The sequence below is a fragment of the Elaeis guineensis genome, chromosome 1, assembly GCF_000442705.2.
Source record: "Elaeis guineensis isolate ETL-2024a chromosome 1, EG11, whole genome shotgun sequence".
Classification (NCBI taxonomy): Eukaryota; Viridiplantae; Streptophyta; class Magnoliopsida; order Arecales; family Arecaceae; genus Elaeis; species Elaeis guineensis.
Genome location: NC_025993.2, coordinates 115396539 through 115468627, shown reverse-complemented (window position 1 = coordinate 115468627; position 72089 = coordinate 115396539). Strand labels below are relative to the sequence as shown.

The following is a 72089-nucleotide window of genomic DNA, read 5'->3' as shown; positions in this document are numbered from 1 at the left end:
AGTGGCGATATTGCCACACTTGAATGGACTGATGATCCATGATGAGAGGAGACCTTGTTTTGTTACAGGGTGTAGCATGCTTTCGGATGCTGGTGTTCGCGAACCAAAGGTGGAGATGGTCTCTGCCATGCAATTGGCCCGTGGATGGAAGCGGGCCAAGTAACTTACCTTGCTGCTCTCATTGATGTGGGCCCTGATGAGACAGCAACGGTGCCAAAGGAGGTGGTTGAACTTCTACAGGAATTCGGTGATGTAATGCCTTCAGAGTTGCCAAAGAGGCTGCCGCCTCGACGTGCTGTGGATCACAAGATTGATCTTGTGCCCGGCACAAGACCTCCTGCCAAAGCTCCCTACAGAATGTCGCCTAAGGAGTTAGCTGAATTAAAGAAGCAATTGGGTGAACTGCTGGATGCGGGAAAGGTACAACCATCTAAAGCTCCTTTCGGTGCCCCTGTGTTGTTCCAGGAAAAGAAAAATGGTTCTCTTAGGCTCTGTGTGGACTACGGAGGCCTGAATAAAGTCACCATTAAGAACAAGTACCCGGTGCCCCTGATATCAGATTTATTTGATCGGTTATCCAAGGCTGCATACTTCACCAAGTTGGATCTACGATCAGGTTATTGGCAAGTGAGGATTGCTGAAGGGGATGAACCCAAAACCACTATGGTTACGAGGTATGGATCCTATGAGTTCCTTGTCATGCCGTTTGGTTTGACAAATGCACCTGCAACTTTCTGCAACTTAATGAATGATGTCTTTTATGATTATATCGATCAGTTTGTGGTTATTTATCTGGATGATATAGTCATATATAGTGGTTCTTTGGAAGAACATCGAAAGCACCTAAAGTTGGTGTTCCATCGGCTAAGAGAACACAAGCTATATGTCAAGAAGGAAAAGTGTGAATTCTGCTGCAAAGAAATCAATTTCCTCGGACATGTGGTGGGCAATGGCACGGTGAAAATGGATCGGAAGAAGGTGCAGGCCATTCTAGATTGGGAAGCACCTACCAAAGTTGTCGAGTTGAGAAGTTTTCTTGGTTTGGCAAACTATTATCGCAAATTTGTGGCCGGATATTCAAGGAAGGCTACCCCATTGACAGATCTGTTGAGGAAGGATCAGCCATGGGATTGGACCGAAAGATGCCAAGAGGCCTTCGAGGAATTGAAGGTGGCTGTTTCATCAGAACCGGTGCTTAAGTTGCCTAATTTTGTGAAGCCTTTCGAAGTGCATACCGATGCCTCCGATAAAGCTGTTGGAGGTGTGCTGGTGCAAGAGGGACATCCGGTTGCCTTTGAAAGCTGGAAACTCAAGGAGGCAGAACAGTGATATTCTGCCCATGAGAAAGAGATGCTGGCTGTGGTGCATTGCTTGAGGACATGGCGGGTCTACCTGCTGGGTACCATATTTGTGGTGAAAACTGATAATGTGGCTAACATATTTTTTTTGACGCAGAAAAAGCTGTCTCCTAGACAGGCTCGGTGGCAAGAATTCTTGGCTGAATATGACTTGGAATGGGAGCATAAACCTGAGAAGCATAACCAGGTTGCTGATGCCTTGAGTAGGAAAGGCATTGTGAAATTGCTGCTGCCATTTCTTCTGTGGAAGCAGACTTCACCGACAAGATTCGGGTGGTGGCGCAGTCGGATAAAGGCTACCAAAAGTTGCTTCAATAGGTTCGGGATGGTGTGACCCGAAGATATTGGGTTGAAGATGGTCTATTGGTGGGCAAAAGCAATAGACTATATGTCCCTGATGGTGGAGGACTGAAGAGACAACTCATGAGGGAGTCCCATGATTCTCAATGGGCGGGACACCCGGAAAGAGAGCGCATGATGGCTCTCTTGTCTCGTACGTTTGTATGGGCGAAGATGGAAGAGGACATCGAGGCTTATGTCCGGTCTTGCTTGGTGTGCCAACAAGACAAAGTGGAGAGGCGCAAGGAGGCGGGTCTCCTACAACCTTTGCCAATTGCAGAAAAGCCATGGGTTTCGGTATCCATGGACTTCATTAGTGGCTTTCTGAAGATAGAAGGTATGACTTCTATCATGATGGTTGTTGACCGCTTCTCCAAGTATGTTGTTTTTGTTCCAGTACCGGAAGCATGTCTAGCGGAGACTGCTGCGGACTTGTTCTACCGAAATGTGGTGAAACATTTCGGGTTGCCTACAGATATCATCAGTGATAGAGATGCTCGGTTCACGGAAAGGTTTTGGACCTATCTTTTTCAATTGATGGGTTCTGAACTCAAGTTCTCCACAGCAAATCATCCTCAAACTGATGATCAGACGGAGAGGGTGAATGCATTGCTGGAGGAGTATCTCAGACACTATGTGACAGCCAGCCAAAGGAATTGGTTGAAGCTGTTAGACACTGCTCAATTTTGCTATAATCTTCATCGATCTTCTGCAACAAGATTCAGTCCTTTTGAGTTGGCGACTGGACGCCAACCTCTTATCCCTCAAGAAGTTGCCTTGCAAAAATCTGGGGGAATCTGCCCGGCAGCCTATCAATTTGCCCGCAATCAGCAGGAAATGCTGGAAGAGGCACAGGACAGTCTCCATAAGGCAGCGAGGAGGATGAAGAAATATGTAGACAAAGGGCGCAGGCCTTTGGAATTTAATGTGGGGGATAAAGTTCTGCTGAAACTGACTCCTCAAATCTGAAAAAAGATCAACAGTAAGAAGGTACATCGAGGTCTTATTCCAAGATATGATGGGCCCTTTGAAGTGGTGAAGAAGGTGGGAAATGTCGCCTATCGATTGCATCTGTCGGAAAGGTTAAAGGTACATCCAACCTTTCATGTGAGTTATCTAAGGCCCTTTCATGAAGATGCAGATCCTTCAAGGATTCAGGCGCAAAGAGCCCCACCAACAATAAGGCAACAATTTGACAAGGAGGTGAGAAAATTCTTGACCACCGGACCTTGGGACAGCAAGAAAAATAGGATCGAATATTTGGTCCAATGGAAAGGGGAACCAGAGAACGAGGCTAGTTGGGAGAAGGAGACTTCTTTGTGGCAGTTTAGAGAGGCGATCCAAACTTACTTGTCACACCTCCCTCCGAGGACGTCGGGATCTTCGGGTGGCGGAGGTTTGTCACGGTCCCATTAGCTGGCTTTCTGGGATGGCACGGGTTGATGCCTTTACCGTGCCAATCCCAAGAGGGCAGAGGCTTGGCGGAGCTCTGCAAGGAAAAGGTATGGTCTGGTGCCCGTATGGCCAGGCCAAGCATTGGCACCAGCAGACGGGTGCCAAGATGCAGCAGCGCGCGGCATCATGGACGAGTGTGCGCTGGGGTGCGCATTGGCAGCGCACTGGCGCCATGTTAGAGCGCGCCGCGCAGCAGAGTGTGCGCGGCAAGTACTGGGCGTACACAGCAGGATGATGCGCAGAGGGATGCGCACAGTGCCGGAGGCGTGCGACACGGAGCGCGTGCGGCAGCAGGACGCGGGAGGCAACGGCACAGCAGAGCGTGTGACATCAGCCCGTGCAAGGGCGCGCACGGCCGGACGCGTGCGCGCATGAGTTCGCAAGGGTGCGCAAGGTGGCACCCGAGCCTGGCCTTGGGCGCGTGCAGCCTGGGCCTTGGCATGAAGTTGGACGGGATTCTGAGTTGGCCCGACAGTTGCCTTCGGTTGCCTTAGTCAGTTGCTATCCAGCAGCAGTTTAGGGGAGTTGACAGCAGTTGACTCCCAACTCCTTGGAACAATTGCCTTCCGAACAGATGGGGACGGTTCTGAGTTGGTTCCCAGCGGTTGGGGGAAGTTGTCCACCGCCTATGTATACCCTGCTTGCTGGCTTGTAGAGAAAGGAGTGGGTAAGCGTGGGATATTCGGAGAGACTATGGGCGGATCTCTATTATCCAGTGTATAGTGAAAATTGGAATAAAGGAAATCTTTGATATTTTCCTTATGTGCCTTGATATCATGTCCCTTATGGGAGGGGAGTGCTGAGAGGCTGAACTAGACGTGGGTCTAGTACCGCACAAGGCTTGAATTCTTGCAAAAATTTGGGCGAGAATAAGCCCTGTGACACACGGCATGCAGGTATGGTTGGGTATGAACAAGTTGCTGTTAAGATCATTAACCATAATGTTAGGATTGGGATTCCTTTCCTTCCTATGTTCCCTCTCATCTCATCGCCAGTACATCATCTCTCTTTTGTTTTGGCTCTATCAGAGACATTGGTAAATCAAACTAGCATGCCATCATTTTTATTACAACGTATCGCCTATCTTTCCCGCACGAGCATAATATGTATCATGATCATTCAAAGGAACACCTAACTCTATTCATTATACTAGCTTCTATTCACATAAAAGTTATGGATTTTATTGATCAACAACTAATGCCACTTTTGACCTTTGCTCGTATCTAGGTACAACAATAATTTCCTCAAAATGGGATATTATCTTATGATATTAGTTTATGTTAATTATTTTCTCTATCCTTTCATGGTAATACAGTGTTATGCTCGACATTTACTTTGCCAATTTACCAACTATAGACACCCCCAGCTATTGTAGGGTGAAAAACTTCTCCTTATTTGGTTGCATTCAGCCCCGGCCAACTCCAATTCAATTCAACCTACCCCTATTGTACTCACTTGATCCTGTCAAACCTAATTCAACTTGATCCAACCCACCAGATTCTACCCTATTCAACTCGATCTAAGCAATCAACCTAATTCAACTCAATCTGACCTAGTTAATCCTACTCAACCTAATTCCATCCAATGTGACCCAATCAACCTAATCCTATCCATTCAATCTAACGCAAATCTAGTTAGCCCAATCATAGGGCCGAACACAACACATATGAATAAAAAAGCTAAGAGATTTATACATACATGTGATTAAATCAAGAGTAAATTTGATATATGTCTAGTCTAAGTTTAACCACTAAGCCATGCCGAAATCCCTCTTTCTACTCTTATCCCAGTTTCTTGGCATAGGTGCATACGATAAAGAAAATTTTTATAGGTGGGGTATGTACATTACTACAGTTATCACTCTTTTAGCTTCTATCATCTACTCCCCTTACAACTACTTGTTCATGAGAATGACAAGCGGCACTGTAACATCCCTCTACCTCATTTTTGTCATGGTTCTCTCTAACAAACTCAATCTCTCAACATCTTTTCATGTAATTGTATCCCTCAAGGCACTACTTTTATGCACCCCACCTTTGCATAAAATCTCAAATCCTAATAAGAATAAAGGAGAAATATCCATAACAACCTCTTCCCTCCATGATACCAAAAGAGTGACGTACATTGGCATAGTGTATTTGGCCCTCACACCACTCCTAGTGATCCTTTTAACCCCAAAAAGTATCTCCCAGGTGTATAGCCTTAATCATATTAATGCCAAACATCTCTCATACCTTGAATCTTCTTTTTCCTCTCCTACAAAATCCTATCCCTCTATGCTTTCTCCACATCACAAATCCAAAAAAGAAGAGGATTAACTTATCTCCTTCATACACAATGCTACTCCCTACCTTTAGATCATAATCTCCCTCTCTATCCTAGCCTTTTACCCTATCTCTCCAACCTAAACATTAAAAGAAATATAAAGAGAGAACTTCCTTTCAATCATAGCTTTATACCTCCGCACTCCCCTTCTTTCTCCCTCTAGCTAATAAAAACCTCCACCTCATATTAATCATCAGCACTATATTTAAGAAAATCTAGTGCTAACCATTGAACTAAATTCTCTCATCTTAACCCTTAAAACTCCAATAAATACAATGAATATACTCATACTCAATACTAGTCATTAAATCTAGACACCTCACCAATCTTTTCCCTCACACCTTAGCCAACAAGATTGAATCACCTAGCAACCTCATACTAACCTTTAAAAAAAAAAATCATAGCAATTGAAATAACTATATCTAACATTCACAATTTATATAATATAATAAAAATTATATATAACAAAAGAAAATATATAAAAATAAATATATTGTTACAAAAATATATTTAATATCATAAATAATAATTGCATGTTCATAATTTAATTTTGGCTCAAACTCAAATCAATCAATCTATTTATAATCTTGAAATCAAAATAACTTATACTCTAGTCTAAACATATGTAATTTACTTCATGGCTTTAAGTAACTACGTTACAAAATCGTAATGGCACCAAGATGATTGACAAACCTACATAATATTTTAAATATCATTTATCACAAAGCTATATTACATTTCACAAAAAATTAAAAAGAATAAAAAAAATCATCACGGATCGTGTAGATTATATGCCCAATAAGGAGGCTTTGGTTTTAGCAAATCTCTCTCTCTCTCCTCTCTCTCTTCTCTGTAACAAGTATCCTAGATTCCGAGCAAGCATCCAAGTTGGAGGTAAGAATCTCAAAAGCCTCTTTTTTTTTATAGGCACCCTGCATCTCTGATGCTTGGCTTCTAAATTATTCTTGCTTTTCTACAATTGAAAACACTGACCTTATAGCTTCAATGGTTTGGCGATTTCTAAACAACTCGCTCACATGGATATATCTGGCTAAGTTTTTTTTTTTTTTGGTGAAACATCTGGCTAAGTAATTGATTGCATCCTCCTTACCTTATTGATGCGGATTCCAGAGTTGTATACTGACAACACAATTATAATCAAACAGTCTCCTTGCAAATACAAAAGTTTTTTGAGAGAAAATTAACCTGGACAATGTTAAAAATACATTATTTTGGATATAACTGCAATGAACCCTGACAAAGAAATTCACATATTTTAGAAAATGCTGAATATGCGGATTTGAAAAGAAAATAGGAGGTAACAGATAAGTGAAAAAAAGATACTTGTGCAAGTTTACTAAAGACAATGGTGTGAGATTTTGATAAGAAATTTCAAGTCACAAATGGTTATAGTTTATGACATTTCAAGATGTATAGAGAGCAATTCTGCTTTTCTGATATTATCTGATATTCAGTACCATTTATGGGTTCATGTTATCTGATATGTTGTGTTTTAATGAAAAGGAGAAAGTCCACATGTATTATCAAGGTTTAATCCATGGAATGTAAAATCAAAGATTTGCAACATGAATAATGTGGTAAAATACAAGATGAGATCTTCACTTTAATGCCAGTATTTTTGTTCCAACAATAAGTATGATATATGCTGGAAAAAGAAACAGAAAAAAGAACTGACAGAACTGGTCCCAAGAAATAACCTTCTTAAAGTAATTCAAGTGAAAGACCCCAAGGCTAACTGAAAGTTGAAAAGAGACCACAACAGGCACTGCACCCCTTTGCTCTCTTTGGTCTTCCACAGCAATGATAGTTTTTGGGTGCAACAAAATGCAAAGTTAACTTATAAAAGAAATATCACATCGAGCTCAGCTAAATGAGGCTGACGGAACCAACATACAGAGGCCAAATAATTTTAAGACAAGATACATAGGAGAAGAAATGAAGAGTAATATCAATATTTACTCCTAGTATTAATTACAACTTCAAGATAGGGCTCAGCTAAATGAGGCTGACGGAACCACCATACAGAAGCCAAATAATTTTAAGACGAGTTACATGGGAGAAGTAATGAAGAGTAAGATCAATATTTACTCCTAGTATTAGTTACAACTTCAAGATACAACTTGATTTCACCATCACAGCAATCTTTCTTATAACAGTCTCCTGTTTCTGTTTTTGTAATTTAAAATTAGGTGCCAGAACCACAAAGGCCATCACTTTTATCATGTATGCGAAACCAGCAAAGACTTGATTCCAACATAACAGGAAATCTTTCTATTACGACCTCTTTTTTTCCTTCCTTTCATCAGAATAGCCACCAGAATAAAAAAGGCAGTCATTTTTGTCATGTTTGCAGATCCAGCAAAGATTTAATTGCAACATCACAGGAATCCTTCCTCCAACAACCCCCTTTCTCCATTGCTTTTGATTGAAATGCAGCCACAAAATCTAAGAGGTAATCACTTTGTCAAGTTTGTAGGCAACTTAATTAACAACTATTTCACAGCTCTAAGATGAAATATATATACTTGACAACAAACAAAAAGAGAGTAATGCTATGGGGAGACAGTTATGTGCATCCTGAAACCAGCGGGACTTGATGCACCATACATGGGGTGGTGGTCGTTGAGTTGCCAGCTCAACATTGGAGTCCAGGCAACTTTTGAGATGCACATACAGGGTGCACAAAGCATCTTTTCAGAAATAAAGAGTCGTTTGATTAACAGTAGTAAATGTCACCTGGCCGCACTTCGTGAACATGCAAGACTGACAAGTTGCAGTAATAGTTACTTCTTCAGAAAGTACAACCCATCCCTCATTTCTAGCTTCTCCTCGGTTATAAGACCAGTCAGAAAGCTCTGCAGTTGCTGGAGTGACTTGTCATAAGAAGGTTCAGCAACACAGAACATCTGAAATACAGGGGTATTGTATAAAAATATGCAACTTTGTCAAGATAGGCAACTTCAGAGAAAATTTGTTAAATTTGATACTGAACTGCTGCAACAGTTACCTTCAAAGTATTATGTATCCTATCCAGTGCCATACTGCCAAAATTGGTGAGCATCCCTATGATGAATTTCTGTGTCCATGGAAAGTATTAATTAGAAGAGCCAACAATTTTTTGTTAAAGAAAACAAATTTCACAAGGGCACTAAAGGAGAAGAAAAATAATTTGTTCTCTAATTTCTGATATATGCATATTTAACACAATTTTCTGCCCCCAACTGATGTCAACCTCATTCAGAACTACAAGAAAAACAAAAAAAAAAAAGTGTTGCAGATTATGTATTATATGCAACTTGATTTACCAAGGACTCACAATTAATAAGGATGAGAATGTCCTTTCCTGTATCACATAAACTCATTGTATGCCATGATAATAGACAACTTTTGGAAACAGGTGCTGCTAGTGCTATGTTGAAAAAATCATATAACATCAAAAGTATGTTGGTTCTCTTATAACAGACAAGATTATAGCATTAGTGATAGAAAACAACTAATGTTTTGAAAGTCGTATGTCGGTTAACTTCAATGAACATTATTTCTCAAAGCTGCAAAGGCTAAAATGCAATCTGGACATTGAAATTGAAGAAAACAAGGAGAGATTGAAATTGTCCATCGACCCTACATCAGGCATTATCCACTTCGCTAATATTATGAATATTATGCAAGATAAAGATTGTTAGGGTATAGAAAAGAATAAGCTTATTGGCAGTAGTAACATTACAACCATTTGATATCATATGTATAAACTCCAACTTCACAGATTTACCCATCCAAGCCTGCTCCCACATTGGTACAGGACTGGGACGGGTCAGGACAGACATCAACAACAAGAATGAATGGGGGTAGGGTGGGGCGTGAAGAACCAAAAAAAATGCATACCAGGCATCTCAAGTGTTGAGATAGCCATCTCAGTCTCGATCAATGCCAAGTGGGATGGTCGAGACATCACAATTCAAAAGCGAACCGGTGTCTTGCACCCATCCCAGGTACTGTCCTCTCAATAGAATGAGACAGTACTAGCAGGACATGCCAGTCTGCCAATACCATAGAGACCTGAATCCTTGATGCCAACAATATTTTTTTAAATAAAAAAAAAATTCATGTTCTTGTAGAAGAAATCTTCCATGAATAAGAACTTTGCTTGGATCTATAGATGCCAATATCATTCAGAGTGCAACAGAGCAAACCTCATATACAGTCATCTCTTTCCGCAGCTGTTCCTCAACAGAGGCCACAGATCTCTCGCCTTCCTCATCTGCTGCTAAAAGTCCTTCAGAACTCTCATGGATAAGGCCATTAGTATTCATGTCATCAACAATGGTAAAGACATGATCATTGGAATCTGATCCAGCTGACCCTGCTAGGATTCCCTGAGATTATATGAAAAAAAGGATAGAAAAAATCACAATGCCGAAAATTAATCTACATGATCCTAGGATTAGTATTAAATCAATAAGACTAAGAAACATATCTGAAAACTATGCAAAATATAGATGGTAACACAGAACTTTCTATTCAATAAAGATATAAGCATCCATGGAGAAAATGCACAGACCTGTGAAAAAAAAAAAATTAAGGGAACAGGATCCTGGTGAATCTGTCCTCTAAATTTGTGGTAAGTCATTGTGTATGCTAGCATGCAACAAAATTAAAAGATATATACTAGTTTATGCAAACGACATATACAATCTTGGGAAAGATCCATTGAACATCAAGGAAGATTAGAGTATTTAGTGCCTGAAAGGTTTGAAGTTATGGTAGTGGTGTTCTTGGTTAGAATTTCAGGAAAAAGCAAAATCAAATTTCTCAGGCAATTTTGGTCCAGTTCAACCAAATACGTTTGGTTTGGGTCTCTGCTAGAATGAATGCAATCCAAAAAGAAGAAATCTGGAACAGAGAGAAGCCTGTTCTTTTGTCCTGCTTTAGACAAGGGCATCAAATATCCAAAACATTTTGCTAAAAATGTTCCGGATTTGGCCCATGGATCTAAGCATGAAATTATAAAAAGAAACCGGGAACACCTAAAAAATAGAAACTTTATGAATGAATTTGTTTGTCAGTGGTAGTTCCAGCCAAGGTTTTAAATCTTGTGGGATAAAGGTGTCCCGGTTTCATCATGGAACGGGACGCCCCGCTGTCCCATACAAGGCAGACAGCAATCCCAATCATGCATCCCAATAGATATCCTCCATCCTTCTCATTTCTTCTTTTCTTTCTTTTATTCTTTTTTTTCTTTTTTCTTTCTCTTTTCTTTCTTTTCCTCCACCTTCCTTTCTTTCCTTTCATTTTTCTTTCCTTTTCTTCTCCCTTCATTTTTCTTTTCATTTTTCTTCTTCTTTCCTTTCATTTTTTTTCATTTTCTTTTTCTTTCTTTCCATTTGTTTTTTCCCTTTATTCTTTCCCTATGTGGATTGATTTCAAAGTCCCAAACCTATCTAGCTCCTATTTTCTCATAAGAATGGGATAGAACAATCAGGACGCTCCCCGTCCCACAAGTATGTAAAACCTTTGTTCCAACATTCCCCCTTTAGATATTGCAAATGTATGATGGATAATTTTTCAGAATTATTCTGGCCAAGGTTCACTGTACCAATCAATATCGTACAATACCCAACATACCATACTAAGTGCACCATACCATATCGAGCATACTGTACCACACCAGGCATACCATACCAAATGGTACCAAACCGGCACACAGTCTCATACCATACCAACACTTAGTGCACCTTGCCATCTTGTACCATACTGCATACCGACACTATAATAAGACGGTACTGGTGCAAGGTCTAGTACCAAGACAATGAATCTTGTTTTTGACTGCCATACTCTTGTGGTTTTCATTCTCTTCCAGTTAAGAACATCAAATTGATGCTTTTTTATGTCCCTAACCTCCTATTATATCAGATGATGCAAGACCAGTCAGGTACATAATGGGCTAGGAAATTCTGGGACTTGCTCGCCTATAATGCTTGCTATCCCACCTTAGAAAACAAGTTAGGAATAAATGACTTTGTGGTTCAAAAATATAAGGAAGCTTTCTAGGTCTTCATAGGGTTTTAGGAAATCAGGTTTGGTGTTAGGAAGGATGTCCTTAGGGCTTTAGCCTTAGAAAGTTTACTGCTGAACTAAGATCAAGCTTAAGGCAAAAATAAAATCCTATGCATAAAGATAAGGTCTGACGAGGACTGAGAAGAGGAAATAAAGGAACTATAGAGAAAAATAGAAGCACAAAGAAGGTAGTAGAAAGAGATGGGATGAAAAGAATGAGAAGAGAGAGCTTTTGGAGAACAAATTCCTTGTCCCACTGAGACAATCATGTATTTTTATTCTTAATTTTCTTGTGGAATTCCTTTTTTCTTGAAGAAGAAAAATATAAAGAGAATGAAAATTATATTCAGTTGTCAAGAAACAAGTTGTTATATGTTTGACATTTTCATAACAATATAATCTGAGTACCTTTTAACCATCCGCCATCTAGAACATCAGCAATGATGCACTATGGAACATAAGTTGAAAGTATAAATTTTGTGGATGAGTAGCATATATAGTGTATTAAATAACAAAATAGGGGGTACACATCTCTCCAAATTCCTTTTCCCACTTAGGCAATCATGTATTTGATCCTTAATTGTTACTTGTGGAATTTCTTTTTGCTTGAAAAAGAAAAAGAAAATTATATTCAGTTGTCAAGAAACAAACTGTCACATGTTTTTCTTAATAATATAATCTAAGAGTTCCTTTTAATAATCCACCAGCTAGAACATCAGTAATAATGCATAACAGAAAATAAGTTGAAAATATAAACTTTTTGGATGAGGAGCATATGTATTGTATTAGACAACAAAATAGGAGGTCCTACATGTTTAGCTGTTATTTGCATGACTTGATATCTTATAAGAACTTATCTGCCATACCTTGCTGATCCAAAAATTTATTCTCCGGTTAAGTGTATCCACAGGTATCCCAGTAGCTGCCGCTAGATTCTTGGAAGTCCAACTGTAGTGAAAGCAATTTTTTTGAAAGGTAAGGCATAACTCGTACAAATATACACACCAAAACACCTTGAAGACCCCACCTTGTTTGCTCCTGAAATTGCATAATAATCGCTGCATGCACGGGAGTCACAGTAAACTGCATGTTCCGATCTTCAAATTGCAGTTCCAACTGAAACAGAAAATCATAACAAAACATCAAGTAGACTGAATCATTAGAATCAAATGCTTCTACCCTTGCATGAATTACATTTCTTGTTACTAGAAATAGCATCTTCCACAAAATTGTTAAGCCAAAAATTTTCTAAAGCTAATCAGCCAGAGAAGCTTTTCTAGACAATGAGAAAATGATGGGTGGTAGAAATAACATCTTCCACAAAATTGTTTAGCCAACAATTTTTCTAAAGCTAATCAGCCAGAAAAGCTTTTCTAGACAATGAGAAAATGATGGGTACTCCAAGATTTTTCCAAGTTTCTAACCTTCACTGTTCCAAGATTTTGCTTCCACAATAGCTTACGAGGTGTCTTGATCTCATGGAACCTCTTTGCATAATCACATAGTAGTTGATCCACAGAAGCAGGGATGTTAAGAGACTCGGCCTGCATTTTTCTCAAGGTCAACAAGAGATCAGCAAGAAATCATCAACAATTAACTGAATTATAGAAACAATTAAAATAATAGAGATATCTATATTATAGACAAATTTATATAAATCAGGATACTATTTATATAAATCCACCATCCTCAAAAGTATCATTTATTCATTGTACACCAAGTAGCGGCACTATAACAGCACGTACAGGTTTCTCTCAGACACTACAATGTTGCTGATTTCAATTAGGCTATTCTTGGTAAGCATGCTTTCTGAAAAAAAGGTACACACAAACATAAATTGGTAGGTAATGCCATTCCATCTCCCATTTTCTTCTCCCCCATCCCACTATTTTCCCACTTTGATAACCAAGCAATGTATTGAAATTAAAAAGATGAAAACAAATGAAGATGAGGAAGGTTTTGGTCAGGTTGCACTTGACACCTCGTTTTGAACGCTAAATTAAGCACAAATCATGTCTCCCTATAGTCAACGACATGTAAAATAAGAAACCTCTATATAGTTTTAAAACTAGTTCTATTGAATTAATAAAGTATAGGGGTGATTATTCATGTTTTATCATGAAAACAGTTACATAGAATCACATAATGCACACATCAATATACTAATGATTGGCCCATGTGGCAGATAAAATGAATGGTTCAACGGTCAAATGCGAGGAGTAACCATACATCTCTTTACTTGAGTTCAAGTACAGAAAACACATCAGGTAACCAATCTGTCTATTTTGTGCATATAGTTGATTTCTAGGGCCCACCTACACCTGTGATGTACAAAGTTTCAGAAAGTAACAAACTGAGAAACAAAGAGAGGGAGTTTAATGTTAAGTAGCCTATTCTATTGGGATTGCTTATGATAGCATATCACCATCATAATCCCATCTACATACATAACAATAAATATTGATAATTCTTTCACTGTTGAGGTGCAGAAGGATGCCCTCTATGCTCTATCCAACAGCTCCTTAAAAGCTCCAAGTGAATTACAGGTACAGCATTTTTATGTTGATAATATCACTAGTTATCTTCTACGAAAATAATCTACTGCTCAGTAAGTATTCTAGGAAAATCTTCCTGATGCGTTTTGGTGATTATAACCTCCTTGGTTATCTACTTTTAGATAATTACTGATGGTCAGCTAATTTTCCACAAGTTATATATTCAGTTTTGCAGTATTTGTTCTTGGTTCGTGAGTTATTACTTTATACTAGACCTTGCTGCAAATGACGATTCAAGGGATAGCTTGAGCAAAGAATTTGAGTGTGGGATGTCGAGATCAAGGGGGAGATGAGAGATGGCTGTGTTCCCATTGGTCTTGATTATAAAGTGTAAAATCGATAAAAACTGTCCTTATTTTAGTTTACAAAATGCTATCGACCACAACTTGGTTCCCTAGCCAGTTCCTCATCTAATATGATGCTGGCATGGTAGAGGAAAAATAAAAAATTGAAGTGAAATGTTCACCAACCCCCATGCAGTATCCCAATCCTCTTATGCCACGTCCCTCACTTCTTTCAAGGGAGCTGCACGATGCTCCATATCATTTATGTACCCTTATTTCCAACTGCCTTTGCCAAATGTGTGCCGGTCCCCCACTTCAGATGTGAGAAAGGGACAGTTTCGCTTCTATCCTTTTTCCATCAAACTTATAAAAGAATATGGCCACAATAGAGGGACTCCAGCCACAGACAGCTTTTCGATTTAAGAGTATAGATTCTTCCATCAACCTCAAAATATCATTAATGCCCTCACAAACTAACCATCCTTTGTTATGATTTTACAACAGCAAAAACAGCAAATCTGCTGAAATTGCCAGCAAACTGATTATATTACTATAAGAATACTTCTTTTTCTTTTAAGACTTATTATAGGCTTCATTCTTCTTTTTTTATCGTTTTTCAAACTTGATAGAAAACATTCTATTAACACTCTTTGTTCATATCACTTCTCTCAATTCTCCCCAATTACATTATCATCCTACACCAATGAGTCCTGATATCTAACTTTCAATATGAATAAATGTTGTTTATCAGGCCTAGTCTCTTTAAATTACAAGCCTCAGTCAGCTTCTTAGAAGTGTTTATTTATAAAGAAAGATACTACTCTGGGTAATAGATACCGCTTCTGTGAGGAACCGTATGGTGTGTATTTAGTCATACATCGATTATACACTAGAAAGATCTTGAATACTTATACAGGGCCAAGAAACTCAAAAAATATTTTCTGGCTAGTCTTTTTGAGTGAGGTCCTGAGTTGTTACTAATGGTATCGAAGCCGATCCAGCCTATAGCCTATATGGATTAGGAGATACTGCAGCACGGGTTCATTAAAGCTGACCATGGGCTGATCATGGTGTTTATGAATAAATGCATGGATTTGGATCTTTAGCCTAACGAGGACATCAGGGTTTAAATGGGGGGAGTATGTGAGGATCCATGCGGGTGTGTATTTAGTTCCACATCGGTTATTGAAGATCTTGGATACTTATACAAGGCCAAGAAACTCAAAAAATATCTTCTAGCTAGCCTTTTTGGATGAGATCCTGAGTTGTTACAGCTTTTCCAAGTGTCTTAAACTTATAACACAATGTACAAATGCAAACAAAAGCATGTTCTATTCAAAGAGAACTAATAAAGAAAAATGTCAACATTTTCATAATAGAGCCTATGCCTATTTCTATTTTCTAAACAATAGAGAGTTGATATCTGATAGAATATATATATATATACCTGTATCGGTGGCCAAAAGTTTGAAGATATTATTGTTGCATCTAGAATATCCAGAGAGATGTCTGTCTCTCCTTGCTTGGCACCTAAGAAAAATTTACAGCAGTAAGCTAACTTAAAACTTACATAGCAACAGTAACAAGCATTACCGAGTGATTATTTTTCAAAAAAGTTCATAATACCGCAGAGAGATGGCTGGGGAAGAGATGCTTTAATATTAGCATTTGTCCTCTTTGAATCAATCAAATCATTAAGCATAATTTCACATTTCTGTATGCTACTCTCTCCTAAGTGTATCTGGTTACATAGAACGTCAAATTTCAGTGTACAAGACAACAGCATTAGTCAACAAAAGCAAAAGTAAAACAGCAATGATTTTGTTATAACATCAAGATGGACTACTATAGATTTTATGTGCGTGAGGCCCACCTTAAGGAGCTCTAAGGTACGTATCTCTGAGTCAATATCATAATCAGATTTATTTAGAAGCTTTTCTGCCAGCATAACGCGGTACTCATTAACTAGCTGGTCCTTCGAACCAATTATGTTGACCATCATTCCAAGTACATCAATCTTCCTTCTGTTCCTGCTACCTTTTGAGGGATCTGCCTCCACTGGATCTGGTTCCCAGCTGAAAAGAAGCACAGGAATGATGGTAAAACAAGCTGGTTGCTAATATATCAACATATAGTAGTCCCATATGACTATATGATTAGCAAAGAGGATATTAACAGTAGGCTTATTTGTGCTCTGAACATCATTAAGAAAACATACCGTTCGGCATTTATCCATGCTTGCTTGTCGTCGGAATTGATATCATCATCATAATCAGTACTCTCTTGGTTCTCTGCATCTCTATTTAACTCTTCAAGAAGACTATCACCAGCATTTCCTGGGCCACTAGGATTTCCCCCAGGCCCATCAGTAAGCATGGTAACAATGCATTTTATGGTATCTTTTCTTCCCCTCAAATAATCCCTAATTGGTTCACCTACTGCCTCAAGAAATACACCAGTAGGGTCTATTATTCGGAGTGCCTTGATAGTGGACACATATTGGTGCAATATATCATAAGTTGAGGCACCAGCAGTGAGTAGGCGATATCTTAAAGCAGAAATGAATGAATCAACAAGCTTTGAGTGCTGCCCTGTATATTCTAGACACTGCTTCAAGTCTTGAATTGCAGGATAGCTGCATAAACTTCCAGCAAGACAGTTAGAGGCAAAACTTGGCATAAAAAGTGAAACCAAAAATGGAAAAAATAAATGATGAGAATAGAAGCAGAACAAGAAAATGAAATATGAGCAGGCACTACATACAAGCATGAATTGACACATGAATGTCCACATCCAGAATAAAGAGTTTATACCAGAACTCAGACAAGAATTCCTCATCTATATTAGAGAAGAACAAACATTAAATCATGACAATACAGAAAGCTTATTTAGCTCATATTGGGGCCATTAAGAGATAAAAACAGAACTGCCCTATTCATGTATATGTAAGCAAACAAAAGCCAAAGCGAAATAAGAAGGGAAAAAAAAAAAGAAAATCTATACATGGACAATGTGTTAGAGAACATCAACATGAGAGAGAGCAGTCACATTCATAGCACAAAACTAGATATATAAAGTGGTTCAAAAACTTCGAAACTAAGAAACCTGCCCATCCAAATGCACATCTAACAAAAAACTACCAGCCAAAATTATTTTCAAATTACAAAACAAAGGAGAAGGAGTGGCCCATCAGAATTCAAAATAAATCGAAAAGTTAACCATTCTAAACTCCATAGAAAACTTAAAAAGAAAGCAAAATGGTAACCTCTCAGGATAATCCACGATAATCTCGAAAAGTTTGCCTATTCTCAAGTCTTGCAATGTTTCGTAAGCAAAATACTCAAGGCGCAGCTGCCATCTAACAAGCCCTTCAGAAGGAAAATCAATCCCTGGGTAACATGATGGACGTGAAGCCAAAGGCGATTTAAGACCAGATGACATGCTATCATGGTCAAATGAATCACCCAGATATGCTAGAAGAGCATGTAAGAACTGCAGAGGAACAGCCTGGAAAAAGGTCAACAGTTATTAGCGAACAGTTTTAAGTAATCATCATATGCGTTGCAGAAAAATCAGGAACTGATCAACCTAGTTATAACAACATGATTAACAAAGCGCATGTTGAAAGATAATAATTCAATGATAGAGAGCATGACTATTTTTCGAGAGGGAGTATGCTTAACATTGGTCATTATTATGTTAATTGATATTGCAGTGATATGACTAAGATAAAAAGGTAATTTAACACCCATGAAAGTAAAGATCATCTTAACAATTAAACAATTAACTGTTTCCATGCATGGTATTAAGGAAAACAGTGGAAACTCAACATGGCAGGTACAAGAAAGGTTTCAGGTCCCGACGGGACGTCCCGCAGAACACCGAGACAAGGTACCATCCCATGTGTTGGAACAAGATCATCCCGCTAGTATCCCAATGTTCTAATCGGGACATATTGGGACATCTCCTATCGAGATGAGGCGAGACAGTAGCGCATCCCGTTCCATGGGAAAACTAGAACAGCTCCGTCCCACAGGATTTAAAACCTTGTACAAGTATGAATTATTTCCAACTAGACTTGTTCAAATCATCATCTTAACAATTTTGGGAAAAAAAAAAGGCATTCTTTCCGCCAGAAAAGGAATAGCTATAGGCCCTTAAGCTCCAATGCACACTTAGTCAGAGGCATATGCTTTGGGGCCTTGATTCTTTTTTCTGTCTTTTTTCTCTCTGCTAGCTCAAGGACTTTAATGCCAACAGCTAGCTAGGTGCATACCTTAGCTGGCAAGCTAAGATTGATCATCAAATCGAGGCCTTACAAGTGATGCCATCATAACAACAGGGTCAAAGAGATAATTTCTAACCAATCAAGGGTATTATTAAACAACAAATTGTTGACTTAGATTAAATAATAACTACATAACTACATAGCCTATATTCAGAATAAAGCCTAAAGAGTACCTGAATCCAGTCCTTGATAGATCCAAGAACAGGAGCCCTGTAATCATCACCAGCTAAATTATGAACTTTGGCCTGTTAATGAAGACAAAATGCATGCATGTCGTAAAGAACTCTTAGATATGGAGAATAATTATGGTAGACATATCCAAAGCCATTGTAAGAAAATAGGACAAACATTCTTAAAAGCAAGATGACATTGATATACACCTATTATATAAGACAGATTGGTACTAACCTTCAAGAGTGAAAAGATAGCAGAAGCATAAGCATCTTCAGTCATGGATGTAAAACCAAGACTTCTCAGATCACGAACAACAGCACCAATGTTTTTAACCAAGGAATTGTTCCTTAAAAAAACTGTCTCATGATTACTCCCATCAACATCCATATTTCCAATTGCAAGGTTACTCTTGTTCTTCTGGTCATCAATTGGGAATCTGTGTCCATCTTCATAATCCTCATCCATCATAGTGCTTAGCTCCTCCAACTTTTTTTTAAAATAAAAGCGCAGCACCTCTAAGGAAAAGAAAAACATAGAACTGCTGAGCAAAGGATAATACGCAATAAGTAGCATATACATACAGAAATATCTACATGGCCAAAAAAGTGGGATCCCTTAAGTTTATATATATCATATAGGTATATCACATCATCATCTGGCTCGGTAATCATAACCAATCTGGCTCGGCAATCATAACCATAGCCATGAAGCTTTGTCCCAACTATTGAGGGTTTCTTTATTAATTCTCATTCAACAAACTTTCCCACTTACGGCTAGCTCTAAACGTTACTTCAAGCCTTTTCAAAACATTCTTTATAAATTGTATATATGTTATCTTAGATCTTCCACTTCTCTTCCCAAACCCTTCAACAAAGACTAAAGTACCCCAACCGGCTATTCACAAAAGCCTGTTCAGATCTATGTTGCACATGCATGCCATTTTTAATCAATTCTCCATCAATTTATCCTTAATAAGTCAACTCTTGCTACTCTAATATTCTCATTCCTTACTTAGTCTTTCTAGTTTTACCATGCATCCATCAAAAACATTCTCATTTTCTCTACACTCAACTTTTTTCTTGGATCTCATTTGTTGCCAAACATTGTTGAGCCACAAAATAATAGTAGGCCTAATTGTCATCTACAAATTTTTCCACAGCCAAGATATTCTTGATCACATAATACCCCAAAGTATCCCTCCTATTTATTGAACAGTTCTAATTCTAACGAATCTAGTTCTCCATTTTTTTTGTGTAACTGATCCTAAGCTCATAAATTGTGCTGTCTTTTGCCATCAATCTTGACCAAAGTCTTGTTTTCATTTCTATTGGTGTTAAAATTGTGATCTTTTACTGTACTTTGTTCTAATGATATTGAAGCCTTTCTACTCATCTTTTGCCATAAATCTGACTATTTATATATTTAAATTGGTGTATGTAGAGACAAAAAAAAAGGGAACTACAGTCCTTTAGAGGGGATTTAAGCTCAAATCACATCATTGCAAATCATGACAATTGTGATTTTTCGTTTTTCTAAACTTACAAAAGGAACTACATTCCTTTAGAGGGAATTTAAGTTCAAATCGGACCATCGCAAATCATGATAATTGTGATTTCGGCCAATGACTTTAGTTCGGGCGGCTGATGTTTGCCTCAATTGAGTCATTAGCTGCTGGCCCAGAGGTGACACCCAGACATCATATGCCGACCCAAGGAAAACTCCAACTCAGGCATCTTCTTCAAGGATCTTTGACCGATCCTTACTCCTAATCATGTGTCACACCAATGACTATATCAAAATATTCTGGATAAATTTAACCCCCATGCGGTCCCACCGAATCGTGTCACCCTACAGTGAACCTTGTCCCTCCAAATGGCTGGCTATGCATCGATCAAGTTCACGCCAAGCTACGGCATTTGGCAACATATGATCGGCCTCCAAGGCTCTTTCCTCCCGACCCTTGGTTCGGTCGATACATCTAATGACATTCAACCGAAGCCTTCGTACGGCTGTCAAGTCAAGCCATTAAAAATTGTAACTTATCATGATAATTCTGAGAGGTCTCCTTATCCGGTCACATCATCCTATTTGAAAATGGGGCAGCTATGGACAAAATAAACCCACGCTGCTCTCAAAGTCTCTAACTGTCAACTCATGACATTAATGGAGACGGCCCCCACGTACTGTGAGGTGACAACACTCACTAACTCAGAAAATCAAAGGACCAGACATGGTGCTCAAGAACACGGTGAGGGACAAAAAGATCCTTCCGGCCTCCCCTTTTCTCAAGGCTCCAATCTCACCTATAAAAAGGTAATTCGGAGATCCAGAAAAGGTACACCTCTCCCTCTCATAAACGCTCGTTCTTTTCTTCCTACTGCGGAAAAATCTGACTTGAACGTCGAAGGATCCTCGCTGAAGCCATTAAGATATACAAATAGTGATGTGCTTCCCATGAGGGGCACAGGCCCCTTTCCATACCAACCTTAAAGGAAGCGAGCCTGCTAATTAACATGATATAACGGATGGTCAGAGTTTAGAATTTAAGGGGCCCTTGATTTCCTTGAGGAGTTTAAGGTTTATAGATGTTTGGGATTGACTAGAACTAAACAATTAGCTAGAATTTCTTGTAGGGTCACCATTGATGTCTTCTAACGAACAAATTCCCATTTGCTCTGAAACAAAATGATGTAGACAATAAGCTGACCATAAATCATGCAGATGGATTTAACTTAAGCTGCTTTCCTCCTAAATAAACAGGAATGAAGAAAAGAAAAAGGAATGTCAGTTTATTGACGGGATAGAATTTCCATCTTAATGCATGTCAGTATTAGTTTAAAACAGAGATAAACTTTTAGTTGTGAAGTCACAAACCTGAAGTACATAGACTATATTCTGTGTAAAATGTCATGGGGGAACAAACTAAGGGTAGTTTAAAGAAGGGAACAACAGATTGCATAGTATACTGGAAACAATCATACTAAAGGGAACCAAAATGACAGCAACAATTGATCTTCTATGTAATATGAACACATATGACAATGATAAGTATGATATGTATATGTAAGAAAAGGAAACCAAGAACTGTACCAGGAAAATGCCAAGGAAGTGTTGTTAGAAGAACCGACGATACAATCAACTGGTATCTAGAAATAAGATTGGATCCATATTGCTCTAATTTCACCTTTTCTGATGATACACTCTCCTCACATGACTGAAAAGTGTGAATGAGAATCAAAAGGCATTTTTCCTGATAACCTTTTTCTGAGCATATCTCTTCCAATGACTTACTTAATATTTCCTCAGGCCAACCTTCCTGACTCTGCAATGGTATTTTACATGCAAAGAAGTTAATGACATCAAGTGTTCATAAGGTTGCACTAAAGTTGAAGATAGCAAGAAATCAATTAAAACTATTACTGCATTTCATGAAAATAGGAGGAAGAAAAAGAAGAATATAGATTCCACAGGCATGAAAATAGGTATCTAGAATTATGATGCTGGATGCTTCCCTTGAGTATAAGAAGCATAGAGAACCAAAGAAAGATTAATTAAGGGTATTAAAGGAGCAGATATTCCGATTTATATAAGATTTTCTGTCATTAATTAGATCTTACTTGTAAGCCTTCTGATCAAAACCATGTTTAGGGTTGACAGAATTTGCATTAACTGATTAAAATTAGTTTCAAGTCCTAAAAAATATGTAAAGATCTCACTGCACGGCTGGCATTCTCTAGACCTGTCATTTTTCTTTGTTCCATACTTTAGGTAGGTTATGGCCATTGATTTGTGTAGCTAGTAATTGAGTGCCATAAAATTTCTTGTTTAGGCAAGGTGATGACTGATGACCATCCAGAATATGTACAAAAGTAAACAATGCTCCTCAACATAATAATTTGTGGAACAGTAAATGAAAGTTAAGTTGCTTGAACTTCAACCAATCTGATGCTTCTCCATGGTATATCTTATAGAAGTCCTCTAATTTCAACCAGAGCAACATGCGATGCATCTACTTTATAAGGCCTTCAACAACTCTAGCTTATGCCCATTTATGTGCAAAACAAGTGGATTACATTATAGCACCATGCGGAGCTGTCATTCAAGGTTCACTGCAATCAATCCATGCTTTAAGGCGCATGAAATGAAATAAGGCACCATGGTAAAAAGCTTCAAAAATTTAATTGATGATTCATAAAGTTATTGAAAATATATTCTTGTTTAAATGACAGTTTACATGCCTAAAAGTTTAACCATAATCAGCACAACCTACAATTGGAGTTTCAATGTTAACTCAAATTCTTAATGTACAGTCGCATCTGAATAAGGCAGAAAGGTGCAAAGTAGAACTCCACGCATGAGATGATAAGCAAAAAGTTGAATATCTGATTGTGGAAGAATTAAGCAGGAAATGAAGTAACAACAATCCACCAAGCAACCAACCTGTCTTTGCAGATCCACTACTTCCACCTTCATCAAAAATCTGACATAATAGCATGTTTAATAAGGTGTAACCACGTAAGACAGGGGCTCAAATTGTAGGGTCCTCAAGGAAGTGCTGATTTTTGTTTTCTTGTTGACAAAAGTTTGGCCTGAAGCGTGAAACACAAGTTTTGACTTCCAAAAACACATTTTGACTTTGCCCAACACAAATTGAAGTCGAGTTCCCTACTATGGTGCATTTAATATTAATGATCATTAACCTATCCCTATAAATGTTTTGACCTTAGCCATCACGGCTTTCATCAGGACAAGAATTATAAGTCAACAAAAAGATGCAGTTTAGTGCCATCAGCTTTCATCAGACTAAACTTTTCATTCTAACCAACTTCAACAACACTTTGTTGCAAGGTGAATTTCTTCAAAACCAAGGTAGACCTTTCAACAACTAAAAGAGCCCTAAGGTGCATCCAACTGAGATAGTGCAAGTCTAGAGCCTTTTGATCAATGATCTCTTATTTCAGATTTGTATAGAGATTTTTTAAAAGATTCTCACATCATTGAGATGCAACAACTTGATCTAATTGATGTAGAGAAGATACTAATAATCCAATGATTCTGATCAAGTTACCATTTAACCAAAAATTGAAGGATCCAAAGATCAACAACCTCTTGTAAGAATTTCTCTTCAGAAGACAATAGCTTTCAAGTTTGGTAACCTTCAGCTAAGGGAAATCTTAAATGCCACTGCAATTATAGATACTCTTTTTTAAATTAAAAAAAAAAAAAAAACCATCAACCATATATGGAGTTTACTCACTTCCAATGTTTGAGCATCATGGTAAGCATCAAGTTGCTGCCAAAATTTGAAGACTGCATTTTTCTTGAATGTCTCCTGCAATATAAGAAATTGACATATCAGTCCAAAAGTTTATTTATTTGATCATGCAAAAACTATAAGTTCAGCAATAAAATTAAATAAACCAAGTTTCATTAACAGAAAAAGGTCTCTAGAATGTAAGTAATTAAGTATATATTTGATATGATTATCAGTAGGCCATAGGTGACTTTGCCGAAAAAATCCTGCCAGAATGCAGGTCTAGATCTGTCCCAAACCACACATATAAAAGGTAATAAAATTAATTATACCTATCTCTATAAGCTGATTAGCATCAACATTTGTCTACCCAAAAAGTCAATGTGTTCTACTATTTAAATAACTCAAGAGGAGATACATTCAAGGAAGATGGTAGCTAAGGCCATCAAGTTCCTGTTTGCCACTAGAATTTCATACAAGTTGCTTATATGTACCAAAATAATAGTACTGACGAATGTAGATTGAAGTGGTGCTGTTCTACATGGCTGCCTATGATGCAAGTTGCAATTATTTGGGGGAGGGGAAGAGGGGTGCAGAGGCAGCGGTGATTCAAATACCTGGGGCAGAATATTTCAACCATATGGCCACTACCATTAGGAATTAACGTGTGAAAATTTCTTAAAATCATATGTTCCAATACTAACTATGCATCACATGATTTTAGATCAAAGAATAATTTGAAATTTATTAATAAAAAATTAACAAGGGTTAGCACGTTTAAGCATCTTCAACATGTTATTCACTATTATGCCCTTCTCAACTAGTGAAAGCATAAGCCTTAAATGATATCACCAATAACAAACATCACTGACACATAAACCATTTTTCCAACTTTAACCATGCTTTCAAGCATCCTATTCAACATTCCACCCTCATTTCTGCCCTTCAGAATCAATTAATCACTATAGCAGCTTTCATAGTAATTGGTTCTTTATCTGTGCTTCTGCAACAACCCACAAGCAGGCTTCACTTGCTTTCCCACTAAAATTCATTGCATTGACTATATCATCAAAATGCTGGATCAAAAAATATATATATGTTTCTTGAATGTCTTCAAGGTTTAGAGTAAAATGCACCCAAGACTCACTTAAAGAGAAAGAAATGATGCCATTTGGGGATAACACATGGCTTGACTTAAAGATCTACAGCCACACATGTTTCATGAAGTGCCGATGGCCCTAGAAAAGGTAAGCAGTTCATCACAAAACAAACTGAATAATTTTGTATTACATGATAAAATTTATAGCTAAAGAGCACAGTGTATGCCAATATTAACTTCTGAAAAACAATTCAACACGTATGATCGCATGACCTTTGATTCTCCATTTGCTTATCGTGCTTAATTCTTTGAAAGGATTACTAATTCTCTAAGCTTCTGCCCTTGTTCAAACATCCATCTGTAATTTGTAGAACAAAATATGGCTGCTTTTTAGTTTTGCCTCTCACAAATGTACACATGTGCGTTGAGCCTTGACTTTTACGTGCCCATTTCATGCCCAAAACATGCATTAAAAAGATACTTTGCTCTGAAGGATGACAATTCTGAGTGATGCACCTTTAGCCTCAAGGAAATCACCCCATATAGTATTATATTCTTAGCACACACTGGTCTTACCTAGATGGATCAAAATTTCTTACAGTTGGCCATTAGATTTTAATGGCTTTTGGTTTAGTGATTTAGCATTTAAGAAACTGACATTTGAATTAGAGAATGGATGAGTTTAATTTTTTTGAGTCTTCCCTATTATAGGCATTAATCTAGTAGCTTAGAGAGTCTTTCTCCGAATAGAAAGTAATATAAATTTCATATGAAAAAGGAAAGGGGATTTTGCAGATGAAATCCACCTTATTTTCAGTTTTGCAAAAACAGGTTATCTTTCTTGTTTCTGCAGTAATAGTCCATTTTGGACTCAACTGCACTATTATACCCCTGGCCTTAAAATAAATGAACAATTTAACTCACTTGATTCACACATGTTGGTAATGGATGCAGAAATAATACTGACCAATGGAAATGTAATAATGTTCTAACAACAGTCCTAAAGGCAGTGTATTGGCCCAATAAAGTCCAAAATGGACCATTTTTGCCACAAAAAAAAAAAAAGGACAAAAGCTAGGTCTCTGCAAAGTGGCAAGACCATGAATGAGGGCTAACACCTGCCCAGTGCTGGATAGTCGAGAAAGTTAGTGACCTGATGATAGGGGAGCCGGCGACTGAAGTCCCAGTGAACAGCAACTATAACCATAACGGCCCTAAGATAGTGAAATCCCTTGTCCAGTAAGTTCTGATCCATACAAAAGGCATAACAATCTGGGCACTTTCTCAGAGAGAGGCTCGATGAAAGACATATCTGTGAAGATGCAGACTACCTAGACCTAGACAGAAAGACCCTATGAAGCTTTACTATTCCCTAGGCTTGAAGCTTAGGCAGAAGACAAAGAAGGCCTCTTTCTTTTGCAAAAACAAAAAGGTGGACTTTTGTTTCCGAAATCCCAAAATTAAATTATAATTATTCTTCAATACCTCTGAACACCAATCTCCTCTTAAAGATATCAACAAGAACCATCATTGGTGAAGTTAGTTACCCCATTTTCTGTTCTTTTCTCACCAATTCACCATTTAATTCCTACTCTTGTCACTATGTCTTTTGGAATGGACACTTAGCATCAGCACCAATTTCACAAAGCACCTAACCATCCAAAACACCACTTACATGGGCCTTTTTACAAACATTAGATATGTAGCAAGTAAAGGTCAGAATTCCACTACCAAATGCAGCAAAAGTTGAAATTTTCGGGCACAAAAGGAGCTCCATTTACTAAAAAAGAGGGAAAGAGGGCAACCTCGAGGGCATGGAGGAAGTGATCCTGAACGAGGGAAGCAAGGCCGTGACGGCAGAGGGTGGCGACTAGGGGGACGAGGTCGGGGCCGACGGAGAGGTCGCCGCGACCATCGAGAAGGGCTTGGGTACAGGCGCAGAAGCCGCTCCAGCTCTGAAGGATGTCTCCGATGGCTTCATCCCCTAAGGAGTCGAGAATCCCCAGGTCGCTCGACATCTGTGAATGGGGCAGCGATGGAGAGGCGAAGCAAAGAGAAGGGCGGCGTCCCCGCGCGGGGTCGATTTTTAAGCGCATCCCCCCCTGGAGAGAATTTCCCGAACCCGGTCTACCAGCTCGGTTGTAGACCGGTCTACTACTAATAAACGATCTCTCTCATCATGGGTAGTCAGCAAACCTACAAGCGCAGGGAGAGTTAATTCAGCTAATCAATATTGCTGAGTCCCCTTCGATCCAAATTTATTGTGCTTGAAATTGCAGAAATGCTATGCCCATTGTAGTCCATACTGCTACTACTTTTGCATATATAATAATACTAAGTGCTTGTCCCCATAGTTATGATATAAATCTCTTTATATGGATGCTCTGATGATTTATACACCACTTGAAATTTGAAATATCAGAATGGATGCATGATGCAAATATAAATATTATTTATATCTGCATATGTATATGACTGTGAGATTACATGAAAATACATATGCTAGATATTACTTTCATTGCATAGATATAATTATAATATAATCAAATAATTATTATATTATACCTTATATTAGAATTGTACTTTAGAACCAATGATAATTACTATATTGTATTATAATTCATGTTAGAATTATAATTTATAATTAATTACTTCAAATGGTTTTTTTAATCCTATGTAAGATGGATTCGATCTCAAGTCACTTCATACATCTATCAAGACTTTACTAAGTTAGTAAACTAGCACCTTCTTTGAGAAGTAATTTCAATAACATAAATTCTTCATTGCAAAAATTTTAATTTATTTCAGAATATACTTGTAGAATTTTAATTTGTTCAGAAGACTCGTAGAGTTTGAGCTTGATATATATAAATATATAATGAGACTCCTAAGTTTCAAAGACCTATCAATTTTCGTTTATTAATAATGACTGCATTTGCACTTATAAAATTTCAATTAAGTGCAAATGTATGTATGAACATATTAAGACAACATGTACATTAACTTTAATTTTCAATAGACTTATACTTTTAAAAGATTATGTGTTAATATACTTTTTAAAGTTTTGATGTATCCAAAAACACACTGTAAAGTTTAGCTCGATGTTTAAGATGCAAACCCTGAGACTCCTAATTTTTGATAGACTTATTAATTTCCTGCCTTTGAAGGTGACCTATATTTACATTTATAAAATTTCAACCTTTAAAGATATTGAGGCTAAGAAATGCTTCTAAAATCCGATAAATATACGGATGCTTCCTTTTCTTTTCAATTTCATGACCAACCACGTAACTTAGAAAATGTTTAGATTACTAATTGATGTTTTGTTGTTGTCTATATAAAAAATTTATAATTTTTTGGATTAGTATTTCATTCATCACCACCACATGAAAATATGGAAAGATGTCGATAACTCCCACTTGATCATGTTTGAGTAAATCTTTAATCCATTCGTGAAGAAGGTAAACACAACTAAGTTTTATAACTTTCTCCCAAGCATCTTTATTAGATTAGTTTGCTTCATTTTATCCTTTTTGCACCCCTCGATCTCTACTAGATGCTTCACCTTTAAGAGAGTAGACCAAGGTACTTGTACATTGCCTTTCAAATATTCACTTTCTTTACATTGGAAGGAGGGAAAAAATTTTACCAGCTTTATTATAGATTTGTATATTAACTCATTGACTAATTTTTCTTAATGATTCATATTTAACATAAAATATTGTATATTAATTTTAAATTTTAATTTTTAGACAAGTTTTGAGGCAATTGAGTGCGTGGAGATAAAAGAATCTTGATTTAGTTTTAATTTAGATCTTGGTTCTATATTTATCACTATTAAACCCCACGAATGTAAGATAATATCGAAAGTTGGTAAATCTAAATATTCCAACAACACATGTTTTTATCACCAAAACTTTTTTTTAAAACTTTTTAAGTAATTTATTATTATTATAATTTGCTTGAATGTCTCAGATTTAAAGATGAGGTTCAATATGTGGAAAAAACTCAAAGAATGCAAAGAGGCATATATTCACAATTTTTTTGAATCTAGGAGCTCGAAGGAAGAAATTATTTGTTTTGCCAAATAGCTTAAATGTTTGAATTTTGTAATATATCATCATCACTCATCTAGACAATATAGATGATATTTTTACCATTAACTAGTTAAACCCGCACATGCAAATGCACACATAATCAATAAATATTGCCTACAAAAATCCTAGCAAAAGAACTATATTAAAATACTCAGAATCCAATTCTTCCAAAAAATTGCATAATAGATATAGAGATCCGATAAGGTTTTAATCATTCTTTCAATAATTTGATTTTGGCCAGCCTGTGAAATTGGTTTTAGCCAAAGACTTTGCTGGTATTCATGATAATTATGATTAAATTTAGTAACCCAAATGAAAAAAAAAAAAAGCAATGCATGGACTTATGCAGCCTTTTTTTCTTGAGAGATCAGGTTGACCAATACTTCATTTGTTTGGTCTATTTTTGCTTCTAAAGAAGATGGAGGTAAAAAATAAAAAAGATGGTTTTAGAAAAGATGGATTTTATTATTAAAAATCAAAATATTATTAAAAATATATTTTTATATTTTTTTTTTATTTTCATAAATTTAGAAATTTTTCATGAACTAAAGTCCAGGTTTTCAAATTGAATTTATGTTGGGTCAAAATCCACCAACATTTCCAATAGGCTAAGATATTGTTTGAATAAATTATAATGACTCCCTCGAGGTTCAAGGTAACTACATATTCTCATCTAATATTTTGAAAATATATATTCCGCTGCTTAACTTTTGCTATATACACGAAATATAATCGGCTATCAATATCTTTCGATTAAGTAAACTAATGGTCATATTGATATCATTACCATCAATCTACTAACTTATAACCCTATGTAATACATAGGATGTAATTTTTTAAAATTATATATATATATATATATAAGATTAATTTTATATATTTATAAAATATATATAAATAATGAAACTATATACACACGTACAAAAAACTGATAAACAAAAAATCTCTAGGACTCTTTTTCACCATCATCCTCTTTTCCCATGATGATGGAACCGCCTCATCTTCTTCAAAATTTTTCCTCCTCTCACCATGGCGCTGCCTCCTATCCTCCTAAACCCCACTTTTCTTGCATCTAGGTGAAATTTTTTTCTACCTTAATAAAGTTAAAGGTTTAAACTTCTCTACCCCAATCTTTCCAAATCCCCATGAGGGCTCCCACCCAGCACTCAACAACCATTGCTCGATTCTACTCCAGCCATTGAAACTTCTCCTCTCATGTGCTTAAAATTGAATCTTTCTATGCCTCCATAAGATCTTCATCCATCAAAACCCTTGTCAGTGCCGGCCGCTTAAGGGATGCCGTCCAATTGCTAATCCTCCGCTACCATCTCGACCTTCTAGTTCACCTAAACTATTTTGTAGCCATCTTTGAGCCCTATGCCTTTGCTCAAGATAGATGGGGAGGAGGGGATATCGTGGGACTAGAAACCGATGGGGGAGAGGGGTGGATCGGCAGCAGAGGAGGAGGAGGAGTCAGTGGTGACTGTATCCTCAACGATTTTAAAGGGCTTGGCATTGGTGTTGGTCCAGCAAGAGAAGTGAATCTCGATGAGGACCTTCAGTTTGGCAGCAATTGCTCATAGGTATTTCTTTTCATTTTTCTCAAAACTCTATATGTCCAACTAAGGCTTTACCAATGTAGATGCCTTCCATTTTAATACATATATAATTTCTATCTTAAAATATTTTATATTTTATATTTTAATAATATTTTATATTTTAAATTTTAAATTTTTATATTTGACTGGGTCATACGTATATTTTAAAAACATTGGATGGAATTATGAAAGTGGATCAGGGTGGCCCAAACCGAGATAAATTTTGTAACGGTTCGTCTCGGAGGAGATCGTAAATGAGTCCGGTAGAAAAGCAAAAACAAGATGTCGGCCGATATATTATAAGCGGCACGAAATCCTCTTCTCATCCTCGGACTCTTCGAGCTCTCGCTCTCCATTGCCCACCCCCGCCCGCTCCTCCGCCGGCGACCACCTCTTCAACATCCGCCGCCACCTGCTCCTCCGCCAGCCACAATATCTTCACCGTCATCCGCCACCCCGGCTGCTCCTCCGCCGGCCACCCGTTGATTGGGTTTTTAACTTGTTCCGGTGGAACGCTTCGGTACGAACTAATTAACCTATCTCTATTTCGGGGACCCCAGGTCGGGTCTTTAACCACGTAGGAAGCGAGAAAGCAGCAAGCTTTGGCCATGGAAGAGGAGAAAGGCGGTAGTGGAAGCAGGGGAAGAAGAGAGCTGGAAGACCAACTCCTTCGAAAGGTTGGCGATGTCTCCTCTGTGATCGACGCTGCGAGGCACATCGACGAAGTGATTTGCGCCCTCCATTCGCTTGCTGTCCTCCTTTTTCCCGTCGATTCCTCTCGCGTATCCGGTTCGATTGCAAACCATTCCCTTCGCTATCTTATTCTTCTCTTTTTGTTGTTTAGGTTCTTAATTATATTAACAGCCATTTGTATATTTCTTCTTTCTTACGGTTCAATCTAGTATAGTTCATTAATTTAATTAAAAGATATAAATTTAATCCGGCAAATTAAAACAGTTATCATATGAAATTTCAGGAAACAACTTTTTTTTTTTTTTTTTTTTCAGATAAAGAAAATGAATGAGTGTGTTTTTACTTTTCTCACTTATCTCGTTGTTTTTATCTGCAGGTGTAATGGATCGACGTCACAGAAGCCAGGTATTATTTAAATTTATTAATGTTTTTTTTAAAGACCTTCATAGATAGAAAGCGCAAGGTTCTTACTGGATTTATGGATGCAACCACTAGAAAGTTGGTCTGGGAAAAGCAAGCAAAAGAAGAAAAAGATGGGATTTACTTTGAGGGGAATGGCCACCTAGAAAGTTTCCAGCATTTCTTGCATATTTCCGATGTACCAGAATCACCACTGCCAGAAAACCTCATAGCCTAATCCAATTTTTGATTGAAATTGCATAAAACCCACCAAGTGTGGCGCCCAACAAGGTGCTCCTTTGAATAAATAATCCTTTAAATTCATAAAAAAACAAGGTGTTAGGTTCTTCTTCTTAGATCATTCATTTTATGTATTTGAAGTGATGGTTTACAGGGCAGAGAAGAATATGAAAGCAAGGGTGTTCACTTTAAAGGGAATTACCTCCTGGAGTCTTCCTTCAATATCTTGATTAATGCCACTTTCAAGATTCTTCATCTTGGATATCCCATATCCCAAAGCAAATCTTTTCTTCTAATTCAAAAAAAAAAAAAAAATTATATGTACAATATTCTAAAAGTTCTAAAGGTACTCCATGTGGTTGCATATAAGTATGCTGTCAGTTGGCTTCCTTGCATATGGCTAAATGGACCCAATAAGCACCAGACCATAGACAGATATAGGTGGTCCATATATGCAGCCTAGACAGAGATATCTGGCCTCCTCTGGCTTTGCCTTTTCTCCTTCTTGGCTTGCTTTCTTCTTATTCTTCTCTCAATCAGCTCTCCTCTTCCTTCTTCCCCTCTTCCTGCACCTTGTCTCCCTCCTCTTCTGCCTTCCATCCTTCTTACTCACCTGCTACCTCATCTTGCCACCTGTTTCCTCTTCCACCTAGGTCCTTGCTTTGGTGCTCGCCTATTGCCTAGGTACTATGTGATGCCCCAGCCACCTACACACTTGTGGCCACTTTTTAGAACCTTCCTTGCATTTTCGCAGAAATTCACTAAACATAATACTAAAGTAACTGTATTTTTTAAATCATAAAAAAAAAAAAAAGAATCTCGATCTCAAGAAATGCGCCAAACTTTTCATGTAAGATTTATGACACTTGACAAGAAAATTTTGTCCATATCCTAACTTAGTTTAGCAATCCTCATCCCTTTTTGTTGCTTAATCACTCAATATGAGAGCCAAACATTCATGCATAGAAGTATTCTCATTGCAATTCTGAAAATTGAAGTGTCTAGGTGACATATGTCCCTTGTGATCTACATGCTTCGAAGATTGAGGATCAGAAAATAGCTTTTGGATAGAGTGCAAAGTCTCCCATGGTGAATCCTGTGAACATATGGGCATCCTAAACAAACATTTTGATTTTTGACTACTGCCCATGTTAATTGACAATCCAATGGCCCATTATGGCTTTGATTGGGGTGTTGTAATACTACTATCTACCATAGAATGAAGAGCTATCATCGTCATTACCAGATTCCTACTATTTTCTTTTCCTAATTTCTGAACATAGAAAACCAGCTGTGCTTCAGACTACGTTGGTAGTTCATGTAGGAATGCAGCATTTTCAGGAACATATAACCTCAGTGCATTCTTTAGAGGTCAGTTGAAAATCGTCGTTTCATTGTTACTTATAGCCTACAATTGCATTGTATTGGATTAGGTCCAGTGCAACCAAGGAAGTAATTCAAGTTCAGGCTTAGAGTTAGAAACAGGTCCAGATCATCTGTATATTAGGTCAAGTCCACTAGAGCAAGGGATCACCATGTAAATTGGAGCAAGGTGTTTCCAAGGTGATGCGGTTAGGTTAGGATTGGACTACATCCGTTCTCTAGTCATTCACCTAAGGGAAGAAAAGAGATGGAGGAGGATTCAGAGGTAGAATAAGAGGAGGAAGGGGGATAGGAGGAAGAAGAGGAGGATGGTTAGGAAGAGGAGTATTTGAAGGGAGGAGGAGGAAGTAAGAGGGCATGGGACAACTATCAAGAAATAGGAGTAGGATAAAGCATGGTAAAGGTGGTGGAGGAGGGAGGAGTGGTGTCAAAGAGAGGAGAGTGAAAATATGTGGACAGGATGGGAGGAGGAAGAAGGGCAAGGGGAAGAGGAGGGGAAAGAGGAAAACAGGTAAAGGTGGGGCAAAAGGAAAGAAAAAGAGATTAGGTGGGTGGAGGTGGATCTGTATTTCCATTTACACTTTTCAAAATCAAGTTGGTTTGGCTTTAGTTGAGTTGATCTACACTAGTGCCACATAGAAGTTGTATCATTACAAGCCTTGTTGAGCTAGAAAAAGATGATTATGACCTAATGAACACGGATGTTTTGCGACCCAGCCACGGTCATCCTATTTGACCTCTTTTTACTTTTAAAAATTAATTTTTTTAGTTCTTGTTATGTTAGACATTGAGGTCTCTTGCCTCCTCTTCACACACCCACCCACAAAAAAAAAAAAAAAAAAAAAAGGAAAAAAAAAAAACAAAAAAAGAAAAAGAAAAAGAAGAAGAAAGACTTTTGACTTAAACTCTCTTTCTCTTAAAATTAGCAGGACAATATAGGAAGCCCATTTTTTGAGTGAGTAGTTCTAGACCTTTCCTCTTGATGGGCCTATGATTTTATTAGTGAGAATTCATAACACTTAAAGCTACAGATCATGGCGAGTGAAAGCATTCATGGGTCAAGTGGTGATTCTTTCCATTAGCTTAACCACTTAGAGTAAGATTGCTAACATTTGGCAGAGAGTCAGTTTAGACTATTCTAGGCACTCTGGCAATGTGAAAGTCTTTCAACTCAAACATAAACAAAGCTTGTCGCTTGGTATAAATAATGCATAATTAAGTTAAGATTCTTTATGAGGAAAATGATTACAAGGAAGTTGACTTCCTCCATAATAAGGTTTGTGTTATGATTAATTTATGACTTTTTATTAGGTCCTGGATGTTATGCATCCAACTAAAGCTGAAAGCAATGACTGGAGACATGCTTTCTATCATGGATCTGCATTTCCAACAATGTCTAGAATCTTAATTTATGGTAAGCTTACGCATTTACTTGCAACCTTTTTCCTTTAATTAGATGTTATGTATGTAATCAATGTTTTTTATTCTAAAAAATTAGTCATATCTATTCTATGTGCTTCAATCTGTGTATAGCAAAATGAGTCTATCTGAGATGTTATTAGTTAGGTTTTATATAAATTTTTTGAAGTTTCATTTTCATATGCCATAAATTTAAATAATAGTCTATGGGTTTGTTTTGTTGGATATCATTCTCTATATTTATTTGTAACCTTGTATTAGTTTGGGGATGTTTTCTTCATGTTTTTAATATATAATCATAATATCACTAATTCACTATGCTACACTAAGTATTTTATCAATGTAAAAATTTAAGTAATAACTATAATATAATCATGTCTTGATTCTTAGGATTGACAGAGTACAACCGATCATGAGATATGTTGCTGCTTAATCGTACATATGGACGCCAAAAGTTATATAACACTTTACGGAGACACTATAAAAATGATAATAAGATAGATCTCTTCTCTAAACTGTTTTAGATTCCTGTTTTGAAGTGAATTACTTTATGACTTGTATACACAACTTAAGAATCCTTAAACAAGCATCCTGGATTGATGTTACTCGTAAAATGACATTAAAAACTGTCTAATACTGAATGAAACAAACTTATAATACTCTAAAAAGCTCTGGCTATCAATGTCAATTACCCAAAAGAAAACATAGATAACATGTATAGTAATGATACTGAATCTTACTGGTGTAGGACCTATACCACTTTTCATGCTGTCTTAAGAAGTTCATCCAATTCTTTGTTTTTGATATTGTAAATGACAACATATCGGTTAATATGAGCTACAACTAATAGGATGTACAGCTTTAGGATATGTTATTGGCATGTTTTGAATGTCTTGATCTCTGAATGTGGCGCACTTGGAGATATGTGGGTTATCAGTTAATGGGTAGGATGAACTGTAGATGGAATAAGAGTCTGAATGCCTAGAACTGAAAATTATGTTTCTATGTGGATGATGATGAAGCAGCTGTGCTTCACTTCATTGGTCATGTCCAACCATTGGTTGCTCCCATGACTACAGGCTGGTTGTTGTTGCCAGCAATGGTTGGTTGGGATTTACCTTTTGAATGGGTATACGGTCAATTCATGAGAAGAATTGGTTGATCTTGCTGGAGGTCTACTGAAGCGGAAGTCAAGTATTGAGCCTGCTTGGCTCAATGCAGTTCAGGCTATGCAAATGATTGTGTTTTTTCTTCATTGAAACACCAAATGAAGTTAAAGAAAGGGAGAAATAGGGTGGTTTAAAATAAAAAGTGAAATCAGTATTTAAGTTTCTTTTGAAAGATGTATGCATGCCTTTTCATATTCCCTTCATAAAGGAAAATGCATTTATTCCATTAAAGATTAACAAAATTCATTGTCATCATCATGGTCGATACTGCTATCCCTTTTTTCATTTAGTATCGACTTGTGACATCAGAGCTTGTGCTTTGTGCTCCTTTATGAGCTAGTCTGGATCCGAGCTGCCTGCCTCAAGTGCAACCAAGTCATATGGCTAGGTTGGATCACTTACGTTATGAACGTGATCATCTTGATTATGCTTTCTTCACTCAATTCTCCTTATGCTACATCATGACATTTCAACAATGCCTATGATGTGATCCGTTTTAATTATGGTGCTTGAACCACTGCTTGTTTAAATCATCTCTTCTGTCAAATTTGGTAAAGGATTTCAAGACTGTTAAGGCTTTAGCTGTTTATTGTGTCTCATTTTTGTGCTCCTTGGACTTGGACAATATGCTTGTTGCAGGAAGTCCACATATTTAACTCTGCTATTGATGCTTAATCAATATTTCATCTGTGATTCGAGGAAGCTTCATCAACTAACAGTCTCTCTAGCTCCATACCTCCCACTTCTCCTAAAAATCCTTTGTTGTTTTTGGTTGGTAGATCATCTTGTTTACATGACAATCTGTTTTTCAGGCCACACATCTTGGCTATGTTTTTAATTGTTTGTTAATGCATTTTACTTCAGTATTAACTGATTGTGTTAAAAGTTAAAACATTAGCTTGCTTGAGGAATTAATGGTGTCATTTTGCTGTTTAATTAATTTTGCTTGATGAAGATAATGTTTATATAAGTTTAATTGGTTAGTTTACTTAGTGATAGTGATGGATTCTTTCTGCTGAAGCTTGTGAAAATTATTGGAAACTCGTGAAATTGTTTTTAGCTTTCTTACTTAGCTTAATTTATTTTTACTCAAGTAGTTCAATATCTTGGGCGAAAACTCATGATTCTTTACTTAATCCTTATTGGTAAACAAGCTAGTCGTTTGTTTCAAACAACTTGATCTAAATCCAGCATCAGTCTATTTGATGGCATCCAGTATTCAAGATTTGTTGAGTAATTGAAGTCAGTTGTTCTCTTGAACTTAAGTACATGTATGCTGTGGAGCATAGGTTTGATTTTAATCTTTCTGGAGTATTCCTGTGATACCTGTATTAGAAATTTTAACAATGATACGCTGGGGCAGTTGGGTGCTATAAATTATTTAGCGAATAACTGTACTGTTGACAACATAAATTTTTTAACTGTTCAGTGACTAGCATCACATTGAAATGTGCAGATGTTGCATTAAATTGGCTCCCATTGTTTCCTCTATCAGCAAGGAAACAAGTTTATGATTCATTTTTCATTGAGGGACCTCCAACTGAAATTGTGCAAGCCCTGGTTCCTGCTCTAAAGCAAAGTGGAACCGATAGAGATGCTGATCTTAATTCTATCTGCTTAAATATCGAAAGGTATTCTGCTTCGTATATTGAGCTTTTATTTGGTGATCCTTAGCATGTAGAGATACTCTCTGAGTCTCTGTACTACTACAATGGTTCAAGTGCAAACCTGTCAAGCTTGACTGCATGCAGCATGGTTTAAGTTTGGAAAAGTAATCATGATGGCTGGTCATAGTTGATTTCATGGAACATGAGGGCACATGATAGTGAGATGTATGGAACAAATTTATCTTTCTTTTTCTTAATATGTTATTTATTGGTTGTTGAGAAGAAAAAAGATTTAATTTTATTCTTTTTTTGCTGGTTTGTGATTCTTTTTTATTTCTTTTATTTTCTTTCTTCATCGGTTTTATTATTCTTTTACTGGACTTCTTTTTGACCGGTTGACCTAGACTCCAAAGTCTTTTGAGTGGGCCTTCTCACTTTATGTGAGCTGGAGAACTTGATAAGTTGTTTGGTAATGGCTATTGTTAAGTTTAGGGGGACCAAACCCACATTCTTTGTGTGCATTCCCATTAGAAAATCCAAATTCAATAATTGCTATATCTTTAGGGAGTTTATAATTTCTTAGTGATTTTGATCTTAATATTATGTTATTGATGTTAACAATTTTCGTAGAATGACAAGGATTTACCATGTGAAATGTGTATCAGAATTGCTTGAATCTTTGAGTTCTTCTGCTCTAAGAATTAAATTCAGCTTGGTAATGTTGTTGTCTGTGAGATCTGATAAAGCAACTGAATTTATTACTTCCATTTTTTTTCCCACAAACTCCGTATTCCTTCAAAACAATTGGAGAATGGAGTCATTGAGAGAATCAAAGGAAATAAAGGAGAGGAGGGAGACAAGATGAAAAAGAGAGGATAAAAGGAAATAAAGGTTGATGGTTATATGGTAAAACAAGTTGGTCATGTGCCCCTTGCCTATATTGAAATGCAGGTTTTCCATTTTTAGTTGGTGGTCATCCGAAACACCATTTTCAAGTGTTTTAAAATGTGATGCATGAGGCTGCCTATGTGGTGGCGGTCTCTTGACCTTGTTGTATTATTTTTATGCGATCAGTATATGTGGTTGTACCACATGTGCACAGAAAATTCAATCCACTTCATATTATGCAGTCATACACATGGCTCAATTATCATTTTTTATCTGCATATGTGGCCCAGTAGCTTTGTGGTGTGGGGCCAAACATTGTGGTTCACTTATGTGGCCCTGTGCAGATAGTACATGTCAAAATTGATGGTTACATTGGATGTTAGTTTCAATCGTGTTACAACTATTGCTGTTAGTATTAAGTACTAAATAAGAAGCATAGATTTTTAGTTGTTATTGTTTTTAGTATTGATATTATAGTCCAAAAAATATTATCATCATCCCACTTAATAGGATGAGACAAAAACCGGGTTTTGTGCACCATAAATTGGTGCCAACTCAAACCTGATCTGGGTTGTAACTTGAACTCCCTTCAACACCTCCTCTCTTGATCCTCTCCTTTCTCTCTATTGAACTCACCTCCATCGCCTCTTGCATCCTATCCTCTTGGTGGCACCACCTCTAGACCCTCGGCCCCTCCAAGTGTCGACAATGAGTTCCCCCTCCTTGAGAGCCCTCAAAGCATTCTCTTCTTGACTCCTCCATCTAGTTTGGCTGTCCGATCTCCCAAATCCTCTCCTCCCACTGTAGCCCTGTCTGTAGCTTTTGCATCCAATACCATTATTCCAACCTCCCACCATCAACAGTTGGATTGAAACCAAAAAAAAAAAAAAAAAAGAAAGTTGAGGATTTGAGAGTATGAGAGGCTGGTGAGACCCAAATTAAAGAAGATGGTATCGGTATGCACCATTGTGCTGAGAGTTGGTACATATGGTATGGTACCAGGGAAAACCAGTTCCATACACGGTGTCTGTATTTGAATCCTTATGTATATGTATGCACATATGCCCGTGTTTATGTATCTAGGTACGTATGCATGTGCAGTGTATCACACTTGCTTGGAGTTGGATCTGCATATAAAGCTTAGAAGCTGAGTGTACTTTTTATGTGGCTCCATGTGCATTTTCCTTTTTGTTAAGTTTGTGCTCTTTATCATATTGTATTGCTTCATACACAGCACTGTGTTAATAATCCAAGGCTTATAATTTATGCCTTAGAAATATGCAGTTTCTCATATCATACCTAGCCTTCTTCCTTCTTGTCTTGATTCTTTACAAGCCTACTGGAACATTGGATGATCACTTCCTGCTTTTGCAACCCTGAATGCTTAACCGCTAAGAAAGTTCACCTGGCCAACTGGTCTTTCATTGCGAGGCATCTCTTCTTCTCCAATGTGCATTAGTGAGGTAGTTAATGTGAATTTATTGGCAGCCAGTGGCAAAACATTATCAAACTTTGATTCCATATGGTGGACAAGCCTTGTCTCTCGTCTAATAACTTGTAATCCATGAAATCTATACCACATTTTTTTTTTCCCATTTACATTTTGCTGTATGAAATTTCATGAACTCTTTGCCCACTGGACTTGCAACAGGTTATTGGTACTATGCTTGCTTGAGAATCAGGGAGTGCATCGCATGGTTGGAGAGTTTGGACTCCCATATTCAAGTGATGAATATGGTGATGAACTGCTTAAGCCAGACATGTCAATGTTCATATCTAGGGTGGCACAACTACTTGCATCAATTCCTGACAAAGCAAGATTGGAGGCTTTACCTGCACTTTCGTCACAGTATCCTCCTATGGTTCCTGTTTGAAAAATGCATTTCACAAAAACATACAAACAACACATATATATATATATAGATCAGTGTTTGCTATACCACCTGTATGGGGCATACCATATCGGTACCATATTGGTACATTGTACCATATTGTACCGACAGTATCATACCGGTCCTACCGCATACCAATATTGTAAAAAGATGGTACCACTAAAGGGTCCAGTATCAAGACAGTGAACCTAAATCTATCTTGATTTGCTAAGAAAACCTCTAAATGGTAGGATATCTTGCAAATAATTATCTTTACCTCTTAATTTTTTGTGAATAATACCCCTTTGATGTACATCTGATGAACATTCATGATTGCAATTTGCACTGTACAGAATATTATCATAATGGATCATAGACTTTCTAGATTATCTTCGGTTTAGTTGAGTTTCTTTCCTTGCCTTTCTCGAAATCTGTCTTTTCTATTGTAAAAGAAAAGGTTCTTTTCATTCTACTCATCTTTTAAATTATTTTGTGGTTTGTCAGTTTTCATTTTGTGTTTAACCTTGACCATATTACTAAGCTTGTTCTTCCAACAAATTACCAAACAACTTCTGGTTGGAGCAGAAGAAAGAGCTATGGAACTACTTAATAAGAAAGATGCCTCAAATAGAAATGTTCTGGATGGATCATTCTTATTTGTTGGGGAAACATTTTCCCGGATTTGTAGACGTGGATCTACAGGTAATCGGAATTTTGTACTGCTCCTAATAAAAAAGACATGCACATGCTGTCTTCTTGTACTCATATATCATTTATTGAATTGGTGGAATGAAATCATCGATCTGTTAGAGTGTCCACCAGGTTCACACAACTGAGCAGGCATAGATGACAGCAAGTGTGGTGGCCAACCATGTTTTATGCTTTACATAGATTATAAACTATCGATATTGACATGAAATCCTATGTAAGCCTCACTTCATTTATATGCCAACAAAACTAGAAAGCCAAACACCAAAAGTGTTAATTATCTTTCAGGATTTAGTTATTGGATATCTCTTCTGTACTTGAGAGTCCAAACCATAGCTTTTGAGGAAGTAATCCCTATGAGCAAGTACCTCTGCATCGTGTCTTTCTTGTCATGCAGTCATTTCCTTGTTATAGAAAGAACTTCCTTTTCTGTTTCTAGAATTGTTCCCTTACCGTGTTAACATACCTTTTTATATGGTTCTTTAAATATTATTAGGCGAAAGATAGTTACTAAAAGGTGTATGTATCGTGTGCTTGGTTGGGATCACAAGAGGAAGGATGAATGAGACCGGAGGGATGAATGATTTCCATCCACCATTCGTTCAAAAAATTTAGGAAGGATGGATGAAAAGGAGGGATTGCCCATCTGCTTAGGCCCACCAATTTGCATCATTTAGGAGGATGCAAGGATGGATGGATAGAGCATATGAGGGGTGGGTTTCTATTACGTTTCGTTAACTTTTTGACGAAAACCAAACACTTTTTCACTTTTTTATTCATTTTATTTATATATATATATTATTTTACCTATACTATTTACCCTATACTATTAAATTTTATTACTAATTATTTTAATTTCAACATATAATTTTCATAATTATAAGTAAATAATTAGACTTATCTTCTATTTTTATTTATATTCACTATTTTTAATTAATTATTTGTATAAAATTAATTAACTATTTAAATTAAATTATAAATTAATTAGTTATTTATATAATTAGTATATAAGTAAATTTATTCATATATATTAATTTATAAAATTATTTATTAAATTAAAATAAAATTAAATATTTATATATTTTTATATAATTATAAATTATAAAGATTAAATTTATATATTGCTCTACTTTTTTAGTATAGATAAGTGTTATAAATTAATAATAATACTTTTTTATCAATGGTAATTTAGTAAAATGTCATACAATTATCGTCCATCCATCTTTCATTCATCCTATACTAAGCAGAGGAGAGAATCATTCCTATCCATCCTTTCATGTTTTGCAGAATGCATGGGAGGATGAATGGAAGATCCATCCATCTTCTCTTATCCATTCTTCTCCAATCCATCATTCGTACCAAACAGAGGGTTAAGGTTTGAGCTTCCCTCATGCATTTGCTGCTTTTGTTTCCTTGGACAATAATGGATGTCATCATCCATCATGCATGAAGCTAAGTGATGTTATCGTCCATCTCTACATGGAGGATGTGGTCTAGTATTTACAATTTGATGAGATGCTTAAGCCTGCCTATGTGATATCAGTTGGTTTAGATTTTTTACCATATGCAGACTTCTTTGGTTTCCCATTGCTGTTTCAGGGCATTACTGATTCCCTCAAGTGAATGATTTCTTTCAGTTACCAACTTTTTAGGGAAGCCTTATCTTCACTCATAGCTTTGGGCTGTACGAGAGAATTATCAGTTTGATATAGTTGTACTTCGTCTACACCCTTTTTTCACTTAAGATTAGGAGAAATTGTAAAAGCAAATATGCTCTCTCTGGGTGCTAACCAAATATACACTAGAATCTGTGCCAACTCTAGTGATAGAAAACCAAATTAGGCATGCATGAATATACATATATAATATAGAGTCAATGTAGTTATATTGATAATAAGACAATGATTTTGTAAACAAATATAATATGCAATTGATGTGCAGACTTATACAGACTATGAAGACTTGTAGGAGTGAATAGATAAATACGAAGAAGTAGCATTTCAACAATAGTTCGATTTAAAATGGATGTGGAGCAGTGGATGAGCTGAGTTTGTAGGATGTACCAAGTTACACAAAGCCATGGATGAAGAACTACAAACAACTGGGAGTATGCTTTCGTGTTAATCAATAGATGCCATGAAGAATTGAAGATATAAGGTAGCAAAGGTAGGTACATAAGGGTGTTGAGATTATAATGAGAGGAATGAATGGAGGATAATGTTAACCAGAGGAGCAAAGTTTAAAATACCATGGATTAATACCGACTGGCCAAAAGGGGGTTACAATGCATGCTATATCAAGTATTGTGCTGACTAAGGGTATGATGGTCATCCATAGATCTGTCCTAGACATCACTCGTATGACATTTTTTTGTCCTCCAAAATCTTGCAGGGCAATATAAACAACCATAGAATGCCGTACCGCTCTATATCGCCCGGTACGGGGCGTATCATACTATATCAGTCTCGTACCGGTATGTCTGTTTCGGAGCACACCGACACTATCATACCGTAACAAATCACGTACCAACATTACAGCAAGATTTTATCAGTACGGGGTCCGGTACCGAGATGGCGAATCTTGGAAACAACCAATTCGTGGGGTGGTTGGTGTATTTCAGGAGGAACTATAAAGAATCTGAGTATTTGGAGTTATGAAGGTGTTGTAGGGGCACATATTGTGTTTTCTGGCTTCTGCTTGTTGGCAGCTATCTAATAGTGGGTGTATAGGAATCTAGAAATATTCTATTATGAGTTTATGGGATTTACACAAAACCTCTATTCCTGCATTTATCAGGAGATTAGATTGTGGCATATATGGAAAAAAAGTTTTCTTTGCCAATGCATTCAAATTTAGTTTAATGGAAGTGAGATGAGATAGAGTGCAGCTGATGACAAAAATTCCTCATGATGCTAATATCATATACACGAAAATCTTTTCCCATTTTTCCCTTGCATTTGGGAATGTATTGTAAGAGTGGACAAAGGAAGCTAACAATTGAAGTAAGAGATGATTGTAGTCAATGCCACATGGTTTGGCGTCAAATGTGCCTATTCGTTCTCCATATTCACCTAACCTTGCTTGATTATAGATGAGGTGTTTTTGTTTTAAGTTGACTTGTGATATACTACCAAACTTATTTCTTAAGATTCACAGTGTTTTGAATTTGGAATGGCTAGATATTTAAAATATTCAGTACATTATCCTCTGCTTTTGGAGGTTTAGATGGTAATATATAATTCTGTACTCTTTTACTAATGCTATATCTGTTTTCAGATATTCTTCTAGTTGAAATGATACCTAGGATTCTTGATCATGTTCGTAGCTGCTTGTCGTCAAATGTTGATCTTATAGCTCCTGAACTGATTGAATCCAAACCCGAATCCCTGTTTTGGTTAAACTTGATGGAAGCAACAAAAGACCAATATGCTGTGGAAAGGTTGTCTGAAGAGTTGCTGCGCCAGCTAGCCACCAAAAATGTAAGCGATGTTGAAGCTTATTGGATGCTTTGGTTGGTGTTTAGTCAGACTTTCAAACGAAAAGCTGCAATGAGGTGAACTGACCTTCCACAGATTCTATGCTGAATAGCAATTTTAGTATTGTATATCAGCTGTTTCCCTTTTCTTTCATGGATAGATGAAGTAAACTAGTCAAAATATTACATGATACATCAGCCAGCTTGAATTACAATATTTGCTGAATTTCTTTTTATCTTTTTTATTGTTCTTGAAACAATGTCAAAAAATCCTTTATTGTATCTCTACACGAATACAAAGTTCTGCCTTTTGTATACAAACTTCCTAAGGGATGGTGTCCAAGTTTTGCAGTGTGCTTCCCATGCCTAGTGAATGCTGACTGAGTACACAACTCATCAGTTGGCTTTCCTTTTTGCACATTTAGCATCAACTTGAATCCAGATTGAACTGCTAACTTGAGCCAATATCAGCGAAATAGCTTACTTTAACTATCTGTGAAATTCACTTTTGAGTTTTGACTATTGTACTCATGCATCTTCATGTCTTTTCTAGCTATGTTTTATGAGCTCTTCTCTATGTCATTACTCACAACTCCTGTTACTGAAAATTATGAAGCTAGAAAATTTTTAAGTTTTCTTTTTCTGTTCTCTCTGGAAGGATCAAATTCAGTTTTTTTCCTTTAAATTGATTGGTTTGTTTATTTCAGGGCCATGCTTGTTGATAAATTTCTAACCTGGAAAGTGTTTCCTATCTCTTGCCTGAGATGGATTCTTCAGTTTTCTGTTTTTGAATGCCCACCAAATGCTGATACACAAATGGAAGGTCAAAAGACATCACATTTTCTAGTTACAGTGCAACGCCTGGTTAGCATCTGGTCCAGGCGTGAGTTTGTTCAATCATCTCCCATGGAGCAGCAAGCTTGTATCCTTTTTGGTCAGTAGCATACTCATTACATTTAATCATCAGGTATTTGTATTTCCTTAAGTGAAAATCAGATGTAACTGCAGCTGTTGGTCTATGCATAGAGAGAATGTCTAAGGAAGAATTAGAGACGACCAAGGATGTCTTGCATTCCATTCTTCAAGGAGTTAGCTGTAGTATTTTTTCTCTAAATCAAGTAAGCTTTGTCCCAACAACCGCTCTTTGTTTCTAACCTTTTATTTTTATTGTTGATAGGTAGACTGGAGAGCCCCATTGATCTTGTTCGGAAAATGGCTAGTTCTATTGCATTGGTGTTCTCCAAAGTAGTTGATCCTAAAAATCCTCTCTACCTAGATGATGATTGCCGTGAGACTGTTGACTGGGGATTTGGGCTTTTATCACAAAAGAAAGAGATAGCAGCTGCTTCTCATAACAATGAAACTATAGATAAGGAATCAAAATTTTCTTTGTCTAAGGAAAAGAAATGTGCATCTAATAGAAAAAAGCAGAAGGATATGAAATATCAAACCGATCGCGGTGATACTGTGATTTCAGACTTTAGGTTGGTAGATCCCAATGAAGTTATTGATCCAGCTACACTAAACAGTGAACATATCTGGGATGAAGAGGAAGAAGATGATGAAAGCAGACATTCTGAGACTTCAAGTGACTCATCGTTACAACCTTATGATCTGTCAGATGATGATGCAGATTTGCAGAAGAGATTCTCACAGCTGGGTGAGATTACTGCAGCATTACGAAAAGCTGATGACCCAGATGGTGTAAGTTCTTAAATTCATAATTAAAATTTTCATGTCGTGTTAGCATCTATGCCGGAATCTATATCATGTTAAAAGGAGGCATTTCAATTGTGAGTTCTTTCTGTGAAATTTCTTACATTGTCTACTTACAGGTGGAAAAAGCACTTGATGTTGCTGAAAACCTTGTAAGAGCATCACCTGATGAACTCCGACATAATTCAGGTGATCTTGTTAAAGCACTTGTTCATGTACGTTGCTCAGACATGACAACAGAAGGAGAGGAGGAATCTGCTGAAGAAAAGAGGCAAAAGGCACTAGTTGCATTACTTGTCACATGCCCATTTGAATCTTTGGATGTTCTAACCAAATTACTATATTCACCAAATGTGGATGTCGGTCAGCGTATTCTGATAATTGATGTCATGATTGAGGCAGCACAAGAGCTTGCTGACTCTAAGATTGTAAGAACAAAACATCAGCAGAGGGATCTGATATCTACAATTTCTGGAAGTCAACCATGGTTCATTCCTAGTAGCAGAGGGCCTCCTGGAGCTGGTCCCTGGAAGGAGGTTGCAGAACCAGGAACGTTTTTAAGCTGGTCTCATCGTTATGAGAGAGAACTTCCTTCTAGACCTGGTCAAACAAAGTGGGAAAATCACGTATATGGAGTCTTCATAAGGCAAAAGATTCCCAACTGGAATTGTCAAAAAATAGATTTCCTTTGTATGCTGCTGCTTTTATGCTCCCTGCTATGCACGGATTTGACAAAAGAAGACGTGGAGTAGACCTGCTTGATAGGGACTTTATTGTTCTTGGAAAATTAATCTACATGCTTGGTGTTTGCATGAAATGCATGGCTATGCATCCAGAAGCATCAGCTTTGGCTCCTGCCCTTCTTGATATGATAAGATCAAGGTACCATAAACTTAAATGGTTTATTGGTGCATCAAGATAGATTGCAATGTTTATAATACTGGCTTTTGTTTGTGCCAGGGAGGTCTCACATCATGCAGAAGCATATGTCAGGAGATCTGTTCTTTTTGCTGCTTCTTGTATACTTGTAGCTCTACATCCATCATATGTTGCATCTGCTTTAATCGAAGGCAATCAGGAGATTTCCGTTGGGTTGAGTGGATTCGCACATGGGCCTTCATGTTGCTGAAGCTGACCCCGATACAGAATGTTCATCAGTAAGTATTTTGAAGACCTGAATAAAGACTTGCATATCATCTTTATACTGTTTCCATCTTCATTTTCTTTTTGATTCAAATTTTGTATTTCAAGCAAGTGTTCATATTGAATACTGTGGAAGTTTTTCGTAAATATTATTAGCAGAGAAGCATTTGATAGATGAAGATAAGCAAGTGATGTTTTGAATATTTTTTTTGTATCTTATGCTACCTAGGGAAAATACGACTTAAAGTGTATCTTGTGTTGTCCAAACTTTGCATGACATCTTGGTTTGACCCTGAGTTGCAAGAGCCATCTAACTTTCATGGTACACCTGCTTTAAAAGTGTGGTTTAGTTACTGCATCTACTTTTTGACACTAAAAAGATTTTCTTAGCAATATCACAAGTTCTGGAATCATTATCTCACATGAATGGCATCAATCAAACATATACTATTTTCCTTTCTATTTCAGAAACCTTGTCGATTGAACTTGTAAAGAAATCATCAAGTAAATTTTCCTAGCTTTCTATATGTTGCAAGAATTCTTCCATTGGCTAAGATACTGGGTTGGACATGACATGGGCTGCAGGCTGTCTATGCTTTTTAAAGGAGTGTAAAATACAATCTCAGGGATGTAGAATGATTCAAAAAAAAAAAAAAGTCGTTATTTCTTTATTTACATCTAATCCACTAGATTACTACATCATATTTAAGAAAAATATTATGGTTCTGAAATGCTTTAGTGCTATTATGAGACATAGATGGCCTTAACTTACATTTATTTGGTTTTATTTTACTTAGATTATCTAAATCTACATGATGCGCTTCTTTCATGAGTTGGCCATGATGTTTGGTACATCGCTCATAGGTTGCTCTTTGGGGTTATACTTGTTTGCTCCTGCACATGAAATTGTTCCCTTAAGTAGCATGTTTCATCTATAATTTCACATTATTTCTTTGGTCCAGATGCCCTGAATTTGATGATGGATTTAGCATCCTAGGTTTCAGAGAAGTTTTCCGGTACTCTAGTCCAGGACTGGTGTCTCTATCATATCCAGAGCACATGTTGGAACTGGAAGTTAAAACAATAGGTTGTTGATGGCCATGCTTGCTAAATTGGTGCCAAAGATGTTAGATCATATCATGAATTTCTCTGTTTGTAAGCTCATGTAACATGAAAGATTTCATATCTTGAAGGGCATCTACTTCTAAAATTGTTTCTAAAACAATGTTATTTTGGGTAGCATAGCCCCTGATAAGCTTTGAACACTGACCATTGAATTGTCCAGTTCAAAGTTCACCGTACTGGTGCGTGCTGCCCCATATCAGGCATCTCATACCATATTGGAATTGAACGGAGACTACATACTAGGGGCACACTGAGTCTTGGTATGCCGAACCAATCTGTACAGGGTGTAGTGACACCATACCAGGAAGGTACCTGTGTAGGGTTTGGAACTGAGATGGCAAATCTTGCTCTAGTATAGTATGCTAATTTATCTGATCTTCTGTTCGTTGTGGTGCTTCTCTTGTGCTAGTAGAGCGAGCAGTGAGAAAGGAAAGATGTGCCTTTTTACAAGTTTCATCATGGATGATGCCGGGTTTGGGGTGAGAAAGATTTTGATAGTGGAGGAAGTAAATGCTCTCTGTATGATGCCAAATATGAGGGTGGGCTCATGTTCTCCACCTAATACTTTTGTTTGCACTCCGAGTCTTCTTTTCTCTTTGGTAAATAACATGCATGTTACGTGCCAAATACTAGTAGGTACATAGATTAGATCAATTGAAACTTGAGAGTTATAATGTGGTAGTATTAAAAAGGATTTTGGAAGGTGGCAGTAATATCGAGTTGTGAAGTGGTATATAGGACCTTCATTTGCCTATCGACATAGAGGACAGTGTGTTTGGTTGCTTCATATATCTTTAGGCCTACCTATTTGAGCCATGCTGGAGATCCTATTGCTGTGCTTTTGTTAGCTCTTCTAAGGAGCTCCAAGCATATTTGGAGTTGAGGCAAGGTGGGAAATCCTAGTCTAGGTCTGGTCAAAGTCCATAACATGTTGTATTTCTTTTGTTGTATTATTCAGATGCATTATTTGGGCTTACTGATCGAAAATAGCTAGGGTAAGGATCTGTTTAGGAGTGCATGATGTAGCATATGCAGGGCCGGTGGTATTAGAGAGCAAAGGTCACTGGTGATCCAATGGTGAGATGGAAAAGTCCTGGAGAAACCATATTCAGCTACATGTTGAGAAAGTCCTAGGCTTTAGAGTTTAGGTGTATAAGTTTCTATGTCTTCGTATGAACCTGGAATATATTTGTCGAAGGATATAGGAAAAGCAGAAGACCTAAAAAAACATGGATGGAAGTTGTGACAAGGATCTGCAATAGCTCAAAAATATCATCAGATATAACCCTAAATAGAAATGCTTGGCAAATGAGCATTCATGAACCCAAACCACAAATATTTGAGGCAAGGCTTGATGGTTATGGTTGTTATGGTAGGAACTTGGAATAAATACTTTCGTTAAGGAAAGAAAAGGCATGACAGGGTTTCCTGTCTCTCCCTGGAGGAGGACTCCTTCAGAAGACAGAGCTAGGAGAGTTTTGTTGCCAAGAAATTTTGATGGACTTCGAACTTAACAAGGTTCTATTTAATTTGTAAAAGTACACCAATTACTCTTGTCAGGCAGATCCCTTACCAATCTTGTAATCTATTTCCTGGGTCGTGGGGGTGTTGGGATCCTAAAATCCTTCTGTTTTCTTCCTTTCCCTCCTCCATGTTGCTCAGATGTAATAAAAAAATCAGTTCTAAGATCTAAGTTCGGATACCATTATAGGATCACTCCAATTTCATACAAAATCTATGCCCACATATTGATGATGCAAATAAGAAGCAATATTGAGATGAACTTGCTTGATGAAATCAAAGCGTGAATAAAAGGAATTGTTGAACAACTAACTTTCAGAGATTCTATTTAGAGTGAGGAGTTATTGTTACATTGACATGTAGTATTCTCTCCTTTGGATCCAGAAAACAAAGTTTATGAGCAAGTTCTCTTGCCACCTTAGAAAAGATCGAAGTTGAGATTGGATCTCTCTCTCTCTCTCTCTCCCTCCTCTCTCTGTGTATGTGTGCGTGTGTATAACCGTGTACCATATAATATCAACCAGTAAGCTACAATGCAGTAAATGCTTGGTTTCTAAGTGGATTTTGCCCCTTACATATTTGGGACTCTATCTTTGCTGACTTAAGAAAGAAGTACATGTCAACCAGCATGACATTTTTACCATGCCAATATTTTATAACATGGTGCTATATACCTTACCTCGCCTGCTTTATTGCTTCTTGCTAAGCTTGTTCATACAAGTCATCTTTTTTGTTTTTGTTTGTGATTGGTATAGAACCATTACTCCTTGATTGCTTGATGGTACTCAGCAGTCTATGAAAAGTTATATCTTTTATGCATATTAGTTTCCCTGTAGTCTCTCTAAAATATCTCGTGTTTAAATTTTTGGCACAATCTACTTCTAGATTTGCCATGTTATTTGGATCTCAGATCAGTTTAAGAATCTGCATTTGTTACTATCAGAAAAAATTAAAAGGCAAAAGAAAAACTTCAGCATTGCTTCTTTGTCATTTAGCATTGACAGGATATCCTTCTAAATAAATTCGAGAAAAGAATATATGATATCACACTTTAAATTTCATATCAAATTATTCAATACTAAGAATTAAGATTAGATTATAACATCAGCATTATTCTAGCACATGATATTATCAAATTGTACTTGCTTGTAACTTTTCATTGTTTTTTCTTTTGTCGAAACATGTTTCTTTTAACAGAAGAAAAATCCCAGATTGCCCCTTCATTTAGCATAGACAGGACATCCCAGTACAGAAAATTTCAAGAAAGGAATATATAGTTTCACACTTCTAATTTCCTACCAAATTATTCAATATTAAGAATTAAGATTGGATTATAACATAAGCATTATTCTAATGAATGATACTATCAAATTGTACTGGCTTAACTCGTTCATTTTTTTCATCTTTTGGCAACTAGATTGTTTAACAGAAGAAAGCATTCAGATTGCATTTGGTTCGTTGGAATAAATCAGGAATAGTTATCAGTTTCTCATTCTAGGACATTCTCATGTTTGTGGGGGTGGGGGGGTTGTTGCAATGGATTGGGTTTGGTCGAGTCAAAAAGTCCTCAAAGGCTCAAACTATATCCAACCCATAATCAGAGGAAATATGCAGACCCATACCCAGCCCATTTATTTTATTGGACCCATACCAAACCTATAAACCCAATTAGCATTCTATTATCAATTATATATCATAATAGATGAAAATGAAATATAGCCAAAGATAGGGGATTTAGGATCTGCGTACAAATAAGGTGGAAAAGCAAGGAAAAGAAATTAAAATTGGTTCTTTAACATGCCATTCTTTCTTGCTTTTTTTGGTTTCTTTATTCTCTAATCACTAACCATGTAGTCTTTTTTATTGTCCAAACCAATCGTTTGCTGGGTCATAGCTCATCACCTGATTACCACCATCCTAGAGATTTCAGGAGATTTTAAATGTTTGTTCAAACTCATGGCCACCCATTGGGTTGGAGGGCTAAACCCATACTTGACTCATTTATAATCGTGTTAGTTTGGCTAACCCATACCCAATCAATTGAAAAACTCTTTCCCAAAAATTACTACCTCTATATTGTCCCTGATGCTGGAAATGTGCTCGACTACTAATGAAAATTCATACTTAGCCGTCAAATGTATGAATCCTCATCATCGGTCATGATTAACTATGTCCATAATTTCTAAATTAAGAATCACATGCTTTTAGAGTTCCTAACCAATTCATCTACGAGCTTGATAAAGGACATTTTTCCCAGAAGGGCCAAAACTCGATAAATGGGTTTATGAGAAATTTTTTGTGCACCGTGGGCGGCGTAGAACCGTGCGCACGCCTGCAGTGATTGGTTCACGTGCGGGGCTGGATGCGATGCGTGAAAATTTTTTTTTCCCGTCGGCCCGCACGTGCACAAAGAATTTTGCATGGGTTTATATTTTGGTTCTTTGTTTTATGGATGTGTCTCTCATGATCAGTGCTGTGATATCTTCATGTGGATGACCTAGCATGTACTTCAGCACTATGACTTTATGCAATGAATATGTTATCATCTAATTATTCATTTTTGTTTTGAATATCTTCTTAGACTGAAATTTTTGGTGCATAATTGCACGCATGCATTGGTTGTGATCATAAATTAATTGTTGTCATCATTATACATCCACATGCATGTTTTTGTTCATTTATAAAGCTAACTGTTATCATATGCAGATGGCTATGACATGTCTCGAACTCCATGCTGAGATGGCTCTACAGACATCTCGAGCACTCGAATCTGCTGAAAATTACAAGGCAAGAACACGTCCACTGCCTTCCAAGACAGATAACATCATAATACCCTTCTCAAACATGGGATTTAAATTTTGAGTTTTAAATGATTTGTACACATGTAATAACATCTCATGATTATTTTACTCTTGTTCTCTTCTACACCTCAGCATCTTATGCTAGGTTAAGAAAATCAGATTCATCACCCAGAAATGAAGTGCAAGTGCATGCACAGACCCAGTGATGAAGCCTGATCATGATTCAAGCGACATGCGGTCTCAAGTTTAGATAAAACTGTTAGTTAATCTTAGGGTCGTTAAGTTGGAGATAATTTGGCATAGAAAAATAAAATATATGTTAGATTGTCATATTTGGTATGAAAAATAGAAAAAGAGAGAGTAAAAAAATTGATGGGTTTCATGTTTATTTTTCAGAGAGAGAAGATAAAATAAATATCATGGGGGTTAATATTGGATAAATTTTCAAGTGATGTAATTCATGCTTAGTAAAAATATTTTAAATAAAATTGTATATGTAATCATTGATTTTGCTTTGGTGTTTTTTTAAATTTATTCAATAAAAAAAAAAAAAAAGATAATATGGCATTATGCAAAGGACAATGTGATTGTAATCATTAAATAAAAATTAATTGAAGATAATAATATTATTTTAGTATTAAAAAATATTTATATTGAATGATATATTTATAAATTATATTTCTATATAAGATTATCTTCGATCGTAGTAATTTTTTTCGATGTGATTTGTTGAAATAATTTTTTTAAAAAATATAGTAAATATTATTTTTTTAATAAATAATTTTCATGAATTATTAGTTATTCTATAATTTGATCATCCCAATCAAATGGACCTTAGATAAAACTGTCGGTTAATCTTATCATTTTAGGCGATCAACATTCATGTATGATCCGTTCTGCACGCCGTGATCATGGTGTATGTGAACCTGCAAAACAGCATGCAGCACATATACATTCTATTTGGCCTCTAAATGCATATTAATCGAGCTCATGATGATGATGGAACTTTGGATTTTTTTTTTCCCTAAATTCCTTTTTGATTTTGGGACCAAGTGATTAGGTGATGAGCTTCAGGTGCAGCTGAAACCACAAAATGCGCTAGAAATGAGTTCTTAGGTATCAACCTTGAGTGATGTATGCATGTCGTATAAAAAGTCCCAAAGCATCTCACATTCTCGCTGCATTTAACAATAAGACCTAGCGGACAAGAGGATTCATGTTGCTGGCCAAGCCTGGGTTATGTCTTACAGTTTTAAAGTTGCTAAGCATAAATATTTTTTTTTGGGATTAGCACCCCTAATCTCAGAGAGAGAGAGAGAGAGAGAGAGGAAATCCAGTGCTCTTTTCATGTATACCAGATATCCATCTACTTGTGCTGGAGGTACAATTCTTTGGTGCAGTGGATAAAGCATTACCCACATGACACTGGCCAGAGCTCTTTTCTTGTATGCGAGGTGTCTACTTGTGCTGGAGGTATAATTCTTCGGGGTAGTGAATAAAACATTACCTACTGGACGGCGGTGGCGACCAGCCAGTGCAACACGCTACAGGGTATCTCTTTTCTTCACTTAAATATAATATCAACATTTCCGTTGCTGGCTGGGAACCGGAGCTCTTGCAACATTTTGCAGGCCTGCATATCGCAAAATAAACTTGAGCCAAACCAACCAATAGAAGCGAAAAGGAAAAGCTGCCAGCTTCTCAAAACATAGGGGGTGTTGGTTCAGGGCTGGAATCCGAATGAGAATTGAAATGATCATATTTCTAAAGTATTTGATTCATGATTGGAATCAGAATAAAATTTAAATATTAAAAAAAATAATGATTGAGTTTGAAAAAATTGAGGTATTTTCATTTTTTTTGAAAATCAAAATGATAATGCAACATTCTCTAACTAAACAACTAGAATAAAAATTGTTCATTCTCATTTTCATTTTGGAGTCTAACCATCCCCTCCCTAAACAATAGACAAAGAGGACAAGAAATACCGGTCCCAGTGAAGAACTTGTCCAACTATCAAATGCGAACATCATTTGACAAATGTATGCATATATGGATACACATACATACAACACCACCCGACCAACACACATATATATGGATCCATAAATGAGATATTGAAAAAATTTTTTTGGTCTTCCAATGCCAATAGATTTATTATTTTGCTCCTGTATCTTCCAACAAGTAATTTTTTGTGCACCATGCGTGGGGAGCAGAAAACCGCACACCTCGTGCAGAGATCATCCTTTTTTTTCCCACCGTCTCCCCAACCCTGCAGGTGATCCAATCATTGTGTGCGGTGTGCGGTTTTCTGCACCGTGCATGGTGTTCAAAGAAAGGTGGATCTTTCAAAAAAAAAAGATTCTTGAGAGTTATTTTATAGATCCACAATAGAGTAGTTGGGTTCTCTCAATAAATAAAAAGTATATCATATTTGAATCTCATCGCAGCTCACAGTAGTGGAAGAATCGAATTAGAAAAAAAGAGAGTTTTTAGTTGTAAAATATTTGACGAAATCATATTTAGAATTGAGATCTCATTCAAAAAAAAAAGAGAAAAAGATAGCAAATATCTGGAGTTTTTTTTTATATCCTATACAGATGATCTAATCTATAAGGATCATAATTGAGAATTGTTTGATTGTCTTTCTCCGAAGAAGAAGCAAGATATAATTGATAGCTATTTGAAATAAATTTGATTTGTTATTTTATGTCTACTTTTTATAAAAGAAAATCAATTGATGACAAGGTTTTCTTCAAAAAATGAGGAGCTAACTATTCAATCGAATGATATTAAATATATTTTTTTATTTTTTCTCGAGAAATAAGTGGGGTATTTTATATGCTGGCAATTCTGCCAACATCTTTTCATTGGTTGGGGGAAGAATTAGTATGAATCGGATTTTTTGAGGAATGTATTGAAAGAGAATTTTTTGATTTGGTTAAACAACAGACTAAAATGATAAGAAACACTTATCCCCCGATGAAGAACTTGTCCAACTATCAAATGAGAACATCATTTGACAAATATACACGCGTATATATATATATATATAATACACATGCATGCAACCTCACCCCACCAAATGTGGCTCAACCTATGTCAAAATCCGATCCAACAAAACTTTGGGTTAGCTCACTAATGTTTCGGCCCACAAGAAAGCCTCGTGGCAGGCAGCTCCCACCGCAAGAAAACATAGAAGGCAGCCGAAGTCGGCTCCAGGAAGGCAGAGGACACAAGAGATCAAGGAGGCCGAGAAGGCGGAGGAAGGGTTGAGGCAGCGAGAAGCTAAACGAGGAGGCGATGGAAGAGCAAGAAGGTAGTCAGCAGCCGCACCTGGCTCTCGCCCACAAGCTTTTCCTCCTCGCCCACCATGACGTCGACGACATCGACAAGGTTCGCCTTCGCGATGAGGTCTTCGTCGCCGTCAAGGATCATGGTAACGCCCGTCTACCCTTCTTCCGGTTCTGCCCCTTTCCCTTCCCCTGATTTGCCGATATTGCTGCTTACCGGATCCTCTTGTGTGGAAACCCTAGACATGGCCTCGCTCTATGAGTCGCTCGCCGCCAGATCCGTGCTGGAAATGGACGCCGGGGTTCTCGATTCGATGAGGAGGAAGATTGAGGACGAGCTCAAGAAGCTTGACGAGAAGTAAGACCCCTTCTCCCTACCGTAGGGCTTGTGTTTTCCCTAATTTTTTGTTAAGTTATTCTTTTTTTTTTTTGTAAATTTTTGTTGATTTATGGATTGGTGATTATTAAACAAACGTTTGTTTTTATGATGAATTCGTAATGTATTGGAACTCTGAAGGAGGTTGGGTTTTTGTTTTAAAATTTTTATGAGGAAAAAGAAGCCTAAAATATTTGTCATTGTATAGTGTTCCTATTAAGGTAATGAACTAGGGTAGCATGTTTATGATTGCTATGAAAAATCGAATTTTGATGCCTGCAGAGTGTGCCTTTTAGGCATCCTAGAAAGATCTCTTACTGCGTTGATTGGACAGAAAGAGATCATGGCAGTGGAGCATATTTAATTGGGATGGAAGTGTGAAAGACGCTATTTTTTGTTTGGTTTCTCAGAAAATAAAACGAATTGAAAAAACTGAGAATTTTTTCTTGTTTAATTTGACTAAGGGACTTATGGAAGTTAAAAAAAAAAAAAGTTATCAGGATGTTTCTCATTTATTTTTTATTTTATTTTTTGATTCACTTGCTATTTGCTATTTTCTAGTCAACGTCAGCAGTTGAATGGTGGAAGAAAATTTAGCTTCTGAGATAAATATTTGACTTCTTTTTTCTTATTATTATTTATCATCCGAAAACATTCTTTTAGTTGCAAATGATGGAAATTTTTTTTTTTTGGTCACTAGCAGATTGTCATTTCTTTTGATATGGAATGCTCAAGAAATCAGCAAACCTCCTTTAAATTGACAATCAGTCATATCTGTATATGATGATGCTGAAATTTCCTCCTCTGACTCAGTGATGCTTAACTCCTAGCCTATATATTTCTAGTGCCTTTATGTAGTCACTTGCATATTCACCATGTAATAGCATAAGGGGCATTTGGACACCTTCTATAGAAGTCAGAAAGCTACCACTAGAAAACAGTATCCATGCCCTACTTTTGTACTGAAATCATGAAGACAAGACCTAGCAACCATTCACCACTGTATTTAATAAGTACATACATACATACATGCATGCATGTAATGTATGTATGTATGTATGTATGTGTATGTATGTATATAACATACATACATACATACATACATACATACATACATACATACATACATATGTGTGTGTGTGTGTGTTAAATCTGAAAGAAAGGCAATTGTTGATTTTATATGTTAAATCTGAGATTTTTCAAATTATATATCTTTTACCTATTGGCTATTCACATAACAGATTTATGGGAATTTAAGACATGTTTGTTGTTGCTTTAAAATACCGTAGCAACTTTCAGAGAATATTTTTCCTAGAAAAATAAGGGTTTGGTAATGATATCTGAAAAGTGTTTCTACAACTTTCAGAGAATATTTTTCCCAGAAAAATAAGGGTTTGGTAATGATATCTGAAAAGTGCTTCTACAAGAAGAGTTAAACAAGTGCTTTTAGGAGAAGCTAGAAAATCTAGCTTCGGCTTCTTCTTTTGTGACAAAATTTTTTTTAAGAAGCAGAAGCAACACTAAACACACCCTTAAGGAGCTTTAGAGTGTATGGTGTAGGCAGTCATTAATTTCTAAGTAAAGAAAGGACAAGAAAGGTTAATAAGGTTTAACATAATGAAAGATACCCTCTTGTTAACTAATTCATCTCACAAAAACTCCCAAACAAAACTCATTAACCTCTCCCTCTCCTTCATTTCCATCTTGTTAAGCCAATATAGCTCAAAGTGTTCCAACATCGATTGATTCAGATGCCTCCTCCACAGGTGACCTCCTTATGTTTTCTTCATCGTAGATAGATTTTAATTTGATTAATTGTTGAGTTAGGCCACAAACCAGGAAAAAAAAGCGTCAAGAGGACTTTAACCATGCTTATGCCATCTTCATAAAGTGAGCCACCGGTTGGGGTGAGATTGAGTCCCATTAACCTTCTTTCCAAGAAAAAAAATCTTTCACCAGAACTAGGACGTCTAGATAGGACATAAATGACCATCTTGAGAATTTCCTTCTTCACATCAATCTTTTGGAAGACATGCATTGCCTTTTCCTTGGTCTGATCCTTGAGCATCCACTCTTCTTTCTTAGACACCTGCTTCTCCTTTACCTCCTCTGCTTGGACACTTTATAGTGTACAACCTAGTACTCATACTGGATTGCTGCCTTGATTGGAACCCTCTTATTTTTTGAAGTCCTTGATGAAATGTGCAAAGGTCATGCTTCAAGACTTCTGCCTCGCTGATACTTGGAATTTCAGAAGAGAAAGATTTGAGACTTTGAGGGGCAAGCATATTTGGGAATGATTTTCTTTTTCTCAGGGTTTGAGGAAAGAGGGTATTTTTGGTCTGTTAAACCTTGTTGACTCAAAGAACACTTGATTATTGGCTTATATTCCCATTGTGCTTTTTTAGGGGCTAGCATCAGTCGCATGGTATGGCCATGAGGCAAGGAAGGCTGGTGTGGTACCCTAGCTTTCTTGGTTAGTTTTTTCCCACTTTGTAGAAGATGATCTCCAATTAATGTAAGGGAGTCTAGAAGATTCCACATGAAGCATGATATCCAATCAAGGACTCTATGAAATATGGAAGTTGATCTTCAACTAAGGTTATATTCTTGCACTTGGAATAGAGATGGTGGAGATAATAAAGCCCAAAATTTTGTTTCTTTTTGTTCATTTTTAGTTTTCTTCTATATGTGTCCTATTTCTCGCTTCTAAATGGTACATAAAAGCTAAAATAGGGTGTTGGAGAACTGATCCCTTTCCCTGCAGATCCATTATGCCTAATTCCTATCTTCATTATTTCCTTTTGTATCAAGTTGTGCTATATTTTTTTAATCTTTTTCATATGCATTTTTTTTTCCTTTTGACTCTACAAAATTTGTTACTGAAATATTTCACTCCATAGGCTTTATGCATAGAGATTGTCATATTCCCATTTTATTTCCCATTGTCTTCTAGCCCTAACTAGGTGCAAGTCTTCCCATCAATGGAAGTAAGTGTGCAATGCATCTTCATTAGGTCTTGTCCCCTCAATTTTGGCCATGAATTATTCTGTCTACCTTCTCAACTTGCCACAGTCCCCAATCAACAAGATGATCCTTGGGACCAGCCTTGCAAGGGTTGGTTGTTGGTAACCAACGGCCAGCGGCTGCAAAATCTGCTGTGCATTCCATGCATTTGTTATCTTATGGTACTAGTGCTAAGTTTTTGCCACTATTACCATGAACTTTAATATAAAATTAGAACTTAGTTCACTTAAAGTCATGATGCCTCATGGTCTCTTTTATTTCAATAAAATAAAGTATACTACTATGTTTATTTATAAAATTTTTCTGCACTTGGTTTGTGAACTCTGTTTGCTCATTCTTCATGGTCTGGTAGGGATCTGCATGGATGTCAAACCATATGGATTATATTTAGGATAATCATAGCTTTCAGTTGCCTGTAATCATAGGCAGCTGTGATGCATGTTACATGCCATGACTTCTGCATTCAAGGACTGTGAATCAGTGCTTCACAAAAAGCAAGTTATTTTTGGATGGATTTTGCTGAACTAAAGTAAATATGATCACGGGCAGCTGATATCTGGCTTACTAAGATATAGCCCATGCCTTTTCTTGCCCTTTCCAATATGTGAAGAAGTAACAACTTTAGTTCACAAACCAAGAGCAAAGCAAATTTTATGCATGCACTAACAAACTATCAACTCATATGTTTGCTTGTTTGACTGTTGGGTCATATATACTGCTATAAGACATAGCACCATAACCAACCATAATGGCACTTTTTTAACTAAATAAGATGAACATATAGTCAATTGCAGCTCTAAGTCCAACTGAATTTTTAGTTTTTTATTAGAAAGTATGAGTGAGCACAATCTATTAGCATTCTAAATAGGCATGGAAGCAGTTTTTGGCAATTGAGTTTGGCAGGTCTGGTCTCAGGGGTCATTATTAATTGTTGATGGTGATGAGACAGATGATGTTTCTGGAGATTGATTAGCTTGGTGAGCATAATAAGTTATAACCATGATTTCGGAATGAGACCTTAAGCAGAGATGTTGATACTCCCATTAGAACTTGTTAGAAAGAGGAAGAAGGGAGTTCTTACACCTTTTCTATAGTAGAACATGGAAGAGTAATATAAAAAGAACATGGTGCCTTTTATATGAGCCAATGTAGTGAGTTATTTTAGGAAGGAATTCCATGGAATCAAAGCAAATATTAAAAAAAAAATCGATATTTTATATAGTACAGCCTAACAAAATCTAAATTAACAAAGATAAGCTTTAAAAACTAATTGGTGTGTTCGATGGAAACACTTTGGCTATTTTACTTCATTCTTTAGCTTTTACAGACTTTCCATACCATGTGAAGGAGGACAATGCAGCAAAAAATGAAGAAAATAAAAAATAGAAAAAAATGGGACAGAAGTAGTTCAGATTCTACTGGAGCTTAAATCTCTTCATCGTATTCCATAGTTGGTAGAATCTTAGATTGAAGATTCTTTTATATTTGGTAGAATCTGTACCAGAATTGGATATCATCTTCCTTAAAAGTGGGACAGAACTACAAAGGAATTGAAAAAAAAGGGAGGAAAAAGAAATCCTTTGCATATCCGAGTCGGGTTTGATTCTTTCCATCATCTTCCAGAGTTGTGCAAGTAGCATTCTTCATTGGAGATTGCCTATAATCTTCAGCTTTTGATAGAGTCCTACATTGGAGATAGTCCTACATTGGTGATGCTTCAATGTTTAATAGAGTCCTTGTTATATATTATCCTTGATTTGTTCACTTTTTCATGTTTAAGACTAACTCCACAAAGTGGCCAGCCATTCTCTTCCTTCTATAGTAATGATCTTAGACATTGACTGAAATTAAATCTTGGACATCACAACTTTATGCTTTCAAACATTTAAGATGTTGCCATATAGCAATTTATTTCATTAGCACTTCCTCCTGCTAATCAAGTCCTCATAACAAGGTCCTAGCAGACACAAACTCAAGAAAGCAAGAGGACTCAACCTAGGATTTGATTGGGACCCATAGAGCTCCAGTCATGTTGAGGATGCTCCCATCATCAATCTATAATGACTTATTCTTTATATAGTTCTTTGTTCTAGCACTTGATTTAATCTTTAAATGGAAAGACTTTGCATCTTTAAAACTTAAAAACGTTTAAGCACTAGGTCCAGACTGAAGATGCTACCTAGAATTATAAAACACAAATTTTCTTTGATTATACCAAAAGGACCACTTTTATCACTTCACTTCTCAGATATCAACAACCTGCAAATTACACTCTTAAAACCCCTAGTTTTCTTTGTTCTCCCATAGAACCCTATCTTGTCAATAAAAATTTGTATCCTATTATGCTTAAAACTCTTTAAGGATTTTAGTTAACCATCATTCATGCTTGATCCCCTGAAACAGTTTCATGCACAGTAGTGAGCATACAGTTTGATCTCAACCTGAAGTCCCCACTCTTACAATTACCTTCTACTCTTAGATTTGAACTTTCCATCATTAGGGTTTTGCACCATTGAGTGGCCTATTTGTAGCTTAGACAGTAACTACGGCCTTCTACAGTTTTTGTGGGGATAAGCCTCTTGCCTTGCAACTGTTTCTTGAGATTCAATAACTTGATTAAATGCAATAGATATACCATTCAAGTTCTGCATAATGCAGTAATCTAAAATATATCAATCTAGCTTTTAAGTTAATTGTAGAGGAAATGATTCCTCTTCGTCTCCACTTAATTTTAGGTTTAGTTTCCAGTATTGAACAAGTCCACATTTCCGGTCTTCTCACATCGTAGATGCCTCGAAAAGCTAGTCACATTATTCTGTCATGTCTTTCAAATACAGGAACTGTGATAGCCCAGCCAGCCCAAACAAACCAAAAAAAAAAAAATGATGAAGAGGGAGTCTTCTTCTCCCGACCGGCTCCTAATCGGAGTCGGAAACCTCACCGGAGAGGAGTCAAACTCCTCTCTTTTGGTTCTATTTAAAGGGGAGACCCTTCTCCCTTCTTTATACCAAAGAATCCCAGGGCAAAACGGCGGCAATCGCCGGAAATTCCTCACGGAGACTCGTCCTTGTGCCATCCAATTTCTCGTCGGAAAAGTCTCGCCGGCGTCGGAGGTAAGCTTCCTCCCCTTCCTCTCTCCTTCCCCTTCCCGTGCCGATGTGCACGCTCGCCGGCGACCGAAGTCGCCGGATTTTGTTGCGGAAGAATCTTCCTTTTTGCCGTTTTTCCGTCGCCGGTGGTCACCGCCGACCACCGGTTTGGCCTCCTCTTGCCGCGGATCGTCTCTCCTCCTGCCGACGGCCGCCCCACGCCGGCTGCGCCGCTGGCCGGCCAACCAACAAGGGGACCTCACGGTCCCCTGTTTCAGCCCAAAAGAAACCCACGGGAAAGAAGAGAAGAAGAAAGAAGAAGAAGGAAAAGAAAAGAAAAAGAAAAGAAAAAGAAGGAAAAGAAAAGAAAAAGAAAAAGAAAAGAAAAAAAAGAAAAAGAAGAAAAAAAAATAAATAATAATGTAATAATAATAAATAGGATTTTCTCTTGTCTTTCGTGAAAAAAAAAGAAAGAAAGAAAGAGAGAAAGAAAAGAAGAAAAGAAAAGAAAAAAATTATTAAATTAAGTAATAAATAATGATATAAATAATAAAATATGAGAAAGAGAGTTTCTCTCTTCCCTCTCTCCCTGTATTCTCTCCTAGAATTGGACTTTCTCTCTCTACTTTCTTTCTCTAGAATCTTCTCTCTAGATTATTTCTCTCTCCTAAGATTTTTAGAATTTTGAGAAGAATGATGATGAATTTAAATGATCTTCATGATGGATTTTTGATCTGTGATCGTCGGACGGTACATCGACATCCACTTTGATCAGATCAAATCATGCTGAAATTATCATGTGGATAATTCAATAAAATCATGAGAAATAAAATCTAAAAATACTTGATCTGATCAAAGTGGATGTCGGTGTACCGTCCGACGATCACAGATCAAAAATCCATCATGAAGATCATTTAAATTCATCATCATTCTTCTCAAAATTCTAAAAATCTTAGGAGAGAGAAATAATCTAGAGAGAAAATTCTAGAGAGAGAAAGTAGAGAGAGAAAGTCCAATTCTAGAGAGAGAAAATACTAGTTCAGGCTGAAGGGAGAGAGGGAAGAGAGAGAAACTCTCTTTCTCATATTTTATTATTTATATCATTATTTATTATTTAATTTAATAATTTTTTTCTTTTCTTTTCTTCTTTTCTTTCTCTCTTTCTTTCTTTTTTTTTTTCACGGAAGAGAGAAGAGAAAATCCTATTTATTATTATTACATTATTATTGTATTTTTTTTCTTCTTTTTCTTTTTTTTTTTCTTTTTCTTTTCTTTTCCTTCTTTTTCTTTTCTTTTCCTTCTTCTTCTTCTTTCTTCTTCTCTTCTTTCCCGTGGGTTTCTTTTGGGCTGAAACAGGGGACCGTGAGGTCCCCTCGTTGGTTGGCCGGCCAGCGGCGCAGCCGGCGTGGGGCGGCCGTCGGCAGGAGGAGAGACGATCCGCGGCAAGAGGAGGCCAAACCGGTGGTCGGCGGTGACCACCGGCGACGGAAAAACGGCAAAAAGGAAGATTCTTCCGCAACAAAATCCGGCGACTTCGGTCGCCGGCGAGCGTGCACATCGGCACGGGAAGGAAGGGGGAGGAGAGAGGAAGGGGAGGAAGCTTACCTCCGACGTCGGCGAGGCTTTTCCGGCGAGAAATTGGATGGCACAAGGACGGGTCTCCGTGAGGAATTTCCGGCGATTGCCGCCGTTTTGCCCGGGATTCTTTGGTAGGAAGAAGGGAGAAGGGTCTCCCTTTAAATAGAACCAAAGGAGAGGAGTTTGACTCCTCTCCGGTGAGGTTTCCGACTCCGATTAGGAGCCGGTCGGGAGAAGAAGACTCCGTGCGGGAGTCTTCATCATTTTTTTTTTTTGGTTTGTTTGGGCTGACTGGGCTATCACAGGAACATTCTTGAACCAATCATCAATCATGCATTTATTTGGAAAATGAGGAACCAATATTTCAAGGTTTGATTTGGCTTCAGTCTGTAGTCACTTTGCTTAATTCGTTTTCACTGGCACATGTTATGAAAGTAAAATGATTACACTTAAAAAATAAGAAAAAAGAACTGTGTTTTACATGATTCTAGACCCATTTAATTTTGACAATCGATTCTAGACACATTTAATTTTGACAATCTAACTCATGATAATAAGCAGGTCACAAGATTTGAACTTGAGAATATCCAAACCTAAGTCCAGTTATCACCACATCTGCTGTCATTTAATTTGCTCCTTCTCATATCTTGTTGTTTATGTGGCGGCTAATCATCATGAATTGTGCTGCTCCGTGATTGCTTTAGGAAGTGATTTAGGTCTTAAGGATGGGTTCTTGGATGGTTAAAGAAAGAGATCAAAACCCTGGTTAAAATCAGGTCATCTCATATCTGATTGGCTCCCCATCCCCCCACTCGCCCCCTTCATTTTTTTTTTCTTTCTTCCAGAGCAGCAGTGTTCTCCTTTTAGCCAGTAAGGAGGCCTGGTAACAACTACTGCTGCCAACATATATGAGTCACTAAAAGACCACTAACTCAACTAGGAACTGAAATTTCTCATGTCCATCTGATGTACAATAATGGACTCATCCACCTGTTAGGATATTGTCAAAGAAAAGTAAGGGCAATAAAAAGGAATAGTTCCTGATTTTTTTTCATCACAGATACATGGTAAAAGAACTTGAATAATCCTTAAAATATATCCAGGAACTTTGTGCAGAAAGACTGGCGTAGTAGCCCAAGAATAGTTAGTGTAGGCAAGATGTTACCTATGATCATGATTCATTCTCTATAAGAAACTGATGTTTTTGCACATTCCACACTGCACATAAAACTTTGCTGTCTAATTGCTGGATCTCATAGTGTTTTTTTTGTACCCCAATTATTTAACTTTCCTAAAATAGATACCGGCATTACTTTTTTCATGCACTATGTTGTATTGTCACAAATAACATTATTTTCTCCATGTGAAGGATTGCGGATGCTGAAGAAAATCTAGGAGAAAGTGAAGTCCGTGAAGCTCATTTGGCTAAGTCCTTGTTTTACATTCGGATCGGTGATAAGGTATTTCTGTATTGCTTGTATATACTGATACTGTCTAAATACCAAAATTGCTTACATTGATTACTAGTGTTTGCTTATAATCATTTTTCTGTGCAGGAAAAGGCATTGGAGCAGCTCAAAGTAACTGAAGGGAAAACAGTTGCTGTGGGTCAAAAGATGGACTTGGTGTTCTACACACTGCAGCTTGGATTCTTTTACATGGACTTTGATCTCATTTCCAAATCAATTGACAAGGCTAAGAAGTAAGATTGTAATTTAAAAGTTTTATGCTGAAATTTACTTGGCACTATTTTGTTATTGGTGAAACATGATGCAAACGTTTCTATTATTTCTTTGTACAATGATGGCAGCTTGTTTGAGGAGGGAGGTGACTGGGAGAGGAAGAACCGGTTAAAAGTATATGAAGGCCTATACTGCATGGCCACCAGGAATTTTAAGAGAGCAGCAAATTTATTTTTGGATTCCATATCAACCTTTACAACTTATGAGCTCTTTTCTTATGATACATTCATCTTCTACACTGTCCTCACAAGCATTATATCACTGGATAGAGTCTCACTTAAGCAAAAGGTCTTGAAGAACCTTTTCATATGTATTTGGTCATTTGAAATTGAAAGAAAAGTAAATTTCTGATGCAATATGTGACAGGTGGTGGACGCACCAGAAATCCTAGCTGTAATCGGCAAAATTCCTTATCTGTCCGAGTTTCTTAACTCCCTTTATAGCTGCCAGTACAAGTCATTTTTCTCAGCATTCTGTAAGTGATGAATGTTACCGTTCATATCTTAATTCTGAACTATAATTATTATTATTATTATTTTGGATTTGCTTAATACGTGAATAACTGGAGTGGAGGTTTACTGGAGGTTGTCGTGGATCTTAATATTTTCCATCAGTAACTTCTTCGGGGCATTTACATCCATTCACCTCTAATTCTTATTGACTGGTTCGACATTTTATTCATGATAAGCGATAACACATGATATATGCTTCATCTTATTTATTCCAGTCTAATCTCATGGTCTTATATCAACTGCTCATTTACCTCAGCATCATTTTCGTTGTAGCATTTACCTTCCATATTCCCCTCTCTTTTTGATTGTAAGATCCAAAGAATGATGAAAGTAGGGATTCAAGTCCTAGTGGGATGTTCCACGGAATATCGGGACGAGGGTACTATCCAATGTGTTGGGATAGGGGCCATCCCGCTAGCATCCTAGCGTCCCGATTGGGATGTCTTGGGATATCCTTTGTTCCAAGTGTCGGGACGGGATGGGATGGCGACACATCCCCTTCCATGGAAAAATCGGGACAACCCCATCCCACGGGATTTAAAATCTTAGATAAAAGTTTACAGATAGTGTGCAGAATATTTCTGTCATCTTCTAGTGGTATGCAGCTATCAAACAGCAATCCTGGTGCACATCTCCATGTAACTCAGCCTGTTCAAATTCTTTGTCCATATCTTCTTCATCCTTCAGTCCCTTCTGCTATAATAATGTAGTCTATTTACTGGAATGATTCAGTTTATGCAACTGATGTCACTAGAATCAAGTGCCCTTATGTATTTCTCGAGCAAAATTGCATGAAAAAATGTTCCTAAATTTGTATACAAATATGATGTTTTCAATCATGATGCCTGACTGTTTTTCCCCCCCAAAATCCTTCTCAGCTGGCTTGACTGAGCAGATAAAGTTAGATCGCTATCTACAACCTCATTTTCGATACTACATGAGGGAAGTTCGCACTGTAGTTTATTCTCAGTTCCTTGAGTCCTACAAAAGTGTAACTATGGAAGCAATGGCAACAGCATTTGGAGTATCCGTGGATTTTATAGATCTGTAAGTATATCTGCTGGAGTTTTGCATGTCATCAAAGCACTTTATGTTAAGCTTTTCTAGGACCTCAACAGAAAAAAAAAAAAGGAAATAAAAGAAAAAAAAGAAAAAAGAGGAACCATTTCACAGAGTTGCACATGCCATTGATGTTACAAGAGCATTGCAAATGGTTCCTGCACCCTTCTTGAGATTGATCTCCTTTTTGTTGTTTTCGTGCTTTTTTTAAAATTCCCCAACTGCCTTTAGTTGAGTGGCTATTAACTTTACATGTTTCTTATTATTTTTTAGATAGAGTTCGAAATGCTCACTTTTCTCCAATGTACAATTCAGGGAATTGTCTCGTTTCATAGCAGCTGGGAAGCTTCATTGCAAGATTGACAAAGTTGCTGGTGTTCTGGAAACCAACAGACCTGATGCCAAAAATGCTCTGTATCAAGCCACCATCAAGCAAGGGGACTTCTTGTTGAACCGGATCCAGAAGCTTTCCCGTGTGATAGATTTGTAAACTAGGTATTTGGCTTCAAATGTATACCTAGTTTAGACTTTTCTTTGCAACTCCGGTCATTCATTGGATAGAACTGTTTTTCACCAGTCCAATTTCGGAGATTGTTTTATCCCCTGAAATTCTTTCGCTGAACGCGGTGCAGCCTGTGACTGTATGAGAACTGTATTAGCTGGTATATTTCTGCTTGTGCTTGAAGGTTTGTTGCAGAGCTCGTGTTTATGTGAGTATTGTCATAGTGAAAAAGTTAGTGTAGCTATGGAAATGACTTGAAAAGAAACTGAGAGGGAATGATTTTGAAGAATACAATCATCTCCAAACAAATGATGAAAGGGAGCTTGCAAGGATATGTTTAGGGAATTATGGGTTCCGAGAATGATTTTGTTCTGTTTCTAATATCCAAGGGTCAAAAAATAATAGAAGTAAATGAAAAATATTTTAGGTTATGCAATCTAGCAAATTTACCATATGTGGTGGCATGTGAATAAAGAAATGTGGTTAAGAGTTTCAGATATGCTCCTCCAGGGAGTGCTTGGGTTGTAAACTAGAACTGTTAGGGGTCAAAACTCGTGTAAATCATCCTTAGGAGATCAATGGTGCTCCGCGTTGGTCAGATAAATGTCCCACAAATTAAAATCATGATTATCTTACAAATTAAAATCATGATTATCTTAACATTGTAGCTTCCCTTGCAGTACTTGGGTTGTCAAAATAATGTCAGACTCTTAGCTAGGTACGTCGTATCCTGAATATTGAACTTGAACCAAAAAAATGTGCATCTCTAAATTGTGGAAGCTTCAGATCCGTGAGGATAGAAATTGGTGGATGAAATTCCATGAAACACGAAAAGTTAAGTGGTAAAAAATTTGATTTTTTCTGGTTTCTTCGTAGGGATTGGTTTGATTACTGTGGCAGGAGGAAATTTTTTGGATTTTTGACATGAGTGGGTGTTTAGACTAAACAGCGGAAGTTAATTAATTGTGGAGTTATTTTAATAGAAATGGGTATGACAATGGCGAAGATAAACTTGACTTCTTTCATGGTAATTAAGGAAATGTGTCTAACATATAAGGGATAATATGATGGTTTAACTTATAGAATTTGGTCTGCTTTCTGAAGAAATTGGTTTAGAGAACTAGATGGATTGATACAAGCCCTTGCATAATGGTACGAAAAGTACATGGATCATTAGTTGCTTGCACAGGCCTATTCTTGTACTGTTATTGTCCCTCTGATGGCTTCATATGCTTCTCCTCCTCCACCCCACCCTCACCCTTGTCTTCATACAACACAATTGGTTATCACTCTTGTTTATTTTTAAAATTTTTTACTCATTTTTATTTTTCATATCTTTTTTTTTTTAATATTTTTAAAATGAGAATTGTGTGCCTCAGTGCATGTGCATCTACATATGGTTTGTGTGCTTTGCAGTATCCAAACCACCAGCATAGCATGGCTTTTAACTGCAGCCGAGTAATGGTCCCTTATAATGTTACAACAACCTACAATGTTTATACAGCTAGGGTTTAATTTATTAACAGCCAGAGTAGCTTAAAACCATATCTTCTACTATAATGACATATAAGCAATGACCTCAGCCATGTGCATGCATTGCTTATTTGCATGTTTGTTTTTTAGGCCTTGATTCCTAAATGAATGACATAACAATAATTTCTCATTTAACAACTGCACACCGACATGCATTATTATAAATAATAAGGAGCAACGAAGGTCGATCTCAACAGGATTCCATGAAGGAGAGAAAGCATGCTTGTGATTAAACAAATTTTGATCCTCTTACTCGCGCGCTTCCATGAAGGAGCGTACCCTTTGCAAGCCCTTTGATTTTAGGCATGAGAGCTCTCTTTAGTTTAAACATGATATTGTTATTAATATTGTTTTTGTTATAGCTCATATACATACCTATATGTCCCCATGTCAACCAACATTTTTTTTGAGAGAAGATTGATGAAATCTCCTAACCAAGAATATATTAAAGATGTCTACCAACATGTTAACCACCAACAGCAAAGGCTAAACAATCAAAGTACAGTGAATCCATTATCAAAAAAGAGTCCACATCATTGATTGGTGACAAAGGATAACTTTATCATTCGTGATAGATCATTGCAAAGAGGGGTATATGGAAGAAAAGAAATGATCTAGCTACACTTCTCAGGGATCAAAAAAAAGAATGGAAAGGGTTGAGAATCCACCTTGAAAAGAGATAACAATGGAGTCCAGCATGAAAAATGAGCTGAATTCGGTTTGTTAGACCATTTCTTTCCTTTTCCTTTTTCTTTTTGCCTACATACACTGAAAAAAAAAATCTCAAAAGACATGAATCTTGGAGATCTCAAGTTTTTTTTTTTTTCATAGAATTTGAACAAATTGCCCCTAGATGTTGCTTCACAAGCAACATGTGGCAATCTGGTTATGCTGCAAACCACTATCCATATGGGTTGACCTAGCATAACAGATCTTTATCAAGGACATTTTACTGTGAAAATGTACAGCTATCTATTACAGTCAATTATTAGCTTCTGTGTCCGGTATCCTCCTTTGCTTTGGATCACATTCCCAGCCTTCTTAACTTCATTCAAAATTTTCAGGGTGATTCCAAATGCATTGTATTCACATGACATAAACCTAGCCTTCAGTTTGCTCTTTTGTCACAATCTTTTAACTGTTGCTCTGAGGCTTAGGTTTTAACCCGCATGGATCTATATGACATATAGTTCTGCTAAATATGATTGTTATTGTTATAAACTTTTGATCACAGAAGCAAAAGCATGCATGCGGGTGCAATTTTCTTCTAGCCACAGTAAAGTGAGCCATGCACAACAAAGAGCTTTCGAATTTAAGGCATACTTTAAACTGGATTTCTTCAAGGAATTGGATGGTGAAATGAGGCACAAAGAGGTGTCATTAAGGATCATTATTAATCTGCTCATGGAGTTTCCTCTGCGTTCTTTAATAAAAATGATATAATAATTATTTTTCTGACCAATAACACACCAAATTCTACATTTTGGGAAATAATGTAATGAGTCTACCAGTCACTGAGATGTTTCATATTATTATATATAGATGTTTCCATGAGTTAGGTATAAGTGCCAGCAAAGTATCAATGTCTTAGTAATTACACCAGCTAGATGCACTCCTCTTTCTTTTCCTCGTGTTTGGAGGAGAAGAATATTTTTCTTATGATAATAAAAGAAGCTATTGCCAGCCTTTTAAGTTACATCATGAGACTGACATTAGAGTCATATAGACTTCTTTAAGTTTGGACTAGTTTTAATCCCCTCTTGATCATTACTATCCTTGAGTTAAAGTAGCCAATCATGCATAACATGCCATATGACTTTATTAAAAGTAATAAAGAAACACTTTAACAACTATGATAACAACATAAGGACTTGCATAACATTAGAAGCAACTCATCTGCTTGAAAAGAAACACCTCAACACCCTTGAAATAAAGAATGTTTAGCTCCATATCTTGAAATATAAGTTATTAACCGACATCCGAGACTTTGCCTTATAGTTCTGCTCAAATTGGAGCATTCATTCCACCACACATTCATTCTGCCTTTTCTCCAAGTTTTTCAAAACTTCAAACTGTTCTCAAGCCGAAAATTAACTCATGAACCAGAGGTTTGGAGATAATTTAACTTCAAAAAGGATATTTTTTCGTTCTTTATATGTCATATATGAAATTTAAAATTGAAATTCCTTTGGAAAAGAAAATCTGGAAACATAATGTAAATGAAAGAGAGAAATCTTATAAGCTTAAAAAATTCTATCCAAAGTATAAATTTCCAGATATCCATTAATTTATATATGTTATCGATTGCTGAAACACACC

General features: G+C 36.9%; 3 protein-coding genes across 3 annotated transcripts; 2 read left to right on the top strand and 1 right to left on the bottom strand.

Moving 5' to 3' along the window:
- Positions 1–7402: 7402 nt before the first annotated feature.
- LOC105038728 (anaphase-promoting complex subunit 2) lies at positions 7403–27317 on the bottom strand. The gene is made up of 17 exons (XM_010914591.4): positions 27012–27317; positions 24111–24185; positions 21944–22175; positions 19088–19368; positions 18853–18924; positions 17657–17898; positions 16610–17026; positions 16265–16466; positions 16018–16132; positions 15839–15921; positions 12977–13096; positions 12580–12668; positions 12419–12500; positions 9689–9871; positions 8506–8574; positions 8235–8404; positions 7403–7943 (listed from the first exon to the last, which is right to left on the bottom strand). Exons 1-16 carry the CDS (start codon positions 27300–27302, stop codon positions 8282–8284), a joined length of 2676 nt encoding a protein of 891 aa, XP_010912893.1. The 5' UTR covers positions 27303–27317; the 3' UTR covers positions 7403–7943; positions 8235–8281.
- Positions 27318–31259: 3942 nt separating this feature from the next.
- On the top strand, positions 31260–53183 carry LOC105038727 (uncharacterized). Its single transcript, XM_073260637.1, is given in 16 exon segments — positions 31260–31690; positions 31971–31999; positions 34928–35030; positions 37661–37835; positions 40351–40548; positions 41112–41272; positions 44555–44831; positions 45461–45675; positions 45750–45848; positions 45931–46457; positions 46589–47081; positions 47084–47351; positions 47430–47560; positions 47563–47586; positions 47589–47626; positions 52965–53183. Coding segments are annotated over 16 exon segments (3075 nt in total). The 5' UTR covers positions 31260–31509; the 3' UTR covers positions 53121–53183.
- Positions 53184–56247: 3064 nt separating this feature from the next.
- LOC105038726 (26S proteasome non-ATPase regulatory subunit 6) lies at positions 56248–68431 on the top strand. The gene is made up of 8 exons (XM_010914589.4): positions 56248–56498; positions 56596–56710; positions 65792–65882; positions 65979–66124; positions 66233–66452; positions 66531–66639; positions 67555–67723; positions 68051–68431. The coding sequence occupies exons 1-8, from the start codon at positions 56363–56365 to the stop codon at positions 68223–68225; spliced, it is 1161 nt and encodes a 386-aa protein (XP_010912891.1). The 5' UTR covers positions 56248–56362; the 3' UTR covers positions 68226–68431.
- The last annotated feature ends 3658 nt before the right edge of the window (positions 68432–72089 follow it).

Excerpts from the sequence above, each read along its gene's own strand:
- LOC105038726 (XM_010914589.4), top strand. The coding sequence starts at position 56,363 with ATGGAAGAGCAAGAAGGTAGTCAGCAGCCGCACCTGGCTCTCGCCCAC. Across the intron at positions 56,499-56,595 it reads CGTCGCCGTCAAGGATCATG|ACATGGCCTCGCTCTATGAG; the intron begins GTAACGCCCGTC and ends TGGAAACCCTAG. Across the intron at positions 67,724-68,050 it reads TCCGTGGATTTTATAGATCT|GGAATTGTCTCGTTTCATAG; the intron begins GTAAGTATATCT and ends TGTACAATTCAG.
- LOC105038728 (XM_010914591.4), bottom strand. The coding sequence starts at position 27,302 with ATGCGCTTAAAAATCGACCCCGCGCGGGGACGCCGCCCTTCTCTTTGC. Across the intron at positions 17,027-17,656 it reads ATCGTGGATTATCCTGAGAG|CTATCCTGCAATTCAAGACT; the intron begins GTTACCATTTTG and ends AAGTTTATGCAG. Across the intron at positions 9,872-12,418 it reads TAAATTTTTGGATCAGCAAG|GGAATCCTAGCAGGGTCAGC; the intron begins GTATGGCAGATA and ends ATATAATCTCAG.